The sequence below is a fragment of the Syngnathoides biaculeatus genome, chromosome 5 (assembly GCF_019802595.1).
Source record: "Syngnathoides biaculeatus isolate LvHL_M chromosome 5, ASM1980259v1, whole genome shotgun sequence".
Taxonomy (NCBI): domain Eukaryota; kingdom Metazoa; phylum Chordata; class Actinopteri; order Syngnathiformes; family Syngnathidae; genus Syngnathoides; species Syngnathoides biaculeatus.
Window position 1 is genome coordinate 1 of NC_084644.1, and position 72,089 is coordinate 72,089.

At 41.6% G+C, this 72,089-nt stretch overlaps 1 protein-coding gene and 1 pseudogene across 1 annotated transcript; both read left to right on the forward strand.

Moving 5' to 3' along the window:
* The first annotated feature begins 11,157 nt into the window (after positions 1-11,157).
* Positions 11,158-32,226, forward strand: LOC133500305 (sorting nexin-27-like; annotated as a pseudogene).
* Positions 32,227-43,230: 11,004 nt separating this feature from the next.
* On the forward strand, positions 43,231-70,236 carry LOC133500306 (aromatic-L-amino-acid decarboxylase-like). Its single transcript, XM_061818846.1, is given in 15 exon segments — positions 43,231-43,381; positions 44,155-44,363; positions 45,860-45,973; positions 46,061-46,180; positions 51,788-51,922; positions 54,960-55,103; positions 57,672-57,738; positions 58,033-58,127; positions 59,761-59,828; positions 62,981-63,057; positions 63,568-63,587; positions 63,671-63,769; positions 69,481-69,582; positions 70,052-70,136; positions 70,139-70,236. Coding segments are annotated over 14 exon segments (1,425 nt in total). The 5' UTR covers positions 43,231-43,381; positions 44,155-44,162.
* The last annotated feature ends 1,853 nt before the right edge of the window (positions 70,237-72,089 follow it).

Consider the following 72,089-nt stretch of genomic DNA (forward strand, 5'->3'; position numbering starts at 1 on the left):
TCCCAGCTGTCATCGGGCAGGAGGCGGGGTACACCGTGAACTGGTTGCCAGCCAATCGCACGGCACATCGAGACTCACAGTCACACCTTGGGCAACTTTTTCGTGTCCAATTAATGTTGCATGTTTTTGGGATGTGGGAGGAAACCGGAGTGCCCGGAGAAAACCCACACAGGCTCGGGGAGAACAAAACTCCATGCAGGCGGGCCTGGGATTTGAACCAGGGACCTCAGAACTGTGAGGCCAACATTTTTCCATCTGCTCCACCATGCCACCCATTTCAAATTCAGTTTGTTTTAATTATTTTTAGGTCAGGTTTGTTAGCTTTTATTAGTTTTTTGAAAGATTATTTGTTTTAGTTTATTTTTTTATTAGTTTCAATATTGTTTTTTGTTTTTTATTTGAGGTACTTGTGAACTGTGAGAGTAAAAAAAAAAAAGATCACAATGAGCATTTGTGATAAAAGCTCAACTTAAAATACCATTTTAAACAAACTATTTTTATCTTGCTGAAAAATAATCCACAAATCAAATACAGATACTGCATAGCAGTCCAAAGAATTTGAACTGCAATACGTGCAATGAATAAAACTGCTTGTAAGATTAGATTTGGTGCATCACAATTTACAGTAAAACTATTCATGAGATATGGTGCAGTAATGTAAAGTAAAATGTGGTTATATGTTTAACCGAACAAAAAAACTCAAGCTCTTATTTGTTTGTTTTCCTTCCATTGTTGCTAAGTTGCAAACCTCTGAAGTGAATTTTCAGGTTCGTGACAAGCTAGATAGAAAGCAAGCTTGCTTTTGCCTCCTGAATCTTGAGTGAAAGTGCATCCAGTCTGTTTTATCTGTGGTTGTGGTTGACTCTGTGATTATTGTGACAAAGGTTTTCAGTGCTTTGAAAATGTCTTGTTGTTGCAGTCGTTCAATGACCTGCTGAGTCAGCCAGACAAATTCCACGTCTGCTTTCACATCTGCCTTTCGTGGTTGAAACAACAGCATTTTGAGACTTTTGGCAGTTGTCAGTTTCTTTGAGTTTTCCCCAAAAGGTGCTCAATCAACGTGCAGGTCGGTGGTGGCACTGAGGAGTCAGTTGCCGTTTTAAGGTCACTCACTTTATACTCTTGCCGTTGCCCGGCCGATGACGCCCGCACTGCATCACGTGACTTACACATTGCCTCGTACAGCACCTCCGAGTCGCCTTCTATACGTCTCAAATAAAGTTGCTGCACGGGGAAAGCCACAGAGCTCATCTCCCATGATTGGCTCATTTTGAACACATGCTGTGATGAAGTACTCGCAGGTCCTGCCGGCTCCACGTACCACTGCCTTATTGATCGATTTTGCAGCATTATGAAATATATAATTTGGTCAATAAGGTCCATTTGTTCAAGCACTCGTCTACGGCCACCATTGTTGTTGCTTTGTTCCTTGTTATGGAAAGGAAAGTGAAAATGGCCACCGGAGATGACAACAATGGAACGTGGAAACTCCACACTCTGTCGTCATCCCCAATATCAACCATAGCGACACTTCTGACTTGGGGAATAACTGCAGCACATTTTCAAAATTGAGCATGTCCATTGCACATGAGTATAAAGGCAAACTACGTGCCGGAAACCAAAGTGCCCAGAGATAACCCACACAGGCACGGGGAGAACATGCAAACTCCAAACAGCCAAGGCTGGGATTTGAACCCCAGTCCTCAGAACTGTGAAAGAGATGTGCTAACCAGTTATCAATCGTGCCATCTTGACTTCATCAAAAAATACAGCTTTGCAGCGGTCCTTTAAAAGTTTTTCACAAATGTTGTCCATCAAATCTAGGTTACAAACTCTTCTGTTTTCTCCTGAATCTTCGAGTATTTCTGCTTTTCAATGCTATTTCTTGCAGTGTACACTGTCTTAATTGTAATTTTACTTTCAAATGTTTTTATTTCTTTGTATTTGAATGCTTTTAATCATATAAAACCCATAAATGAGCTAAACAAATAAATTTGCTTTGCTCTGCTTATACCAACTGCACAGATCAACAAAAATAAACCAGCAAAACCTGAATAAGTGGCGCGTGACACATCAGAGAATGAATCATTTGATTGTCTGATTGTTAAAATGCCATTGAGACTTAGTCATCTGGCTTTTGTGTTGTTTGTATAAAAGGATTCCACTTAATTCACACACTGGCCTTGCTGGAGAACCACGCCAGGGAGCCAGACTCAGGATACCGTAAGTACTGCTGGAACTTGTTTTATGTATAAATTGCGTGTGCAACTATCTATCTTTGACATAATCTACATTATGTACATTACCTGTCCATAAATAAATAATGAGGCACATTTGCAACAAGATATTGTGAGTTTTTAACACATCTTATACACATGATGACCATCACTAGGCCTAAACCCTTGATCATAATTCTCATCTGTCCAAACAGATTTTCTCCCCATTTATCAAGAACAGATTTCCCCCCCTCTGATGCAACCATGCCTTACATGCAAGACTGCATTGATAAATTTGTGGATCTCTTTGAAGAGTACTCCAGTGAGGATAGTGACTGTTTGAACAGGGATCAGTTTAAGGCCCTGGTGAGCGACGAAATAAATTCCCCTGATTATAAAGTAAGTGAAAAAACTCAATCCAAGTTCATTCTCAACACAGAATGTGGTTGGATGTCGTCTCCTCGAACTGGATTAATTTTTGTATCCACAGGGAAAACTTGAGCTATGCGACGTCGATGAGGTCTTTGATGAGCTGGATAAGAACAACGATGGCGAGCTCACCTTCCAGGAGTCCATCAGTTTCATGGCTAAAATGATGAGACGCCATCCCAAAAAGGCTGGCAGGAGGGGTCGCAGGGGATGCAGTGGTGGTCGATGGAGCGGTGGAAGAAAGGGTAAATGACAAGGCAGTGAGAGCGACGATGAAGAACATGGTGGTGGCCCAGGTGGCAAAGGTGGCTGAGGAAGGCACAGTGATGCTGATGCAGAAGAATCCAGCACTGGCAGGGGCAGTAAAGGGGGTGGTGGCAGGGGTTCTAGGGGGGGTGGCAAGGCCGGCAGGGGCGGTTTTGATGAATGATATACCATTAATTCATTCGTGCTTTTCCTTCAGTTTTTGAGCATTGTTAATGCAAGTAAATAAATACAAAACAATAAAGATTAATCAGTTTGGTGATCATGTATGTATGCCCATGTCTTTATTATTGCATTCCCTCCTCAACGGTTATCATGTCATTTTTTTTAATCTCATATAATAAATTATTGTATGCCATGTTGTTATGTCACAGGCAGTATAGTGGAAGAGCCATATCATGCCATGCCATGTTCTCAACTTGCTCTTGCAATGGAAGCTGCCACGGGAGCAAAAAAACATGCCAAAAAGGCTTGAGAGGAAATTGTCCAAAGCAACAATGGTGCTGGAGAATCTGGAGAAAACGCAAAGTCAATTTTATTGCTCCAGTTATTAATCACTGGAAAAGGACATAAGAATCCAAATTAATTTGTCCAGAAAGCTCTAAAAACAACTCGTAAATAGAATCATAAAGTTAAGCTACAATGTGTTTGTGGATAGTACTAACAGATGGAAAAATATGGACTGCATTCTAATTTTCTGTCTTCACAAAGATAATTATGTTAAATTTTGATAGATACTGCGAGGCATTCATCCATTGTGAACAAGACGCCAATATACTTGGACTTCTCTTCTTGGGGCAGCATCTTATCCCCAATCCGGAGCGGGCACGCCACCCTTTTCTGGCTGAGGACCTTGGTCTCAGATTTGGAGGTGCTGATTCTCATCCCAGCCGCTTCACACTCAGAATCAGAATCCGCTTTAATGGCCATGTTTGTAACAACACACAAGGAATCTGTCTCTGGCAGTCAGTGGTGCCCTCGAACGACATTCAGAACAAAGAACAAACAAGAAGAGACATTCAGTTAATACTCGGCTGCAAACCTCTCCAGTGAGCATTGGAGATCATAGGTTGATGAAGCCAACAGAGCCGAATCAACTGCAAAGAGCAGAGATGCAATGCTGAGGCCATCAAACGGTCTAGGCTTCGGCTGCTCTGGGAGATTCTGTCCATGAATGTTATGAAAAAATCAGTGACAAAGGGCAGCCTTGGAAAAGTTAAACTCTCACTGGAAATGAGACCGACTTACTGCCAACAAGGTGAACCAAACTCTGACACCGGTCATAGAGGGACTGAACACCCCCTATCGGGGTTTCGGTACCCCATTCTCTTGAAGAACCCTCCAAAGGACTCCCTGAGGGATTCAGTCAAACGTATTCTCCAAGTCCACAAAACACATGTAGACTGATTAGGTGAACTCCCAGGGAGCCTCCTGCATCCAGCCAACATTGTAGAGCTGGTCCACTGTTCCACGGCCAGGACGAAAACCCCATTGCTCCTCCTGAATCTGAGATTCGACTTCCCGATGGACCCCCCTCTCCAGCACCCCTGAATAGACCCTACAAGGGAGGTTGAGGAGTGCGACCCCCATCTAGTTGGAACACACCCTCCCCGTCCCCTTTTTTAAAAAAGTGAACCACCTTCTTGGTCTGGCACAGTACCAGATGTTCATGAGATGTTGCAGAAGCATGCAAACCAGGACACCCCCACAACATACAGAGCGTTTAGGAACTCTTGGCGAATCTCATCCACCCCCGGGGCCCTGCCACCAAGGAATTTTTTAGCCACCTCGGTGACCTCAAACTTGGAGAAAGGACAGCCTGACTCAGAAAACCCAGACTCTGCTTCCTCATGAGAATGGGTGTCAGTGGAATTGAGGAGGTCTTGGAGGTATTCTCCCCACCGGCTCACAATGTCTCGAGTCGAGGTCAGCAGTGACCCATTTCACTATACATTGTGTCAACGGTTCATTGCTTCCCACCTCATGAGACTCCGGAAAGTTGACCTGAATTTCCATGAAGGCATCTCAAAATCATTCTCCAAGGCCTCACCAAACTCCTCCTCCTTTTTACCTCAGTGACCACCAAAGCTGCATTTTGCCTGGCCAGCCAACAGAGCACCTATCAGCTGCCTCGGGAGTCCCGCAGGCCAAAAAGGCCTTATACAACTCATTCAATTTGATGGCATCCCTCACCGTTGGTGTCCAAAAACGTGTTTGGGGATGCCGCCACAACAGGCACTGACTGCCTTATGCCCACAGCTCCGGTCAGCTGTGTCAGCAATGGAAGCACATGCTGAACATGGGCCCCGTCCATTCAGACTGAATGTCCCACACCTCCCACGGAACATGAGCAAAGGTTTTTTGGAGGTGGGATGTGAAACTTCATCTGACAGGGGAATCTTCCAGCCTTTCGCAGCGGACCCTCAAAATACATTTGGGCCAGTGAGGCTGCACCGAGATCCTACCCTACAATTGGAGCCAACTCACCATCACCATGATCAGGGGACAGCTCTACCCTTCTCTTCACCCAAGTTTCCAAGACATGCGGCCGCAAGTACGATGACACGACCACAAAGTCGATCATCGCACTGCAACCTAAGGTGTCCTGGTGCCAAGCGTACATGAGGGGTGCTCTCCAACACTCCCTCTAAGGACTCCAAAAAGTGTGGGTACTTTGAATTGTTGTTTGGTGCTGAGGCACAAACAAAAGTCAGGACACATTCCTCCACCCAAAGGGGGGCAGAGTCCAACCCCTCTCAAGAGCACAACCAAGCGGTGTGTAGAGGCAAGTCTGACTATATCTTGTCGGAACTTCTCGACCTCACACACCAGCTTAGGGCCCTTCCCTGCCAGGGAGGTGACAATCCATGTCTCTAGAGCTACTTTCTGTAGCTGGGGATCTGATTGCAGTATATGCAAATCGAAAGTGATATTTTAGCCCAATACAATCCAACCGTAAAATGAAATGAGAATGTTCTTTCGCTCAGTGGTGTGTTGTTGGGTCTGTTTCCAAAAGCTCACTACCAACATGAAACTTGTTGTGAGAACTGGTTAGAGAGTAGAACAAACAAGGTGTGTCTGGGGAAAAAAAGACACTAATACACTAATGAATACTGCTAAATTATAAAAACATATCTGAAGTGTGTCAAAATATACCGGAATGCTTTTTCAAAGCAAATGTGTTGGTTTGAAACCACTTTAAAGCACAGGGTGGGACTGTTGGTTATGTTCTAAATAACTCAAAAGCAGTTTAATGAATTGAAGTTTTTGGGATAATGCTACTTAATGAGGACAAAGCATGGTCAAGATAAGTGAATAATTACGAGTCAAATGACCTAGTCAGAATGAGTGGAAATTGTGCCTGTGGACCTAGTTAGAAGGCTTGTTTGAAAAAAATCGACAACTGAAACACCATCCATCCATCCATTCTTGGCCGCTAATCCTCACAAGACTCAGTAGTAGGTGGAGCCTATCCTAGCTGTCAACGAGCAGGAGGTGGGGTACACCCTGAACTGGTTGCCAGCCAATCACAGCAACTGAATCACCATCTTGAGGAATGATAAAGGAACGCCATGGCACATGTGACATGCATTATGTCGCTTTATATCCAAAAATCCCAGGTGAGTCCATTCCATATGTATTTATTGTAGAGAGCCAGGCCACTTCATAATTGATTCCTTCATAAGCCTGGGCTCAACATGACTAGAGAGCACCATGGTGAAGCAAATCAACTCCTCCCCAAGCTTACCCTTCCATATGACTGTTCCACCGTATATTCTTCGTCCCGTTCACAGTATACCAGTCACAGCACTCAATGACTATGGTGCAGATGACAATCTCTGAGGGCTTGGCATGTCAGCTCAAGCTTCCCCTCGAGCTCCTTCCATTCCCAAAGAAGGTTACTACCCTGGATGGGCAACTCATCTCCCGTATCACACACCAAATGCATTGCACATTTCTGGTAATCACCACAACACCCTACAGTTATTTGTCATTCATTCTCCATAACATCACTAGTCCTTAGTATCCCTTGACTCAAAAAAAACAACTTTCTTGCAGATTTGACCCACCTGTCTATCACTGGTTGGAGTCACTTCTGCCATTCTCTTCTTTCGGTCATTCAAACCTCCAGCACACCTCATCCACCAGTCACTAAACTATTTCTCCTGGGTCCCAGAAGATTATCACAACCTATCCCCTGTTTTAAGTGAGTACCTGGCCATCTCCACATACCCAGTGCCCTTATGACTGTGCCATTGACCTCTTGACAGGACCCCCTACTTCCTTCCCGCCATCTCGTTAATCTTTTCTCTTCCGAAAAAGAGGCTAAAGAAAATTATATCTGTGGCTCGCTGACGTCTAGACTCATGCATCCCTCTTCGTCCACCGAAGGGGCTGCCTTCTTTTTTTTTGTAGAATATAAAGACACAAATCTCTCGCCCATCATTGACTTGCAGGACCTCAATGAGAATACTGTACAAGACCAAGCTCCACTGCTCCTTATTGACCCCTCATTTGAATGCCTCTTCGATGCCCAGATATTCACCAAGTTGGATCTACACAATAACACCTCATCTGCATTAGAAAGGGGAATGAATGAAAAGCCATTTTTAATACCCTTTGGGATACTTTGAAAACCTAATCATGCCGTGTGGATGAACCAATGCTCCTGTTCTCCAAACTTTCAATGCCGTCCTCTGTGATATGCTGAACCAGATTGTTTTATTTAGAAAACATAGTCATTGTCTATCGCTGTCTAGAAGAACATCAAGAGGATGTCCGCTAAGTACTCAAATGCCTTCTTGAGAACCGTCCATCCATTCATCCATTTTCTGGGCCGCTTATCTTCACAAGGGTCGTGGGAGTGATGGAGCATATCCCAGCTACCTTCGGGCAGGAGGCGGGGTACACCCTGAACTGGTTGCCGGCCAATCGCAGTCTTGAGAACTGCTTTTGCATAAAACCAGAAAAGTGTGAAAAGGACAGTTAGGACCAGTAACAAACCAGACTGAATTCATTTGAAGACTCTCAGAACAGGTAAACATTTCTGATGTTTAGATATATAATTTTTGCACTGTGGGCTGTTTGGACCATTATCAGCTCTCTACTGCAGTTTTCTGAAAACTGTAAAAAATGTAGACACATTTGCCCTTCAGGTGCCTCCACAAACATTGTGTGACAATATTGCTTTTTTTGTATCCCAAATGAGGGATACAACTTGTGGTTGGATTGTGTCTCCAACTTAGACGATATACACTTGAATTTCCACAACAATACTCTGTTCAATCTAGCTGGCATATGTAATGTACATGAACTGATTAAGCCTGCTTGAATAAGAACGGAAATATTGTACGTATATCCTAAAATAACCGAAGGTGAAAAGTGAAGTTGTGATTGATTCAGTAACCTGAAAATACAACGAAATGAATGAATGAGAATATTCAGAGGCACATTTTAGTCTTCAATGATCCTAAAGGTCAAGTGTCATCCCTATAAATATTCTAAAATAGATATTGTAATGAAAAATGCATATAACATTATTTACTTCAATCTCTATACGACAAAATAAATGTGAGCGGAGAGCATGTCATTCATGCGCAAAGTTGCAGAAGTATCATTCTACGACATCCAAGTGGTCGCCATATTGGCTGCATCCTCTGTCCGTGACGTCACCCGGACATTCGCCAATGAAAACACGCGGTGTACCCTTCTATGGGAGACAAACACGCCCCTTCTGACACGGAAGCTCTTAGAAGCCCAAGAATCCCACACAACCGAGTGAAGTTACCAGGGCAATATTACACTCTTGTTTCGAGCCATATTCAGATGATATGCGATCACAGCCAAACCCATTTTGAGAGACCGGTTACGTGGCCCGCCCCAAACAATTTTTTTTAGTCGCTGTATACACACCTTCCTGTCATTTGGAACCCACGAAGCTCTCGTCCTCTGCACCCGTGCAATCCATTTTTCACGGCGAACCGGGTCTCTTGAAACTTATGAAGGGTACGAGGGGCGTTCATTAAAGATTTCCCCTGACCTACTTTCGGTTAAGGTTGGAAGTTGAAATTTTACATTACTAGGTAATTGACAATTAAGGTAATTATGGTAGGTAAGGTAAGTAATTAAGGTAATTGACATTACCTTACAGCTTTATAGGGCACATGGTAATTTGCAGCTCTGATACATAATTCGTTTCTTATTTTCAGGTGCTGAAGTAAAGTAAGGTAGATTGATGGAGCAAGTTGAGTACAGAGCAGTCATCAGGTTCCTGTATTTGAAAGGTCGGACTCTGACGGAGGCATTTGATGAGATGAAAGAAGTTTATGGGGAGGATGCCCCATCATACGATGTTGTCAAACACTGGCATCGTCAGTTCAAGTGTGGACGTACATCTGTGGAAACGGCCTCAATTCCTGGGCGCAGAGTCCGCCATTGATGATGCCACCCTCCAGCATGTGGAGGCCGCCATCTACAACGATCATCATATAACAGTACAGCAACTACCCCATTAGGTTAAGATCAGTATGGGGTCTGTGGAAAAAAAAATCATCCATGACCATTTGCACACGGGAAAGGTTTCAGCTAGATGGATTTCACGGTTACTTTCTCCTTTCCAGAAACAAGAACGAGTCGAGTGCTCCTGAGCTCTTTTGACCTTGTGCCGAGACAACCAGGAGGACTTTTTTGACAGACTAATAACACGCGATGAAACATGGGGGCATCACTATGACCTGGAGACAAAAGCTCAATCCAAGCAATGGAAGCATTTAGACTCACCACCTCCAAAGAAGGCACGGGTCCAACCATCAGCCGGCAAAGTCATGGTGACAGTATTTTGGGATCAGCGTGGAGTAGTGATGATGGATTTCTTGGCGAAGGGTACCACAATTACTGGAACATACTATGCCTCACTTCTGAACAAATTGCGAAAATCTATCAAAACGGAGAGGCGTGGAATGCTGACCAGAGGGGTACGACTCCTGCAGGACAATGCTCCATTTCACAACTCGCATGTTTCCCAGACAGAAGCTCGGTCCTGCGGCTATGAAATCCTTCCTCACCCTCCTTACTCTCCCGACTTGGCACCCTCTAACTTCCACCTCTTTCCATCCATGAAGTCATTTTTAAAATGAAAGCGATTCAAAAACGATGAAAGCCTCAGACGTCAAGGCATGGCTTCAGGCACAACCTGCTGAGTTCCACAGAACAGGTCTCCAAAACTGCATAAAGCGATGGGAGAAGTCTGTCTCCCTTGCAGGAGCCTCTGTAGAGAAAGACTAATATTTGTGCCAAGATTCAATTCTGTCAGCTCATTGGAAGTAGGTCAGGGGAAATCTTTAATGACATACTAAAAATCATGCATTTCATGACAGTGGCCCTTTAACAAGCATGCTTTTGGAATGTGGGACGAAGCTGCCACATGATTCATGTACACAGTATGCTTTTCAAATTTGACAAATAGTGCTTCTTTATACACTTACAACCACCTACACATTACAAAACTGTAAAAGTAAACGTTTCAGAAAGCACTCAACACATTTCACAAGGCACAAAAAGAAGCAAGACGGTGTATCACCAAGAGTTGTATAAAAGATTCAAAGCTATCAGCTGTTGACATTTCTGCTGTCAAACAGGATCAACGCCATCTGGACTCGTCAGCTTGTCACACAAAGTTTAGTAAGTTTAAAAAAATGAGCAGATTTATCACTGTTTTTATGTTTACTGGTTTTGCTTTTGTGGTTCATATAACACCATGCAATTTTGTGAAATAAATATTAAATTACATTCATCTGTAATTTAGGTGGCACAGTGTCACAGCTGTAAAGCATTGGCCTCACAATTCTGAAATACAGGGTTCAATCCTGGCCCTCCCATGTTCTCCCCGTGCCTGTGTGAGTTTTCTCCTGGCACTGCGGTTTCCTCCTATATGCCAAAAACCATGCATTAATTGGAGACTCCAAATTGCCCCAATGCGTGATTGTGAGTGTGTATGGTTGTTTGTCTCTATGTTCCCTGCGTTTGTCTCTAACCAGTTCAGGGTGTACCCTGCCGCCTGCCCGTTGACAGCTGGGATAGGCTCCAACACTCCGGCGACCCTTTTGAAAATAAGCGGCTCAGATAATGGATGGATGAATGGACGCTGGCTTTAAACAACAGCGACCTCTAACGGAGTTTACGTGAAGACGCAGAGACACGGCTCGTCACGCCTCGGCTTTTTTCGGCCTTTTCCGCCCTTGCCGGCCACTTGAGCTGTTTTGCTAGCACAGCTGATTAGTCTGTTGCCACACAGCTAATATCTATCGTGTATTCGTCATTTTTTGAACCGGGGCAGATGGCACAAGCGCTGTAACGAATGGCGAATGTTGAGGGGCCAACGTCGTGTCCATCGGCGGCTCAGCACTCAGCGTGTAACGGCTCCGGCAGCGGCGACGTCACACCGGACGCCGTTGGGGGCTCCGGCAACGGCAGCGGCTTTCAAAGCACCACCGTGACGTCGGAGCATTAACGGGGAACTGTACGCCCCGCTGCAGCACGTCAGCGCTGTCCTGCAGGGAGGTGCCGCCGACAGAGCTGGCATCTCAAAAGGGGACAGGATTCTAGAAGTGTGAGTGCATCTGCTTTCTACCTCTGCTCATATTACTCGTTCACAAAATCAACGCGAAAGAAAGTGCCAGTGTACCACTGTACCGGGGTGGTGAATGGGTTGTTTGTGCCTGCAGATAATAAGGGTCATTTGACATTCACGTCACACTGGTTCCACCTCACTCACAACAAATCCAATACCCCCCAATTATTATTTTTTTAAAATTACAACCATTATCACCACCAAGCATCCTAATATTCATGCATGGGTATTGGCTCTGTTGCCATGGAGAGGAGCGTGCAGAATCCGCTTTAGCAACAACTGAACTTGTGCGTTCGAGGTATGCAGAAAGATATAAACTTCCATCGTCGATTGGCTTTGCTCTAGCAAAGTTGCCGTCTCATTGGCTACTGGCTGCATCCCACCGTGTCAATGGATGGCCTGCAGTAACTTGGCAGTTTGGTCACCCCGTTATTTCTTGGTGCTTGTGTGCAGGTTTTGACATTACCCCAATGAGCGGTTATATTGATATTATCATTTGATTGCGTCACATTAAAACAAATTACCTTTACAAATGACAAGAACCTTAGAAGTGAGCTAATTGGAATACAGTAAACTGACTCCAGTCACTCTGCATGGTGGCTCTGTTGGAAAGCACTGGCCTCACAATTCTGAGGTCCTGGGTTCAAACCTGGACGTACCTGTGTGGAGTTTGCATGTTCTCCCAGTCCCTGTTAGGGTTTTCTCCGGGCACTCCTTGTCTAGTCTATACAACTTGTTAAGATCCATTTAGATCCCATGAATTGTATTTCAAATACGTAGTGCCGGTGTAGTATAAAGACAAAATTAGAAATTATATTGGGCCTTTTTACACCAGTTTTGCAGAGATGGTGAAATCATAAATTACAAAACAAAACAAAACACATCCTGTCACGTCCCATCGGATCGGGGGTAGGACCCAAATGCAGGAACTCGGAAGACGCAAGGTAGTTCAAGAAGAGACACGTTTATTGTATGCAGAGGTAGAGGATCGAGCAGGCAGTCCGGCGCAGCAGCGGTAGTTGGGACGTCGGGCAAGCAGGAGTCGGCGCACCGGGGAACAATCAAAGTCAGGCTTACAAGGTTGGTCGGAGAACGGACGAAGGTCGGTACACACAGGTTCAATCAGGGATACCGGAGCACACGAACAGGACATGAAGATCAACGAACTGGCGCCGGCCAGTTGTCATCGCGGTCATATAAATCCACAGCATAATCAGGCTGCATGAGGCACAGGTGTGCACCTTCCAATCAGCGCACCTGCGCGGACACCCGCACAGCTCGTGCTGGAGCGGCAGGATCATGACAAAAAGTCTTAAATATTTTCCAAAATGGACAGCATAGCGTATGTCCACAATTGTTATGTGATTTGTCCACTGAAGTACTCTTGAACACATTGGTTACACTGTTGGCATGCATGCCGCACGTATTTTAGCATGTCTGTCAGCTACCATATGATGACGCTCATGAGCCAGTGAGGAACAATTGCACTTCACATCTGTAAGCAGAAGACACTTGCATTGCCTCACACACTGCCTGTGGAGGCTGGCCACTATTGACGATGATATACACACTCTCAGTCTCACATCGAAACTAAAATTATCACACCACGGCAAAAACAATAGTAAAAACAACAACAACAACAAAAAACTTGGACAGCCGCATTGGTCATACGACTGAGCGATTGGGTGGGTCCTATTCTTCACTCACTTCCACTTTACTCTGTCCTTCCGCCCAGGCTCCAAGAACGGCAAGCCGGACGCACCCTCACGGATCCACGAGAGGTAGCGCACGGAATCAGACGCCGCTCCTATCCTGCCAGAGGCGTGCTTCGTGTCCGGCTTCACCTGGGCGGTCGAGTCGAGGGTGAAGGAGGCCCCGGGAGAGACGCCGCCGCCCGTGGATTGTCCATCTGACCGCATTTTCGTCGTTCCATCTTTGCGGGGTCGAACAAAGGTTCTGGTTGCCCAACCTCACCAAGGACCTGAAGGAGTTCATCAACGCTTGCCCGGTGTGTGCGGCAAATAAGACTTCCCGCCTACGGCCTGTTGGAGAGTTGCGACCTTTGTCCATCCCCTTCTGCCATTGGTCACACATCGCTCTGGACTTCGTCACCGGCCTGCCGCCCTCCCAAGGGAACACAGTGATACTGTCTGTTGTGGACCGATTCTCCCAGATGGTCCACTTCGTGCCGCTTCCGAAGGTCCTCCGTTACCACGGGCTGCCCCAGGACATCGTTTCAGACAGAGGTCTGCAATTCAGCGGACGCTTCTGGAAGGAATTCTGCACCCTCATCGGTGCTTCAGCTAGTCTGACATCGGGCCATCACCTGGAGTCTAACGGCCAGACAGAGAGGGTAAATCAGGAGTTGTAGACCGGACTTTGATGCCTGGCATCCAGGGACCAGGGACCACATCAAGTGGGTAGAATACGCCCACAATTCTCTACCCTCTGCCTCAACAGGTATGGCTCCACTCCACGTGATGCATGGCTATCCTCCGTCCCTGTTTCCTTCACTGGCCACAGACTCCGCGATCCTTAGAAAGGTGAGGACTACACGACAGGAGTGCTCAGTGACCTGAAAAGAGGTGGAACCACCGTTTCCAAGGTGACTGTTGGTAATACCCTAAGACATCATTGTTTGAAATCATGCATGTCACGGAAGGTTCCCCTGCTTAAATCAGCATGTGTCAAGGCCCGTCTTAAGTTTGCCAATGACCATTTATTTGGATGATACAGAGGAGCCATGGGAGAAAGTTTTGTGGACAGTGGAGAGCAAATGGAACTTTCTGGTCATAATTCCACTAACTGTGTTTGGAGGAAGACAAATGATGAGTTCCTTCCTAAGAACACCATGCCTACTGTGAAACATGCGGGTGGTAGCATCATGCTTTGGGGGTGTTTTTCTGCACATGGGACAGGACGACTGCACTGTATTAAGGAGAGGATGACGGTGGCCATGTATTGTGAGATTTTGGGTAACAACCTCTTTCCCTCAGTCAGAGCATTGAAGATGGGTCGTGGCAGGGTCTTTCAGCGGCAGCGTGGCCCAGCCAGTCTCTTGACCTAACTCAATAGAAAATCTTTGGAGGGAGTTGAAACTCTGTTTCTCAGCGGCAGCCCAGAAACCTGTCTGATCTAGAGAAGATCTGTGTGGAGGTTTTGAGCAAAAATCCCTTCTGCAGTGTGTGCAAACCTGGTGAACAACTACAGGAAACTTTTGACCTCTGAAATTGCAAACAAAGGCTACTGTACCAAGTATTAACATTGGTTTTCTCAGGTGTTCAAATACTTATTTGCAGACGTATCACACAAATAAATGGTTAAAAAAAATCATACATTGTCATTTCTGGATTTTTGTTTTTAGATTATCTCTCACAGTGGGTATGCACCTATGATGAAACTTTCAGACCGCTCCATGATTTCCAAGTGGGAGAACTTCCAATATAGCGGGGTGTTCAAATACTTATTTTCTTCACTGTATTATGATAATTGTGAAGCCTCTTCATGAATAACAAATAAGTTTACCATCCTTAACTCATCTGTTTCTCCTCCGTTTCAACAGCAACAGAGTGAATGTCGAAGGTGTGACGCACAAGCAGGTGGTGGACCTGATCCGGGTTGTGGAGCGGGAACTGGTCCTGACCGTGCTCTCAGTCTTGCCTCAGGAAGCAGACTGTTTGGACTTTGGGGGGATGACTCTGCTCAGTTCTGACTACTCTGACAGGCAGGCCGTCCCCATCTCCATACCCAACTATACAAACATACTGAGCTCATCCAGGAAAAGTTGGTGGTGAGAACCCGAGAAGAAGATGTTGGATAATGGAAGGTTCCATCATTTAGTGTATGCAATAAAACCACTAAAGTGCAATATTAATTACCGTATTTTTCTGACTATAATTTGCAGTTTTTTCATAGTTTATTCTCCAGAGCGACTTATATGTGAAATTATTAACACATTATTACATCCATCAGTCCATTTTCTGAGTCCCTTATTGGTTATTTTCACACTGACAACTGTAAGAGGGCACTCTAGGCCCGTGTATCTGTACCTGCTTCTTCTGTACTTCTGAAAATTCTGCATTTCAACATTAGCTGTAATTTATAATAACTGAGAAGGACCAAACAAAAAGGGCATTGAAGAAAAATCCTATTCTGCAGATTACAAGCTGCAAGTAGTGAAATATGCAGCTACACTAAACATTGGGATGGCTTCTTTAGACCACGAAAAGCTCTGTTCGTGATGTATCGATAGCATGCGACCACACATCACGCCACAATTAAAAAATATATTTAATGTTTTTAACTCCATACCTGCTATCATCCCTTTGAGGCTTAAACCAAAATACTCCAGCCATTTGATATCTTCATGAATGGAACAGTGGATGATGAATGGAAAGTACAGCTTCTGGGTGAATCCGCCATGCAACTTTCCGGGAAGTCATTGGATGGCTCGACAAAGTATGGGCTTCCGTGACAACCAAAATCCTCCTGTCGGGATTCAGAAAGGCTGGAATAAGATAGTTGTAACTGCAAGTGACGATGAGTCTGACGTGAGCGAGGGGAAGAAGAGGAAACACCGCGTCTTCTACCTCCGTAGTTAGTGGAGTTGATGAAAAGTGACACAGAGGATGAAGATTTGACTGGATTTTAGTTACAGGGTATTTGGAGTGACACGGATGGTTTTGATAAAACTTCTTAGTATGTTATATATGGTATAGTTATCAGAATAACTCTTAAGTTATGTGAACAGACCAGGCACATTCTCAGTTGTGTCATGTAACGTAAGCATACCGTTCAGCCTGTTATTGCCTCTATTCTATTTTTATTTTAAATTGTTCCTCATTTAAATTTTAAATGACATGTCTGTTCTTGGGGGCCGCACGGAGGGTCAGCTGGTAAAGCATTGGCCCCACAGTTCTGTGGTCCCAGGTTCAATACTGGACCCGCCTGTGTGGAGTTCTCCTCGTGCCTGCGTGGGTTTTCTCCGGGCACTCCGGTTTCCTCCCACATCCCAAAATCTTGCAACATTAATTGGACACTCTAAATTGCCCCTAGGTGTGATTGTGAGTGCAGCTATTTGTGTCTATGTGCCCTGCGATTGGCTGGCAACCAGTTCAGGGTGTACCCCGCTTCCTGCCCGTTGACAGCTGGGATAGGCTCCAGCACTCCCCGCGACCCTCCTAAGGATAAGCAGCAAAGAAAATGGATGGATGGATGTCTGTTCTTGGTGTTGGATTTTATCAAATAAATTTCCTCCAAAAATGTGACTTATACTCCACTGTGACTTATATATGTTTTTTCCTTCTTTATTATGCGTTTTATGGCTGGCTCACACAAATAAATCGTTAAAAAAAATCATACATTGTGATTTCTGGATTTTTCTTTTTAGATTATCTTTCTGACAGTGGACATGCACCTGCGATGAAAATTTCAGACCTCTCTATGATTTCTAAGCGGGAGAACTTGCAATATAGCAGGGTGTTCAAATACGTATTTTCTTCACTGTGTTATGATAACTATTCATGAAAAACAAATAAGTTTACCATCCTTAACTCATCTGTTTGTCTTTCTTCCGTTTCAATAGCAACAGAGTGAATGTCGAAGGTGCGACGTACAAGCAGGTGGTGGACCTGATCCGGGTTGGGGAGAGGGAACTGGTCCTGACTGTGCTCTCAGTCCCGCCTCAAGAAGCAGACTATTTGGACGTCGGGGGGTGATGGCTCCTCCCAGTTCTGTTATGACTACTCTGACAGGCAGGCCGTCCCCATATCCATACCCAACTATACAAACATACTGAGCTCATCCAGGAAAAGTTGGTGGTGAGTACCTGAGAAGAAGATTTTGGGTAATGGAAGGTTCCATCATTTAGTGTATGCAATAAAATCACTAAAGTGCAATGTTAATTACTGTATTTTTCAGACTATTATATGCAGTTTTTTCATAGTTTGGCTGGGGGTGCGACTTATTCTCCAGAGTGACTTATATGTGAAATTATTAACACATAATTACATCCATCCATCCATTATTATATTTTCACACAGACAACCGTAAGAGGGCGCTCTACGCCTGTGTATCTGTACCTGCTTCTTCTGTACTTCTGAAAATTCAGCATTTCAACATTAGCTGTAACTTATAACAACTGAGAAGGACTGAACAAAAAGGACATTGAAGAGAAAATCATATTCTGCAGATTACAAACTGCAAGTAGTGAAATATGCAGCTCCACTAAGCATTTGGATGGCTTCTTTAGAGCATGAAAAGCCCAGCTCGTGATGTGATAGTATGCGACGGCACATCACACCACAATTCAAAATTAAAATTAAATGTGTTCAACTCCCTACCTGCTAACATCCCTTGGGGGCTCAAACCAAAATACTCCAGCCATTTGATATCTTCATGAATCGCAGCTTTAAAGCAGTATTGCATAACCTTTGGGAGTAGTGGATGATGGATGGAAACTAAAGCTTCCGGGTGAATCCGCCATGCAACTTTCCGGGAAGTAATTGGATGGCTCGACAAAGTACGGGCTTCCGTAACAACCAAAACCATCCTATCGGGATTCAGAAAGGCTGGAATAGGCTAGTTGTCACTGCAAGTGACGATGAGTCTGACGTAAGCATGACGTAGAAGAGGAAGCGCCGCGTCTTCTACTTCCGGAGTTAGTGCAGTTGATGAAAAGTGACAAAGAGGGTGAAGGTTTGATTGGATTTTAGTTACCCATAATTTGGAGTGACACGGATGGTTTTGGTAAACTTCTTAGTATGTTATTTATGCTATAGTTATCGGAATAACACTTAATATATTATGTTAACATACCAGGCACATTTTCAGTTGTGACATGTAACATATGCATACCGTTCAGCCTGTTATTGCCTCTATTCTATTTTTATTTTAAATTGTTTTAAATGACATGTCTGTTCTTGGGGGCCACTTGGAGGGTCAGTTGGTAAAGCATTGGCCTCACAGGTCTGTGGTCCCAGGTTCAATCCTGGATCCGCCTGTGTGGAGTTTGTATGTTCTCCCCGTCCCTGCGTGGGTTTTCTCCGGGCACTCCGGTTTCCTCCCACATCCCAAAAGCATGCAACGTTAATTGGACACTCTAAATTGCCCCTAGGTGTGATTGTGAGTGCAGCTGTTTGTGTCTATGTGCCCTGCGATTGGCTGGCAACCAGTTCAGGGTGTACCCAGCTTCCTGCCCGCTGACAGCTGGGATAGGCTCCAGCACTGCCCGCGATCCTTGTGGGGATAAGCAGCAAAGAAAATGGATGGATGTCTGTTGTTGGTGTTAGATTTTATCAAAAAAATTTCCCCCAAAAATGCAACTTATACTCCACTGCGACTTATGTATTGTTTTTTCTTAAAATAAAAATGTTTCCTTCACAATGGATTTAAGATTCCTATTCAGCATAAAAACAGTATAATATGAGCAAAAAGGTGCATTGCGTTCCATCCATTCCCTTTAAACACTCAGGATTATGAGGGAGTGGGAGTGATGTTCTTTTTCGGCGTCTCAATCTCTGCACTGAGTCACAGGGTACCGCATGGTTATTCCGTGTTGGTTGCTGCTTGTCCCTGACCGCAACTGTAGTTTCAAGATGTCAGACTGATATGGCGATCCCCTACTGGCTCACCACACTTATATACAAACAGAAATGAGAGCGAAAATGTCTGAGCAGCAGTCATAATACAGTTTTGATAACACATAGCATAAAAACACAGAAATTGAGTTTGGACAGTAAACAACTGAAACTATCACAATATTTTCCCTTTAAAGTAAACATTTTTTTGTATTAACCTCCCCTACAGTATGTCCTCCCCATCTGTCCATTTTAAAAATCTGATGTGGCCCTTCAGCACGAAAGTTTGTCTGCTCCTACAGACGTTACACATGATGGTGTTTTGATCCCTGCTTTTTTTATAAATGTAGTTTTGAGGCTTGTTTCTCTCCTACAATATATATTTTTTGGAGTGGTTGCCTCTCTCCAACTGCCCTCCTTTCTTTTGTTCAGTACGTAAGCTTGCCCCCAATGAGTACCCCCACAAACTGTATGTGGAGAACGACACCTCTACAATCCCAGGAACCTGCCTCACTATGCGCAAGTGGCTCTTCACTACCGAAGAGGAGACCTTGCTTGATGGCAACCAAGTTGCGGTCTGCTACTTCTTCCACCAGGTGTCTGTTGTGTGTGCTGTACTGGTGCAACTTTTGTTAGTCTCCATCTTTAAATTGCCCTTTTTTTACAGGCCTTGGAGGATGTGAAAAGAGGTTTAATCAAAATAGAGCAAAAGTCCTACCAGCTGCAGATGATGGCAGAGCAGAAAGATATGTCCACGGTCAGTCTCTCAGATATACGCGCGCACACACACACACACACACACACACACACACACACACACACACACACACCTCAGGAACAGTTTTACAGTAGTTATCCAATCCATGTTCATTAGAACATGTAGAAATAGGAAAATGTTTTCTATAAGAAATTTATGTTCCTGCAGTGTCTATGAAATAACAAGCAACTGTGATTTATACATAATTACAAGGTATACTGTACCTAGCTATCACATCAAAACAGTGATAAGCTCCAGTTGACCAAATATGTCATTTTATTTCTTATGTAATACATGGACTAAGGATTCAATTTTTGCAGAATAAGGTGAAAAAGTATTTGGACAATGACAGAATTCTTAAGACTTAGGTTTTATACAGAACCTCATTGGATTTTAAAGTAGTTTACAATAGCTTACATGCCGTTGAAGTGTAGGCTGAGCTTCAAGTGAACCATTTTCATGAAAATGTGGCATTTAGAATTTAGTAATTAAAGACTTTACTATGTCACAAATCATTTTGAGCCCTTGAAAATTGAAGCAACCATTTTAAGATAAAAAAATATTGATGAAATTATGACATTTACCTTTGAGAAATTTCAGCCATTTTGATGTTATGTACCTCCATTTCCTGGGGCTCAAAGGAATGTGTGTCATCAAACTGCTGTGGGAATACTAATAGATTACTGCTGTAAACACTGATAAACACCAAGAGTTAACTTTTAGTATATCCCTGACATAAAGGAAGAGACATCGGGTCAAACAAACGCATGGCATGTAGTGTACAAGGTCTTACAACAACTGTAGCACAGCCGCTTTTGTCACATTTTCTAAGCATGATCTGAATCTTTTAAAAAATGTGTGAAAATTCAAAACGATGGAGGAAAAAATATTTGTTTTAATGTGATATATGTAGGAGTACAAACATGACACAGACATTGTTAATGTTTTACAATGCTGTAAAAATGTGTGGAATACATATTAAATCTCAGCATTTCTGTCAATGAAGCTTTGCGTCACACCCTGTGACGTGTGCTTCTTTGAGCTCAGTGTGGCAGGTGGCTGTCGCAAATAAACTGGCGGCTGTGTGATGGGCCATGGATTGCAAAGGGGAAAAACAGACAGCTGAGGAGAACAGAGGATAGAACATTTCCTTTCATTGCCAATGCAGAAGGTTTAATTGCACACCTGCTATGTAATGAGAAGTTGTCCAATAATAAAAATAATAATGTCGAAAGATATTTCTAGGGAAGACTTGGTACATTTTCAGCTAAGTTGGGAGTGAAAAAGCAGATAGCTCAAAAGGCCCAGATGGGGTAAAATTGAAAGTCTCGCATCACCCGAGAAACTAGTTTGAAACATGGAATGCTCTTCATGACAGTTATAGGATTATGACGAAATATGTATTTGGAGTATTAGCCATCTTGGATCAACATACCTGTGCAAGCAGATACTCTAAAATGAACTGCATTAAATCCAAATACTGTACCGCAATCACCTCACAGACAAGAGCTTGGCGTCGTGTCAAGATTAAAGTTAACATTTTACATTTACATGGCCGATTTTGAGAAGCGGTCCAGTGATGTCTGAAAAGAGAAGTCAGATTCAATGGGTAACAACATTTCTGTCATAGGCACATATTTTGCAATAAAGTGTCCATTAGGTGGCTACTCTTTTTTTGTCTGTGTAGATGTGGAATGACAGAAGGATATTGTTTTGTTACTCAGGTTTTGGGATGGCTTTGTTGTAGTGTGTGTGACAAAAGAAAAGCAGATGCTGCCTTTTACCAGGTACCGACTTCGTGGAAAAATGTAATGCACATAAATCAAACTAAAACTATGTTATTTTAATATAATGTACTTTACCTCTTCGAAAGGCTACTCGTTTAATTTTTTTTAATTCCAGGCTGCATTTTATTACCACAGGGAGATCTGAAATTACAGGAGGCAAATTCCATTTATTTATTTTTTTTAATCCGCAAAAGAAACATGACATAAAAATTTCCTTGATTTATATTTCCACAATTATATCAATGCAACAAAACGTAACGCTTCAATAATGGAAGTTAAACTTAAAACACCATCATACAGCAGAGTTGTCAGGTGGTGCGTCATTCTCTCCAGGAAGCGCTGCAGGAAAAATAAACATTGAATCATGAATCTTTGTTGTCTTTGGATTGTGGGCTGATACGGACACACATCATGTGTTGCCTTCATTATATGGCTTTTATTTTTTATTTTTTTTGCAGCTCCAGACAGATTTGGGTTTTTGTATTTTTGGTCCAATACGACTTCTTTTGATATTTTGGCTTGTCGACCCCTCATTTAGACTATTAATGTTTATCATCATTAAAAAGTGTTTATTGGCTCACTACCTGTTGGAGGGTCCAAAGCAGTGAGTTGCTGTGTGACTTTGGCGGCAGCTCAGAGGTGTGGACATTGGTGATCTGATCCTTATCTATAGAAGCTCGATCTAAAGACGTGGAAGGTCACCCACCCCTCTGGCAGGAAAAGAGCCTGAGCTGGTGTGTGAGTTTGAGAAATTCAGACTGGATACAGTCAGGCTCACCTCACTAGACAGCTTGGGCTCCTGTACCAGTCTTCTTGAGAGGGGTTGGAATTGATGGTTGCTTAGGTTGTTTTTTGCCTTGACAGTTACTTTTCAAATGACTGACTCAAAATTATGTACCGAAAAAAACAATTTGGGGTCGTGGCAGTTGTTTGTGTTTGCCTAATGGCAGTTACTTGGAACTTGCTGTACTGTAGATAAATAAAATTGGCTTGTGAGCAAGATGCCCTAAAGATGAAGACAATTTGATCAAATATGGTGTCCCAAATATTTTACGCAAAATCCATTGTGGTAGGATATGAAACAATGTCATACACTTTCTGTCATTGTCGAAGTATGTTCGGCCATTATGTGTACACTATTGCTTCAATGATGCAAGAGGAGAATTTCCATCATGTTTCAAGTTAAATGCCTTGTTCTCTCCCTTTATCCTCACAGTATCTGAGCTTGTTGAGGGGCTGCGAGGGCTACAATGAAATCTTGTTCCCTCACTGCTCATGCGATGCCAGACGTAAAGGCCACGTCATTCACCATTTCAAGCTCCACCCCTACATGGAGGATGGGACACTTGAGGCAAGAACAATTGCTTTTTAGTGTGTGCACTTAACTATACACGTAGTCTCCAGGCACCTTGAGCTACAGTACAGCTGCAAAGTGTAATGAGATCCAATATCTGGGCTATTCATTCAGAGTCGCAGGTGTGCTGGAGTCTATCCCAGCTGACTGGGCTCGATGCGGGGTATACCCTGAACTGGTTGCCAGCCAATCTCAGGGCATATATAAACAAACAACCACTCACAGTCACATTCACCCTATAGGGAAATTAGAGTCTTCAGTTAACCTACCATTCATATTTTTGCGATGTGGGAAGAAAACCAGAAGAAACACACAGGCGTGGAGAGAATGTTTCAGGGTGAATCCATCCATCCATCCATTTTCTGAGCCACGTATCCTCACAAGGGTCGCAGGAGTGCTGGAGTCTATTGCAACTATCTTCGGGCAGGAGCCGGTGTACGCCCTGAACTGGTTGCCAGACAATCGCAGTTTAGGGTGCTTCATGGCCATAAAATAGGGCTGATGTTGCCAGATGGACTGCGAAAACAACAAGAAATATATGCAACATCACACGTCACAAGGGGGTAGAAATATTCACTTTTGGGCAGAAGCAAGATTGTATTACATAATAACAAAGTTATCTTTCTTTAAAGTAACCATTTGTGTGGCTGTTTTTTCACTTTGATTGGCTTTATATGTGGTTATGTTACTGCCTTGTGCCATCTGATTGGTGAATCAGATGACACAAGTGATCATGTTGGATTGGCGCAAAGGTTCTCTATGCGGAAATAGAATAATAGAATAGACTGCATGCCCAAAAATTGATGAATAAAAGTAGCAAGCTGCAGTCTGGATCATTTTAATGCAGAAAAAGTGTTGATTCTTAACTTTTCAAATAAAGTGAGAAGAAATAAGCAGTCATATATCATGTTTTTCATATATTAATTGAGAAAGTACTATTTTTTGTATCAGTGAAAGTCCTCCGGATTTTCCTGGAATTCCAGATTTTTAAATTTTCATAAAAATTGCTCTGGAAAATTGAGGAAAAATTGCCTAAAATTAATCCAGATATTAGTTGACAACATTGAACGAACATGCGTTTGAGTTCGTTGTTTTGCTTTCACGAGCGTAGCCATGTTGAGGCACTAACACTAGTAACAGTAATGACCCTCCCCTCGCATTCTCTCACGATGTCGCTTATTTTGTGTGGTCTTCACATTAATTTACGTGTTTATTTCCTAAACGTTGTTAACTAAACAAGCCTGCTTCAAAACAACCGGTATTTACACAGACACAGGAAATGCAAGTTAACCGTACTGAGCATGTACGGAGCGTGTACGAAACTGCATGTTTAGAACTGCTTCACGTAATGCGAGCGCATTTACGTCGAAAGTCATCAACATCATGAGCCATGGCAAAGGAAATTCAGTTACACCAGGGGCGCTCAATGCGTCGATCGCGAGGCAGTTTGACGGCGTAAAAAACAAACAAACAAACAACAACATTGCATTATCATCCACCTCGTCGCTTGATTCAGGTGTGGCCAATACTTCGAGCGCGTGTACATAAAGGTGCATTCTAGCAAGCCGGCCTCCTATTTACGGCAGTCTCGTGGTGCGTGCCCCCTCCCTCAACAATACGTCACCATTGCCGACAGGAATGTTTGTTCCAATGTATCGCTAGCTTGTTGCCAAGAATGCCGATTATGTTGAACTAAACTTTCAGAATTTTCAAAACATTGCGAGTATGGACCGTTCGTGTTCATTACCAGACAGGCCAGTGCATTTAACTTGTCTTCAGATAAAGTTTGTCGGATCAAGAATTTTTATTGATGAAAAATTTTAAATACTGTTTTATATCATGTTCTATTAATATCAGTTGACATTGGAAATGATAATGTCTGAATTTTAAATTTTAGTTTTCTATTTTAGTCATGTATTTATTTTATTTTTAATGTAGTTATGTTATATTAATCCAGTAAGTTATTTTAAGGCCATCCCCAATCACACCCGCAACTTTATCTGCGAGCATGACTGACCACACCTGTGTGTGTATGTGTATATATGTATATATATATAAATATTAAAGGCGACTCATTATACTATTAGTATGACTAGATCTATATGTAAGATAGTGAGCAATGTGGTCGAGTGTATCAGTACAACGCGACGTAACAAGTTCGAGACTTAAGCGTTAATAGTAATTACTACAGATCAACTTCTTTAACATGTTTTGTTGTACGGTGTAGAAATTCTAGGATATATTTTGGTCTATATTCTATATTTATATTATAATATGTATACTGTGGGGTAAAGGACAATTTTAGATGTCTTTTTACTGAATAATTCATTTATTTCATTTGTCTTGAGATAAGCTGGCATATTTTAAACATATTTTAATGACAAATGTGATTTTGTGCTGTCCAGTGATTGAGGGATGGGGGCAAAAAAATCTGGGTTGGCCCTTGGGGAACGTCTGCCCAATTTATTTTTTTTTTTGGTCAGGACTTAGAAATTTTACTTTCAATTTTTGTCAGAATTTTGTTCACAGATATCGCCAGAATGCACCACACCCATCCATTTTTTCAAAAACCACCCTAGTGCTTGCATTTTTATTTTCAGGAATTTTCACAGAAGTCCACTTTCATCTCTATTGTGTGTAGTTATCATGATAGAAGATTTTCTTCCATATCACTCAGCAGTGCTCTTTCCTAATGGAGTCCAATGTGCTTTCAGAACCAGGTTATCGCCTTTGAGTGGCGGGAGATACTGAGGTTGGACACAGACGATGAGGGCATGGCCTTTTGCTTCGAGTACGCACAAGGGGAAAAGAAACCACGCTGGGTCAAGATATTCACACCTTATGTGAGAAAACACGATCTTGCTTTGGTCTTACAGTCATAGGGAGTGAATACGTTAATTTGGTTTCTACTCATATTGATATTTTATTTGTCATTCCAGTTTAACTACATGCACGAATTCTTCGAGAGAGTTTTCTGTGAGCTAAAGTGGAGAAAGGAGGTAAGAACTGTCAATCCACGCCTGGCTGTTTTACCACTGCACTGCTGGCAAGGTTTTCCACTTCAAAGTGGGGTCATAAGAAACAACAATGACAAAATGGAGGTACGAGGGTAGTTGGAAGGGAATAAATGTTGGCTCAAGAATATGTTGGATGTGCCCCACAGAGTATTTATAATAATTTGGTGGACAGAGTCTGGAAGACAGATTGGTTAAACATTTTTGATGGATTCATATAACTTAACTTCAAATAGAAGTTTAAATCATTTACTTACTTATTTACTGACTTACAAATATTTATTTTTAGAAGTTACCCGAGTTCGGTCAATACACATTTTGAGTAGTTCAATATGTGTGCTGTATCATCAAATTTAGAGTTTTGAGTTTGTGGATTGTGTAAGGCCCATTTGATCTATATACATAAATATTGTTCGTATGCATGTTTACGTGTATTGTTTTGTACATACATACACTAATTAATTTGTAAACATTTCTATGCACACTTTTTTCATGCATTGTATTGTATTGATATAAGATAAGCAGTACCTCAACAAACCAATTAAAACCAATTCCTCCGCACTCAGGTGAATAGGGAAGTGGATCGTTTCAAAGCAATTAATTACAGGAACTTTAGCTGTATACAAACTCTTTCTCCTTCTTTAACCTTCCATGGAGTTAACCTGACCGGATAAAGCTGTGGCTGTCACAGTTGAGGCTCGTTCACCAACAGGGGAAATTTGCACACATCTAATCATTACTGGTTATTAGCTGCTTAGTTATAGCCTCTTGGACTAATGCTGTATAAGCAACAACATATTTGATAAGGCGGCACGGTGGCGCAGCTGTTCAATCCCGAACTTCCGTGTGTGGAGTTTGCATGTTCTCCCCGTGTCTGCGTGTGTGTAAACATGCCTCCTGCCCATTGACAGCTGGGATAGGCTCCAGCATTCCTGCGACTATCATGCAGCTAAGAAAATGGATGGATGAATATATACGTGTAAGCACACAAAACTTCCCAGTTAGTATTTACGGCGATGCGCACATGCAAATTCCCCCAACCCCGCCGCCGGTGGGTCGCGAGACGCTTTGCTGTTTGAAAAGTACAAAAAAAATCTGGCCACCTGCTCTATACTCTCTGCATCTAAACCAAATCCTCAGAAAAGCATCCATATAATGGGCCTGTTGTTGTTCGTCGTCAGCACCACGACCCTCCCAACACGTCGACTTCCGCGGGTGTGTATTCTGGCTCATACGAATGAACATTGTTATTTTTGTTTTGTTTGCTCAATGGCGGGAGTAGTAATAGCACGGAGCATCGAATCGTTGTTATACTCGTTTTGTTGGCTCTGAGCACACAAATCTTCCGGGTTACTATTTACGACGATCCACGCGTACAACTCCCCCACCCCAACTCTCCCCCTGCCGGTTGTTCACGAGAGGCTCACTGCTTGAAAAGTACAATTTGGGGGAAAAAGAAAGTATGGTCACGCTTGCTGGATAATCTCTATATCGAAACCAACTCCTGAGAAAAGCATCAAATCTCTGTAGTCCATATAATGGGACTGTTATTGTTCGCCGTCCTCTATAACACGTCAAGTGTTGGATGTGTGTATTCTGGCTCAAGGGCCCAGACTTCCACATTGTATGTCATGCTACTTTTGCTTTGTTTGTTTGTAATTATTTTTTCACAAAAATCATCCACAAAATGCCAGATAGTGGACGTTCTCCGTTTGGTGAAACATATCCACGAGCAATGGGGGGGCAGGTGTGGCAAACGCTGATTGGCTGTCAGTTTTCCAGCCCTGCTCATTGAAATGTCTGAGCGAGAGAGGAATTTAGATAATAGTTTTCCAATTTAGAGATGTTTCTTGGTGAAATCTGTGGATAACTCTGGCATTAAAAGAAACACTGAACCCTCATCTACTAACTTTTAATGTGTGCTCCCATTCCCATTAGTTTCGACAAAGTCTTCCTTTAAGTCTTATCATGTGTTTGTATAAATAAATGATATACATACATTTGACCTTTGTCCAATGACATAAAGGAACACAGAAAACAAAATTTTAGCAAGTTAACCATCAAAGAATCATGTCATCAGTCTAATTTATGCTTGTTAGCATAGCATACACAGGAAGTCAGCTATTCTGTATTCAGCGTTGGTCATGTGATATTCTACATATAGTGGATTTTATTTAACAACTAGTAAGTAGTACATGGGTTAGCAATTCATCCATCAGAATATGTGTGAAGCAAACATTGAAAACAACTATCATGATTTAAAAACCAATTAGCTAGTTTCAATGTCAACAGGTGGAGGAGGAAGCTCTGGACAAACACAAGGACCGCTCCATTGATGGTATGTATGGGAAGGTAAAGCTAGGCCTGCCTTTGTCTCAATAAGCAAAAATCTGACATTAAACTCTACTTCCTAATCTAGTTCTAAATTTTGTCCTGTTCTTGTTTGCTGTCGCAGAATATTTTCCAGCTGCTGAGGCACCAAAGAGATGGAGACACCCAGCGAGAGAGATAGTTACCTCTTGACTATGTGCCAGAAAACCTCCACTCGACTCAGACCGGTCTTCATCTAAACACAGAGATGCTCGGTTGTTAAGGACATCGCGTCAGGATTTACACTTCCATCCAACAGACCCAAAATTCCCATGCATAGCATCTAGCAAACATCTGCAAAAGAACAAAACGTATGGAATCCAGCACGTAATCATGCATTAAGAGGAACAGGAACACTTCACTGAAATGCGGTTAAAGTGTGGTAAGTCAGCCTTAATAGACTGAGAAGAACAGATAAGGTCAATTAGGGCTTTAAGAGGAAATCCATTGAAAATGTAGAGCACAGGAAAGGAATCTTCTGTCAGTATTTCCAGGTTGTAATGGAATATAAAAGAGCACATGAAGTGTTCACGCAGGGGGCCCCCCCAAAAAGGAGGGCTTCTTTTATACAGATCCCTCCAAAATAGCCACGTCACAACTGTAAAAGAATATATGGCAATAAGGAGCCTCTGATTTTTATACAAAACTGCAAGTGAAGCGGGATATTGCTGAAACTGTGTGCATTTACACACGTTGACAGAATTGCGGAGTAACAATGCGTGATGACATCTGCATCTTCAAGACTGCACATATTTCTCCCATTTTTTTCAGGAAAAGGACACAAAAATCAGAAAAAAATTCAGTTTTAAAAGGGTTTGGTCAAGTTCAGTGGGATCTTTGTTTTTTTAAAGATAAGTGATTATTTTGGAACGTGTGTGGATTTTGCACATTTTCCCCGTGTATGTGTGGGTTTTCTCCAGGTACTCCAGTTTCCTCCCACATTCCAAAGACATGTGAGCTAGGATGATTGAAGACTCTAAATTGACTGTAGGTGTAAATACGAGTATGAATGATTGATTGTTTCTATGTGTCCTGCAATTGGCTGGTGACCAGTTCAAGGAGTACCCTGCCTCTCGCCCAAAGATAGCTGGGATAACCTCCAGCATGCCAGGGACCTGAGTGACGATACAGGAAAATTGATGGATGGATGGATGGATGGAATGTGGCAAACAATAGGATCGGAGAAAAAAAAATCTGATTCGTGAAAGGTTGTTGTTACAGTACAGTGCTGCCTTAACTTACAGTGCCATGAAAAGTATTTGCACCCTTCCTTAAAATTTTATCACACACAAAGGTTTCAAATCCTCAAACCAATTGTAACCTTTTCACTCAGAGACAACCCAAGGATATACCAAATGCAATTTTCAAACCACAATTCAATTAAGACACAAAAAAATATCCAAACTTTTCTGACCCTCTGTGAAAAAATTATTGCCCCCTTGATAAATCACAGGAATAGCCAAGACTGACCACAAATTTGGGAAAGGTGACTTCAATTTCACAAGCCACACCCAAACCTGATTACCACCAGACTTGTTGAATCAAGATATCACTTAAAAAGAATCTTTCAGCGAACATGAAGTAGGCTACAAGATCTCAAGAACCAATGCGTGATGCCACCATCCAAAGAAATTCAAGAAAAAATAAGAAGAAAGGTGATGGCAATACCTCAGTCTGGAAAATGTTACAAAGCCATTTCCCAGGCTTTGGGGCTCCAGCAAGCCACTGTCAGAGCCATTGTCCACAAAATTAGAAAACTGGGAACAATAGCAGGTGTGGCCGACCAACTAAAATTACTCCAAGAGCTTGACGACGAATCATCCAAGTAGTCACAAAAGAACCTAAAACAACATCTAAAGACCTACAGGCCTCGCTGGCCTCAGTTAAGGTCAGTGTTCATGACTCTATCATAAATAAGAAAGACACTGGCCAAAAATTGCATCCATGGGAGAGTTCCTAGGCAAAACCCTCTGCTGTCAGCAAAGAATACAAAGGCTCGTCTCAGATTTGCTGAAAAGCATCATGATGGTCCTCAAGACTTTTGGAGAAACATTCTGTGGACTGACAAGTCAAAACTGGAACTTTTTGGAAGGTTATATTAATACGATACGATAATAAAAATGTGACAAAACAAGTAACATTAATAAATGTTAATTACAACATATCCTGTTATGCAAACAAAATATTCAATTTACATTTCTGAAACACAAATATACATATACATATCCATGTTTTTATTTCAATTTCAATTTATTTAGGAGGGAAAGTTAGCTATTGTGGTAATGAAAATCGAACCCTCGTGTTTTCCTTAATTATTGTTGACAGATTTGTACTTATCATCCAGGTATCATAAGATACAACATGAAAGCTGCAATCCTTGCTGCGGTCATAGCATTTACTAAAGTATTCTTGTCACAATTTGTTTGTTATACCGTACTAATATTTAACCACATCCAAACTTGAATTGCAGGTTATTTTAAGGATGTGAAAGTACTCATTAAATCATTGCCTTCAGAGATAATTAGTATTTTACAATGAACCCGGAACTAATTAATTATGTGACTGAAATGAAGACCTCTGGCGTTTTCACAGACTATAGGCAAATTATTTTCAAGTCCCTCTAAACTGAAAATACATGCCTTCTAATGCGAAACCCCAGAAACAATTGTTGTTAACAACTTTAAATGACAAAAATAATACATTAGGAATTTCCCAATCATTTTTTTCCCCGTCTCAGTCTTTTATTCTTAGTACTGTACTGTATCTTCCAATAACGAGTTATTCAGAAAAATATTGGGCATGTAGCAATCATGAAGGGGTCATGTACTTGTATATTAATTGAGACCCTACATTAGGATGACGGTCAATTACTTTTTCACAGAGGGTCAGAAAGGTTCAGATTTGTTGTCCTTAATAAATTCAATTGTCATTTGTCAATTGTCAAAACTGCATCTTGTATTTTCTTGGGTTGTCTCTGAGTGATATCAAAATTGGTTTGATGATTTGAAGACTTTTTGTGATATGAAAAACAAACAGAAATCAGAAGGGTAGTAAATGCATTTTCATGGCACTGTATGTGTGATGTGTTCTTTGACAAACCTTATAAATCAAAACACTCGTATCTCAAATCATCTTTCTCCATTGAAATAAATAGTATTAATCTGTTGCATAATCACATTGTACTTCCTCTGGTGTGCATGTTTTGGTGTCCTCAGGCAGTAAAATACTGAGATAGAGACACACACACGAAGAAGGGCTTGACATCTGTCTCACTAAGGTGCAATTTAATACTAGTTGTTTTACGTGAAGGTAAAAAAAATATTCCCTTCAGTATTGTTTTCTTGTCTGCCTCCATGTGTTGCTTCACCATATATGTTCAAATATCCATCGTTTTATGGTTTATGAAACTACAACCCCAATGCTATTTGTTAACCTGTTTATGGTGGTTTGTATAGTGTGTTAATTTATCATTTAGCTTGCAGATCCTTAGGGTAAAGTTGTGTGGTTTCTTTTATTGTTTTTTTAAGATAATTTATATTGAACAAATCAGAAAACAAACAAGGAAAAGCCAACAAGCAAAGGGAGGACATGATGAGATCCTTCCCTGTTTCTCAGGCAGTCTCCTAGTCCTTGTTCTCTATCTTGCTGGGTTATTTCACTTTAGGAGGTGGTGGAGTGGATTGCAGCCATCTTACTCTGCGCTCACTGTGGGTTCCGGGGCACTTTCTTATCAGCCATTTTTTTTCTTTTTCTTCTCAGTCCTGACAACCTGATGTGCTGACTGATGTTGTCTGGCACAATGTAGTACACAACGAGTGATCTACCGCTGGTAGTGGCAATAAACAGTTTGAATGCTCTTTTTGGAAGAAGGCCATGCTGGTATGTCTTTTTTTGTGTCTGAGTGTGTGTGTTATATGGTCGTCTGGGCCAAGAAACCCAACACAGCAGACCATACAGACACACAAAAATTCTATTCCACCGCCGAGCCTCAAGTCTCGCCCCACCACAGGTAATTTCACAAAAATGTCTTGTAAGATATTTTTGTCCTCATTTATGGTTGGGTCCGTGTTTGTCAGTCTTGGACACTCCTTTGATTGGCTACTTTATGTTTTACGTCATCATTCTCGGCATCATTAACTGGAGAAGTGGGCATTTCAAACGCACATAAAAAATTTTGGTTGTAAATGTTGAACTTGTTCCTTATTTAAGATTGTCATCCGAGACATGTTTCGAACCCTAAAATTGGCGTGAATTTGCTCTTAACACACATACTATAAGATAATATTATAAGACATTAGATTGTCTGGTGTTTGACGTGCTTGGTTGGGAAGGGGCCAGATCAGCATTAAAAGCAGACCGATTGTCTTTATGTGTCTAGCAGGCCTTAGTATTTGAGAGAATGCGTGCTCCGTCAGATTTTACAGGGAACACCGACATTTCAGACATTTCGTAGCGAGGTGCTTTTTCTGAGTCAAACTCACGGGAGAAAGAGTTTGTATGTGCCAAACTGGTGCCTCTTCGTGAAATGAGTTGAGTTTGATGTCATCATGTCGTGCTTATATGTTGAATTTTTGCTCTCAAGTCAAAGTGAAAAATCAGCCAAATGACAACTTGTATCTAAAAAAAATACAAGTGGGCTAACTTGTCAGTCAAGGCCCCACTGTGTACGCAAGACAGCTCATCTCTTAAGGTGTGGCACATTATCCACAATTATTACCAGATGGCATCTACTGAGGTTACAGAAAGTAAACCCCTGACAAAATTGCATTTTTTCCTGTCTGAAAACATGACACTACGATAAACCATTTCACAATGTCTTTTCAGATCTGATCTCTAATCTTTATCAAGAAGAAATCTTTTAGGGAGTAAACCCGGTTCATTTAGTTGGTTGAAAATAGGTTAAGTGTAGAACAAAACACCTTTGGTTTTAACGGGTTCATTCGGGCATGTTTAGTTAGGGGTGTATCAGTAGGTACGGCAAATGTTTCAGATAGAGAAGGCACTCCTTGCATCAACCTTTCATTTGGATCTTGGTCAGAACCTTTTGGTCAAAACCTTTTTGTTGACAGAAGTATAGTTTCAGATTTTAACAGGGTGTTTTCACTTGATCTCTTGATAGTATGTGTCATGATCCTGCCGCTTCAGCACGAGCTGTGCGGGTGTCCGCGCAGGTGCGCTGATTGGAGGGTGTACACCTGCGCCTCATGCAGCCTGATCAATCCATGGATTTATATGACCGCGATGACAACTGGCCGGCGCCAGTTCGTATTGATCTACATGTCCCATTCGTGTGCTCCGTTATCCATGATTGAACCTGTGTGTACCGACCTTCGTCCATTCTCTGACCAACCTTGTAAGCCTGACTCCTTGATACTTCTGCCTGTGTTGATTGTTTCCCCGTGGACCGACTCCTGCCTGTCCGCTCATCTGTTCTCGTCGCTCGACGTCCCAACTACCCCTGCTGCACCGGACTGCCTGCTCGATCCCCGACCTCTGCATGTAATAAACGTGTCTCTTCGTGAACTACCTTGCGTCTTCCGAGTTCCTGCATTTGGGTCCTACCTCTCGTTCCGATGGGACGTGACAGTATGATGCACTGTAGTTTATTTAATATTTGTGTATTCCACTTTGTGCCATCAGTCGACCCTCATATATTTATAGTATCATATACACAATCCTCACATACAGTATGTGCATGAAAATGAGGGGTAGAGGAGAGAAGAGTGAAGCTCCAGGGAGAAGTGATAGTGAGGGTGGACGACTTCGAATACTGGGGTCAACAATACAGAGCAATGGAGAGTGTGGTAAGGAAGTGAAGAAACGGGTCCAAGCGGGGCAGAACAGCTGGCGGCAGGTGTCTGGTGTTCTATGTGACAGAAGCGTCTCCGCCAGCATGAAGCGCAAGGTTTATAAAACAGTGGTGAGGCCGACCATAATGTACGGATTAGAGATGGTGGCACTGCAGAAACAACAAGAAGCAGAACTGGAGGTGGCAGAAATGAAGATGCTGAGGTTCTTGCTCGGAGTTCATAGGTTCGATAGGATTAGAAATGAGCTCATTAGAGGGACAGCCAAAGTTGGATGTCTCAGAGACAAGGTTCGAGAGAGCAGACTTCGATGGTTTGGACATGTTCAGAGGTGAGAGAGTGATTATGTTGGTAGAAGGGTGCTGAGGATGGAGCTGCCAGGCAAAAGAGCGAGAGGAAGACCAAAGAAAAGGTTGATGGATGTTGTGAGGGAGGACATTGGGTGTTAGAGAGGAGGATCCACGAGATAGGTTTAGATGGAAAAAGATGACATGCTGTGGCGACCCTTAACGGGACAATCCGAAAGGAAAAGAAGAAGATACACAATCCTACAGATTTATGTCTTTATAGGGTGTTGAGAACAAGTGCCGTGTTGTTTACCCTAAATTGTGTGCAGGACTTAGACCAAACGGCAGGGGTCCTTACCCCCCTAAACACTCCTCCTCAGGCAGGGAGGATGACATTGTCCACACATTTTATTTCAAGTCTTAATTCAAACAAGCAACAATGTATTGCTGCAGGTAAATTCTTCATCTTCTCCTAGTTCAGTTTTTCTGTGCTGGAAATCTGGATCTACGTTCAATTCAGCTGGTGCTTGACAAACATTTACATCACTAAAGAAATGTATCCTAAGTCTAAAAATACACGCACATTTAATAAGGGCTGATGACATAGAAGCTGCAGTCTAATGTGATGAACTGTCAATTTAATATCATGTTGTTGTTTCTATAGTCATTAATTGGAAACTCTAAATTGCCCGTAAGTGTGATTGTGAGTGTGGCTATTTGTCTCTATGTGCCCTGCAATTGGCTGGCAACCAGTTGAGCGTGTACCCTGCCTCCTGCCTGTTGACAGCTGGGATAGGGTCCAGCACTCCCGCGACCCTTGTGAGGATAAGCGGCCAAGAAAATGGATGGATATTTCTTGAGTAATGTACCGCTAATACAAATGTGACATAACTCGTAACATATTAACAAATTTTAAATACAGCTTATCCTGTTAGTCAAACTAAATATGAGATTTACCTCACTGAAGCACAAATACATTCAGTATATTTGTTGTTATTTCTGTTTCAAATTATTTAGGAGGGAAAATTAGCTATTGTGGTAATGAAAATATAACCCTGTTTTCCTTAATTATTGTTGAGAGATTTATCATCCTGATATCATAAGATCTAACATGAAAGCTGCCTTTATAAAGACTGCAATCCTTGGTGCTGTCATAGTATTAATTAAAGTATTAATGTGCCAATATGTTTGTTATACAGTACTAACATTTAACCACATTCAAACTTGAATTGCAGGTTACTTTAAGAATGTGAAAGTACTCATTAAATCATTGCCTTCAGCATTAAAGGACGACTTTGTTCAGAATTCATACGTACAATGAGCCCTCCAATGTGAAGTAATATTATTATTGCATATATTTTGGACATTAATTAAAAAAAAATTGAAAATAAAGAACAATTTTGAAATCCATGCAAAATCTGTATGTGTGCTGGCTTTCACAGCCAAACACAGAAGAAACATCCTTGACCCTGCACCTGATGTCACTGGTTCTTAGCATTACAGACCATTCGTACCAGCTAAGCCAAGATGCCGACGCTCAAAATAGACGGCGTTTCAGCGGGTATACCCGCTTCCGCAGTGTGACGTCTATTTTGAGCGACGAAAAAATAATATCAAATAATTTAATTAATATTTTAATATTTCAAGATCACAATAATCTTCAAATTTAGAACTAAAATAATATAAAAAGTAACACAAATAAAACACACTTCAATTAAATACAAAAAAAAAAAAAATTTTAGTAATTTATTTTCCCAAGCCAATCAGAGCCGCATTATAAGGATGAAAGAGCCGCATGAGGCTCCGGAGCCGCGGGTTGCCGACTGCTGATTTATGGTGATGCACGCGTGCAAAACCCCGTGCCTCAACCCCCCAATCCCACTGCTGGTCGATCGCACAAAGCTGGCTGCTTGAAAATTACAACTTGTGGTAAAAAAAAAAAAAAAAAAAAAAAAAAAAATTCTGGCCATGCCTGCTGTATATTCTCTACATCGAAACCAACTCCTCAGAAAAGCATCAAATATCCGCAGCCCATATAATGGGACTTATTGTTTGTCGTCAGCGCCACGCCCCTCCCAACACGTCGAGTTCCCCCTGTGTGTATCCTGGCTCAAGTGCACAGGCTTGAATATTATACATCATGCTATTTTTGTTTTGTTTATTTGTAATTATTTTTCACAAAAATCGTCCCCAAAATGCCAGATAGCGGACGTTCTCTGTTTGGTGAAATGTATCCACGAGCAATGGGGGGTCAGAACAGCAAGCATTGCACGTGTGGCAAACGCTGATTGGCTGTCACTTTTCCACCCGGGCTCATTGGAATGTCTGAGCGAGAGAGTAATTTCAATAATAATTTTCCAATTTAGAGATTTTTCTTGGTGAAATCTGTAGATAACATTAAAAGAAACACTTAACCCTCATATACGAACTTTTATTGTGTGCTCTCATTCCTATTAGTTTCGACAAAGTGTTCCTTTAATTAGTATTATACATTGAGCCCGGAACAAATTAATTATGTCACAGAAATGAAGACCGCTGGCGTTTTCACAGACTATATGTAAATTATTTTATAGTCCCTGCAAAAACCAAAAATAAATGTCTTCCAATAGTTGACAAACCCCAAAAACAATTGTTGCTGACAAGTCTAAATGATAAAAAAAATCCATCCAACCTTAGTCTCAGTCTTTTATTCGAAGTATAGTATCTTCCTATCGCGAATTATTAAGAAAATTACTGTAGTCATTATCACTTTACTATTTTTCCTGAGATAAGTGGGCATGTACTTGGATATTAATTCATGACCTCACGTCAGAACGACTGACGTTTGTGCGCAGTTTGGTTTTTACGGCTATTGCTATGGGGCACAAACCAGTGCAATCTGTAGGCTGGCCCCAAGCCCGGGTAAATGCAGAGGGTTGCATCAGGAAGGGCGTAAAAACTGTGCCAAAAAAATATGAATGTTCAGCTAAAGAATTCCATACCGGATCCGTCGTGGCCCGGGTTAACAACGCTCGCCTCCAGCACTGCTAACCTACAGGGTGTTGGTGGAAATTCAGCTTCCGTGGCTCAAAGACAAAGAAGAAGAGGAAACCGAATTCGTCATCAGAAGAAATAAAGGAATGCAAAGAGCATACAACTGAGTGTATGGACTTTGAATGTTAGGACTATGACAGGAAAAGCTCAGGAGTTGGTTGACATGATGATTAGGAGAAAGGTTGATATACTGCGCATCCAAGAGAGCAGGTGGAAAGGGAGGAAGGCGAGAAGTTTTGGGAGCAGGGTTTAAATGATTTTACCACGGAGTAGATGGGACGAGAAATGGAGTAGGGGTTATTTTAAAAGAAGAGCTGGCTAAGAATGTCTGGAGGTGAAAAGAGTATCAGATCGAGTGATGAGACTAAAATTTGAAATTGAGGGTGTTGTGTATAATGTGGTTAGCGGCTATGCCTCACAGGTAAGATGTGACCTAGAGTTGAAAGAGAAATTCTGGAAGGAACTAGATGAAGTAGTTCTGAGCATCCCAAACAGAGAGAGTTGTGATTGGTGCAGATTGTAATTGACATATTGGTGACGGAAACAGGGGCGATGAAGAAGTGATGGTAAGTATGGCATCCAGGAAAGGAACTTTGAGGGACAGATGGTGGTGGATTTTGCAAAAAGGATGGAGATGGCTGTAGTGAATACTTATTTCCAGAAGCGGGAGGAACATCTCGTGACCTACAAGAGTGGAGGTAGAAGCACGCAGGTGGATCATATTTTGTGCAGATGATGTAATCTGAAGGAGGTTACTGACTGTAAAGTAGTGGGAGGGGAGAGTCTAGGAAAGGGGAGAAGGAGACCTGATGGTGGAACCCTAAAATACAGGAAGTCATACAAGGAAAGAGATTAGCAAAGAGGAAGTGGAACACTGAGAGGACTGAGGAGAGGTGAAAGGAGTACATAGAGATGCGACGTAGGGCAAAGGTAGAGGTGGCTTGGGCTAAACAAGAGGCATATGACGACATGCACACCAGGATGGACACACAAGAAGGAGAAAAGGATCTCTACAGGTTGGCCAGACAGAGTGATAGAGATGGGAAGGATGTGCAGCAGGTAAGGGTGATTAAGGATAGAGATGGAAATGTGTTGACTGGTGCCAGTAGTGTGCTAAATAGATGGAAAGAATACTTTGAGAAATTGATGAAGGAAGAAAATGAAAGAGAAGGAAGAGTTGAAGAGGCAAGTGTGAAGGACCAAAAAGTGGCAATGATTAGTAAGGAGGAAGTTAGAAAGGCATTACAAAGGATGAAAAATGGAAAGGCAGTTGGTCCTGATGACATACCGTTGGAAGTATGGAAACAATTTGGAGAGATGGATTTTTGACCAACTTAGTACCACAGATGCATTATTTGCCTTGAGCATGCTAGTGGAAAAGTACAGAGAATATCAGAAGGAGCTACATTGTGTCTTTGTGGATCTCAAGAAACCCTATGACAGAGTACCAAGAGAGGAACTATGGTACTGCATGCGTAAGTCTGGTGTGGTATGTTAAAATAGTACAGGACATGTATGATGGCAGCAGAACAATGGTGAGGTGTGCCTTAGGTGTGACAGAAGAATTTAAGGTGGAGGTGGGACTGCATCAGGGATCAGCTCTGAGCCCCTTCCTGTTTGCAGTGGTAATGGATATACTGACATATGAGGTTAGACTGGAATCCCCTGGACCATGATGTTCGCAGATGATATTGTGATATGCAGTGAAAGCAGGGAGCAGGCGGAGGAACAATTAGAAAGATGGAGACATGCACTGGAAAGGAGAGGAATGAAGATTAGCCGAAGTAAAACATAATATATGTGCGTGGATGAGAGGGGTGGATAGGGAAGAGTGAGGCTACAGGGTGAAGAGATACCACGGGTGGAGATCTTCAAATATTTAAGGCCAACAATCCAGAACAATGGTGAGTGTGGAAATGAAGTGAAGAAATGGGTCCAAGTAGGTTGGAACAGTTGGCAGAAGGTGTCTGGTGTGTTATGTGACAGAAGAGTCTCTACTAGGATGAAGGGCAAAGTTTATAAAACAGTGGTGAGGCCGGCCATGATGTACGGATAAGAGACGGTAGGACTGAAGAAACAACAGGAAGCAGAACTGGAGGTAGCAGAAATGAAGATGTTGAGGTTTTCGCTCGGAGTGAGCAGGTTGGATAGGATTACAAATAAGGTGATTAGAGGGACAGCCAAAGTTGGATGTTCTGGAGACAAGATTCGAGGGAGCAGACTTCCATGGTTTGGACATGTTCAGGGGCAATGTGAGTATATTGGTAGAAGGGTGCTGAGGATGGAACTGCCTGGCAAAAGAGCGACAGGAAGACCAAAGAGAAGGTTGATGAATGTGGTGAGGGAAGACATGAGGGCAGTTGGGGTTCGAGAGGAAGATACACGAGATAGGCTAAGATGGAAAAAGATGACACACTGGACAACCCGAAAGGAAAAGAAGAAGAAGCAGCGTTCATTTGACAAAACACATAGATGTCAAACTTAAATCAGGTCCCAGACTAATTTAGATCTAAATTATGCATGAAACAGAAGAAAAATTCTGAATGTTGTTGGGAGGGGCCTTTAACAACCATTTAGGAAAAGTGTCTCATTCTAGTCGAGAAATGCATCATTTCTGAGTGCTTCACCACAAGAGCTTTCTTCTTCCAGCACTTCTCGACCAGTCTTTTCTTTTGCACTTAATAATTGTTTTAATGTTTAAGATTACAATAGCAATTTGTTTAAAACATTTATTTTTCCGTCATTGTTTTTTTATGCTTATTCAACAATGTTGGTGCAGTTGCAAAACAAGTTAATTTGTTTAAAAAAATAAAGCCATGATAATATTGATAATTGTTTTTGTATATTTTGAAAACATAAAAGTACAAATAATATTATTGTTAAAGTACCGTATTATTAAGCAGTTTCTTTAAGAGTAGTAGAATTATTAAAATCTTAAGAATACCTAACCTTAGCAAAGTCCCTGTCCACATGCTGCCTGTCACATCTTATTTTTTTTCCCCCTCCCTCGCTCTTTCACCCGTTCTAAACCGGCCAGGCCAGCCTGGAACCACCGCCGTCCACACGCTGGCTGCCAAGTTGGACCTTCTTTTGAATTTTATTGGACTCTTAGCTTCCTCTTTCACTTTTCTCTCTGTTATTTGGTCTTGGTCACATTCAACAGGCAGGTGCTCTTAAGGAGCCACGCCAGCGGACCATCTGACGGGAAGATGCTTTTTCAGCTCACTGGGATCAAGTGCTGTTTAACCGCTGTTACAAACAAGCCCTCGTAGCTCAGTGGTTAGAGCCCTGGTTTGGTAAACCAGGGCTTTTGGGTTCGCCTCCCACTGGGGGCCGCCACTCCCTCTCAATCTGCTGTGCCCATCAAAATACTGTTGTTGTATATTTTGATGTGTCTTGGAAGGCATTGTGTTACATTGTGTTAGTCTTCAAGTGATTCATGAACATATTTTGTGTGGTTGTGTGAATGAGGCCAAATTGAATATGATCTGTGCATCAAATTGCTCCTTTTGTTTGCCGATGCCATGTTTAGAGGATTCTTAGCTTGTTTAGCAGACCATGTCTGACTCGGTCGATTGTACGCGCACGGCTTGGTTTCTGTCACTTATTCCAATTTGAGACTATCATTCCACCCATGCACAATTGACAACGTAAAGATTGCTGGTTGACTGTAAAGTGTTCTAGGAAATAAACCATTTTATTGATGAACTGGTCACATTCCATTTCTTTCTAGGAATACAAATGAATTTATCCTGGAATATTTTCCACCAGTCCTCACACTTTAATACAATAACTCATAGATCATTTTACACTTGAGACAATGAGTTCTGAATATATAAAAAATGGTTTAGTACAAATTAAGCTTTCAGGGAATTATAACAAATGTAATAGGCACGAGAAACATGCCCAAGACGACACACAGTACTCACCCTTAGTCAAAATTGAACTGAAGTACATTACTACTTTGAGTTTGTGTAGCTGTGACGGACCCAGTTCCATTGGGTTTGACTTAGACCACTGCTGTGCTATGCCCCACCTGTTTGGTGTTTGCATCTTGTCTCCATGGGTTGCTTCCCTCAAGTGTCCCACTTGTTTGCATATATGGAACCAACTCCGTGCTGCCAGCGACTCGCCGCTTTGGTGAGCACCACCTTTGGTGGTACCACAACAATGGTGATTGATTGTGTCCGGAAAAAAAAGGCACGATAACCCACTCTACTCTGTCTGTAATTGGCTATTGGCGAGCAGAATAATAGGACTTGTACGTCTGGCCGATAGTGATTCCTTGAATACATCCAGTACGTAAATCTGCAATGCTGTGCGTGGATATAGATTGATCATGTTTTATGTCCCCCCCTCATTTTTGTGTGTCACAGTCATGATGCACATCAAATGAGATGCCCTGCAGTATCAAGAGAATGCAATGTCAAAAATGTTGTTTCTTAATAGTCTCCAGGAGGTTTAAGTGGACAAGTGGAATATGAAGGGTGAAATGTTTTCCACAGAGTCCAAGATCCTTCCAAGTCTATGTTTTATAAAGTTACAACTCCATGACCTCAACTTATTTTTACTTTTCCCTCCCAAATCATTAACTGAAATACAGGGAGTCCTCAGTCTACAACTGAGATCCGTTCCTACAGTAGCAACTTAACTCGAATTTCAACTTAAGTCAGATTCCACCACTAAAGTCAGAATTTTTATCAAAATACTTTGCACAACAAACAAATACATTGAAATAAACAAGATGATGTACTTAGCATTACTGCTGAGATGTGGATGGAGAAGATAAAGGGGAGGCTGTGCTTAGTTATTGCGAAGGAATCTGGTCCTCAATCCTCTTCATCTCGACAAGTATCAAAGAACCTTGTTTTGTGATCATTGTATCCAACATTGGAACGGAACTCTTCACATGCGTTAAAGTACAGGCTTTGTCTTTAATCATTGTCACCATGGTCGACCGACTGAAGCCTTGGTGGTGTTGGTGTCTCTCCTTTATCCAATCTTTTTATCATCTTGAGCTTTGTTTCCATGGTAATGGATTTTCTTTTGGCTGCAGAAGCATCGCTAAAAGACACAGCTTTCTTCTTTGGAGCCATAATCTCTAAAAAGAAGGGCAACAAATGCAAAGATATGTCAACGTACAAACACGAACAAACATTAGCCAGACAAAATGGTGGACAGGGGACGGGCGTTGTAAAGTCGAAACATCTTAGGTTGAGATCGTTTTAACCAGAGGTCTCCCTGTATAGTCAAATATGATCCATTGCAGAAGTCAAATAGAGCTTCCTGCTAGTCTTTGACTCCATTCTGTTTAGAAAGAACCATGAATAGTCCTGTATCTGATGCGTTAAGGCTCTTTCATCACTTTTGACATCTATTTTGGGCTTTTTACGTCTTTACTTCTTTCACATTGACTAAGCATTGGTAGGTATTTGTGCCCTGCCGCATATGCCCATACTGTCTATGAAATTGTCAGACATGCACATAGTGACTTTTTATTTTATTTGTTTATGAAACTACTTTTCATTAGGTTAAAGAGGAACAGTTTGCCGGTTTTATTGTACACTTTGGGAGGTTTTGGTAAAGGTTAACTACAGCTGCTTTTCCAGGATTTGCTTGTGATACAGTCTTTTTTTTTTTTTTTAGCGTTCTTCCTATTGGCTTATTCAGTGCACTGGTTGGTGTGGTGGGAGTGGATAGCGGCGATATAAAAGGAGAGAATGTCTCTCGCCTCGTGTACACCCGTGCATCGACTCATCACCACACTCAAGTCACAGTACAATTGTCTTTTTCTGACACCAAAGCGAGAGGGAAATATTCACAAAATACCACTTGTGGGGTTCTTGGTGCTGGAAAGGTGAGTAACACACCCACAAGCACACGCATGCAAACACACACACACACACACACACACACTTTTAATCCTATTTCAGATTAGTGCAAGGATAATGGCCTCTCAAGTGAAGAAAGAAAGGGTGAAGTACACTTGTTGCAGAGCCAGGGCCAATGTTCATGTGCTGTTGTGTAACTTGAAGCGGCACGAGTATGGACAAATGATGTATTTTTGCACTCCGGTTATTGTGGTTGCTGTCCATAATGAACAGTTGCAATTGTGATCATGCACATTCTTTTATTTATAAGCTTTTTGACATAATAGGCACATTATGGATACATGATACACATTGAAATTGTCAATGCGGTGAAAATGTGTGACCCCAAAAAGTTTTACAAACAGACTGGAAGACATATACAAGCTAAATTTAAAAAAAAAAAATGCATTTTACAAATAGAATATTGTTTCATTCTTCTCTGTTTTCATTTACATGTTCTTTATAAAACAAAGAAATATGCTCTAAAATAAATAATGATTAAAAATTCTATTCATTCCATTTGTACACGACTGCAAACTCCGACCTCACTATTGAATTCACTTAAAAGAGAACATTTGTATTGCTGTTAATATCGCACACGTGCAGGTGTACCCTAATATAGCGACGAACGTGTGCTTATCAACAAACTCTCTGGTGTGAAACATAAATGCATGTTAGAAAAAGGAATATACTATTCTGATGTCAAGAAAATCTTAATCGAAAGATGTAGCTGACACTTTATACTATATTTGACAAACAGTACATACCATGAATGCAGCGGAGTTCCGGCGTCGAGGAAAGGAGATGGTCGACTTTGTAGCCGACTATTTGGAGAACCTGGAGCAGCGACCAGTTTATCCAGATGTGGAGCCAGGCTATCTGAAATCATTAATCCCGAGTGAGGCACCACTGGAACCAGAAAGCTACGAGGATATAATGAAGGATGTGGAGCGGGTCATAATGCCTGGGGTAACCCTTTTCCCACTTTCTTCTCATTTCTTGATGCATTTTACAGGATATAGTAGCCATCTGGAGTTTGTCTCGTGTTCTTCCACAATATACTGTAGGAGGCAGCCCCCGATATTATGGTATCTTCTTTCGGCTTGTCCCTTTCGGGGTCGCCACAGCGTGTCATCTCAGAAGAACGCACATATATGTTTGGCACAATTTTTACACTTGACCATTTAACAATCACAATAGCAAAAGAAGTGATTCTTGCCACAACCCAGTGATGCCATGCTAATCAAGAATCACAAATTTGAGAACAAAATGTTGTTTTTATTTTCTGGTTCGGTGATCATGTGGGACCGGCACATGACAGACGTACATGCAGTCTGCAGTTATTGCAGGTTTTACAAGCATTTCACAAGCCACAGCTCGGGTCCACTGAGCTCTGCTTTTCTCGACAGGGAAAATGTGTCAGGGCACAAAATACTGGCATATCCTTGATTTTCGTGCAAGTGTCTTTGACAATTTATCAGAAAAGTCCACTCCAATGTGGGCATGAGTGTGTCCTTTGCACTGTGCCTGGCTGGGTGACAATTTTGTGGCAGAATGTCAGTCGAAACGTGTGCCTACTGTCACCATGTCAAACTTCGAGCACAGGTGATTTTACACGATTTTAATGCAGACACACACACACATACACTTGTGCATCCTCCGTCAATGCGTGGTGGGCGTCACATGGATTCCATTCATAAATTTGTGAAAAGCAGCCCTCTGAATCACTGGAGAAATCCAAAAATTGAATCCATTATTTAATTTATTTTTTTATTATTGTATTTGTTTTTAATCAAGACATTGGACGAGTGGTAAAACTATGAGGGCAATCACATGAAATATCAGTCCAAACACCTGTTACCACCATCAAATCTTTATTTACTGTAAAAAAAAGTAAACTTCTCAATTCTTAACTCGTACAAGTATAAACACGCATTGACCGATGTAAAATTATTACATTACACACTTAAATATTTATGGCAAATGAGTGGCCAAGCGGTGGTAAACGTGCTATAAACGGTAAATAAACTTGAGCTGAGGTGATGCACTGACACAAATATAAATGTATTTTATCATTTTTTTTCATTATTCCACCATCATCCTCTTTTCATAAGTTTTTTATTCTCGTCATCTTTATCTTTGCATATCATTTTATGTTTCATTTTATGACCCCCTTATTTTAAAAATGACAAATGATGCCACAGACATCAGCTCACAACAGTCGTGATGTGGTATGCTGACAGCTTGCACCGACTGTTCAAATGATCTTTTATTATTATTGAATTTCTTTTTCCCACTCAAACTTTGGCCCAACTCCAAATCTTATGTTGGTTTTGTTTACTTCAAGGTAGAGTTCCATCAGTGGCGGTCCTAGCTTGAACGGTACCTGGTGCGAATACCACCTTGCATGACCCTCATTTTGAAAGTAATTAGCATGGGTCATAAATTGTTTCTTGTAATTCCAGATCACCCACTGGCACAGTCCATACTTCTATGCATACTTCCCTGCAGCTTCCTCCTACCCTGCATTGTTGGCGGATATGCTCTGTGGAGCCATTGGGTGCATTGGATTTTCTTGGGTAACAAAAACCTTAACATTACTGCATCTGTGACTCATCATTTTCCCCATAATGGTAAACATTTGGTGCTTTTGTTTTCATGACCAGGCTGCAAGCCCAGCTTGCACAGAGCTGGAGACAGTGATGTTAGACTGGTTAGGAAAAATGTTGCAGCTGCCAGAGGCTTTCATAGCTGGAACTCATGGTCATGGAGGAGGAGTCATCCAGGTAAATCCTTAATTTAAGCAACCTTCTTTTACAAAATTGCTCACATTTTGCAGAACCGTGTTACATCAAACCAAAATGTACTCAATACACATAGGGTTTATATTTTGAGGATGAGGTTTGTGATGCACAGTGTTTACCTTCCAGCAATGGATTATGGTTTTTGTCAGATTTTTGAAAAATGTGATTTGTCCGTTGTTGTTCCTGCTACACCACAACAGCTAAAAATTGGCTGGAAAAATTGCCTTTTAATGTCTTTCTCGTAGGGGGGCTGAGACGACAGCATCGGTGCTGTGCTTCGTTAGTCTGGTGTCACTTTAATGATGCTTCAGTGACTAAAACAACAACAACAACAAAAGCAGCAGTGAAGGATGCTGTGTGTTTGTGTTTTGTGTGATTTTGTGTGCATGGGAGGATCCATGTTAAGAAGTGGCGCATGAGAGCGCACTCTGATGATGGATCATTTCATGCCCCTTTTATTATGACCACCTGTGTGTGATGAAGTGTGTGCCCACACGCTTGCTCATTTGATTCATTGTGTTCTTGTCATTTCTGTCTTCCCACTCTTCTTTTTTTTGTCATCCAAGCTTCTCAGTTCACTATGGCAACAAATGGCCCCCTCTCACAACAGCTGTTAATGAGTGTTGTGACGACACATTACCATCCATTTTTTTTCAGGAATCCTGTGTGTGCGTGTGTATGTGCATGTGTGTGTCTTCTGCACAGTACACCAGTGGTAAGCAGTTCTGTCTCACATTAGAGAGGTCACGAATTTCAGTCTTGTTCCTTCTGTGTGCCGTTTTTTTAATTGAACACTGTGAACTACACAAAAATGCGACTCATTGTTTATATATGGCCTGGGTCTTTATTTGACATTTATAATGTTAATGTTAAAAAATCAGGACGTTAAACATCTTTTCTTTACATAACTAGAATGTTCATACTTATACCATACAAATATTTTATCACTAACAGGCATCTTTTATTAACATATTGATAACCTACACCTAATATAACCACAATACTAAGAAGAATATTGTCTTACGCAACTATACCCATTGATAAAATAAGGGGCATACATTAATGGCTTTCTCTAATTTGTTTTGATGCTTGTGAAGACTGTTTGTAGCATAACACTATTTCATACAGGGACATTATGTGCAATCACATTTTGATATTATTTTCTTTTCTCATTCCAAATGGGAAGATAAATGGCCCTGTAAACAAACAGTGTACATGGGTCCACAATACCCTACCATTAAATCATAATGAAAATAAACTACAATCCCAATTCCGATGAAGTTTGGACATTGTCTTAAAGAAAAATAGAATGCAATGATTTGCAAATTTTGTTAACCCTTTATTTAACTGAATTCACTACAAAGACGACAAGATATTTAATCTTCACACTGGTGACATTTATTGTTTTTTAGGAAATAATCATTAAAATAAAATGCTATGGCTGCAACACATTCCAAGCTGGGATAGGGTCATGTTCACCACAGTCTTACATCACCTTTTCTTTTAACAAGATTCAATAAACGTTTGGGATCTGAGGACAATAATTGTTGAAGCTTTGAAGGTGGAATTCTTTACCATTCTTGTTTGTGTACGGCTTCAATTGTTCAACAGTCCGGGGTCTCCATTGTCATATTTTACACTTCATGATGCGTCAGACATTTTTAATGGGAAACATGTCTGGACTACAAACAGGACAGTCTAGTACCGGCACATTTTTACTTCCAAGCCACGCTGTTGTAACACGTGGAGAATATGGTTTGGCATTGTCAAGCTGAAATAAACAGGGGCATCCATGAAAAAGACGTTGCTTGGACTGTAAAAATTATTTCTCCAAAACCTGTATGTACATTACAATAGCAATGGTGTCTTCACAGATATGTAAGTTGCCCACACCATTGGCACTAACGCAGATCCACATCATCACAGATGCTGGTTTTTGAACTTTGCATCCATAACACTCTGGATGGTTCTTTTCCTCTTTGGCCCAGAGGACACAACATCTACAATTTCCAAAAACAATTTGAAATGTGGACTCGTCAGACCACAGAACAATTTTTGACTTTGCATCAGTTTATCTTTGATGAGCTCAGGGCCAGAGAAACTGGCGCCGTTTGTGGGTGTAGTTACGGATGAAGCATTGAACTGGATTTTTACTGACATTGGGTTTCTGAAGGGTTCTTGAGCCCATGTGGTGATATCCTTTACAAATTTATGTCAGTTTTTGATGCATTGGCGCCTGAGGGATCGAAGGTCATGTGTCGTTTGTTATCAGTCTTGCTGCTCACATGCAGTGACTTCTCCAGTTTCTCTGAACATTTTGATGATATTATGCACCATTTTCCTTGCAATTGTACGTTGAGGAACATTGTCCTTGACCTGCTCGACCAGTTCCTTATGCACTTTTAAAAAAAAGAGGTGAACCTCGTCCCATCTTTGCTTTTGAATGACTAAGGAATTCAGGGAAGCTCTTTTTATACCCAATCATGGTACCTGCCTGTTCCCAATTCGTCTTTTCACCTGTGGAATGTGCCAAACAGATGTTTGATGAGCATTCCTCAACTTTCTCACTTTCTTTTGCCACCTGGCCCAGCTCTTTCTTGGGGGGGGGGATGTGTTGCAGCCATAAAATTGCAAGTTATCATTTTCTAAAAACAATGAAGTCCATCATTTTAATCATTACATGTCCTGTCTTTGTCGTGTATTTAATTAAATATAGGTTGAACGTGATTTGCATATATTTTCATTCTGTTTTTATTTTGTTCAACACAACCTCCCAACTTCATTGGAAGTGGAAGTGGAATATTTTGACATTTTGCTTAATGTTACAAAAATGAAGTACGATGTTTTATTTAGACGCCATGGTGGAACCCCTGGTTAGAGCGTATGCGTCACAGTTCTGTGAGGGGGAAAACATTATTTCAGAAAAAATGAGCAAATACTGGTGGCATGGTGTCACAGCTGTAGAGCTTTGCCCTCACAGTTCTGAGGACCGGGGTTCAAATTCCAGCCCCGCCTGTGTGGAGTTTGCATGTTCTCCCTGTGCCTGCGTGGGTTTTGCCTGGGCACTCCGGTTTCCTCCCACAACCAAAAACCATGGAACATTAATTGGAAACTCTAAATTGCCCCTAGGTGTGATTGTGAGGATTGAGATAGGCTCCAGCATGACTGCGACCCTTGTGAGGATAAGTGGCTCAGAAAATGGATGGGTTTTATTTAGAAAAAACAATGGAATTAAATAACGTGATTGGTGTGTATATTATGTTCAAATACCCACACAAACGTAAAAACAATGAAAAAAATAGCAATCTATTTTTTCTTCTGCGTACATTGTATGTCCTTTTGTAAACAATCCTCATCAATTATTATGAGAACTCATACAGACTCATAAGGTTCACCTGTTGTAAAGTCGAGTGAAGGATCAGGAAAAACACATGACTGCAAATTACTAATTTATATTATTGCAAACAAAAGCCTGACAAAACTTTCTGCTTGATTTATGCCTGTTGCTTGGCTTGTTTATGCCTGAATTATTATTCTTATTATTAGCCAGAGAGGCCTGATGGTTTGGTTTTTATTGATCAAATTGCAACATTGCATTGATTTGACTGCCACTGATTTAGGCAGGCGCCTCACAAAGCACGTTTTACATCAACCTCGCAAAATGTTTACTCTATTGGGTAACAACCTCTGTAATCGTTATGGCAATGTCCAAAAAATCAATGAAAACACCCACCAAAAACTTAACATTGTCACATTGGGCTCCATTTTTTAAACACAACTATGTCTGCAGCAGAGTGCAAACACTTCTAACCTCCCTCCAAGTGCAAGGCTTACTACAAATGTTTACTAATTTGACAGATATGTTTGTGCCAAGAGACATTATGGTTGCGGATTTGATCAAAATAAATCTAAATCATGATGCAAGGTAAATTTTGGTACATTTGAATAAGCCATAAGCAGAAAAATACTGGGATCCATGGGCGTTTTTTAGTCCCCAGCGGTTATCACTAGCTCCTTCTGTATTTCATAAGGGTACCCACCCCCATTATGTGTTGCTACACCACTAAACAGCAGTGACAACGCTTGATTCACACACTGATCGCTATAATTACGCATCCTCTTCTTCTGCACAGAGATGTCAGTCAACATTGAGACTGTCATTGGACCACATTTAAAGTGAATGGAAGGAGCTGCGTTAATTGGCAGAAAATGAAGTCGGCTGTAAACTCACCCATACTGGCATACACTGCCCATTGTTCAATCCGGCAGGCTGCTCTGGTCCACAAAATTACCAACAGCAGTGTATCCCTCCCCTGGCACACAGTTTTGCAATCCACCGTGCTGGATTCATGCTGGTCATGAACACAGGGCCCATTGTAGGTATTTGAATTGAATGCCAAGGAGTGAATTAAATGCTGAATTCAGAAGAGATTAGGGAGACAGGGGATAATTGTAACACTGGTTGGTGGTAACACTTGAAATTGCTCTAATCGGGAATGAATCAGAATCAGTTAAGTAATTAGTCAATTTACCTTTATTATGAGTTAGGCTTCGAGTTGCATTCCGTCATAGTCTGAACAGTTTCTAACCACTGGCTGAATTCAGTAGAGATTAGGGACACAGGGCATAATTGTAACACAGGTTGGTGGTAACACTTGAATTTGCTCCAATCGGGAATGAATCAGAATCCGTTAAGTAATGAGTCCATCTGAAGTCGTGCCCTGAACCAGACAGACAGAGCAAAATCCACCCATTTGTCCATTTTCTTACCTGCTTATCTTCACAAGGGTTATGGGGAGTGCTGGAGCCTATGCCAGCTGTCAACTGGCAGGAGGCACGGTACACCCTGAACTGGTTGCCAGCCAATCGCAGGGCACATAGAGATAAACAGCCGCACTCACAATTACACCTGGAGGCAATTTAGAGTAGGCACGAGGAAAACATGCAAACTCCCAACAGGCGGGTCCGGGATTGAACCCAGAACCTCAGAACTGTGAGCCCAATGCTTTCCAGCTGAATCACCGTGCCGCCTGTATATGTTATATTAATTTTAATTTCATCACATTTTTCATCCATCCATCCATCCATTCTCTGAGCCGCCTATCCCAGGTGTCATCAGACAGGAAGCGGGGTATACCCTGATTTGGTTTCCAGGCAATCTCAGGGCACATGGAAACAGACAAGAGTGGCACTCACAATCACACCTATTTCGAGTAGGCACAGGGAAAACGTGAAAACTCCACAAAGGGAGGGCCGGGATTTGATCCCTAGTCCTCAGAACCGTGAGGCCAACACTCTACCGTTGCTCCAACCTGCCGCCAAAATTATCACGTGAGAGAAAAACAGAACATTTTCGATTGTTGACACTATTAACCAGATGACAAACAAACCTGCTTTCCAACCAACAGCTATTTGTACTTATCAAGATTAAATTAATTAAATATTTAGCTCTTATATAAGTTTTATTTGTATCCATTATGGTCATAAAAGTGTGTTTTGGCGATAATTTTTTTTTCAGTGATGATGATGATGATTATGATGCCAATGGGTTCGGTTTGGCTTATTATTGACCTTCTAATTCTCTGACAGGGCACAGCCAGTGAGGCAACCCTCATGTCCTTGCTCGCTGCCCGTTGTAAAGCGATTCGTCATGTCCAGTCCATTGACCCGAAAATGTCTGAACCTGAGATCCTCGCCAAATTGGTGGCATATACATCAGAACAAGTAAGCAAGATATCTAATGTTGAGATACAGTACACTATATAATTAAATGGGATCCATCACAGGATAAGATGATGAACATACTGCAGACGTAAAAATGGTGACTAGCTGCTGGAGATATGCTTGCTTTCACTGGCACTGGCACTGGCATTGCATTGCTGCATGTGTGTGATCTGATCCCTCAGTGGGTTGGGCAATACAAGATCTACAGTATTTGGTCTCACCATTGAAGGATTACAGTGAGTCTTATAAATTAAACCTTACACTTTAATAAAAGCAGAGAAATCAGATCTTGTCTAGAAAATAGATGATAATCACCAGTTTTGATCGACATTCGTTAGTAATAGTACAATGGGACATTTGGCTTTCTTCGGTGCAGCCAGCGTGGGTTCAATTGTCAATTTGTGAGTGTCAGCGTTTGTGTGTCACTATATGAGATGTGATTCACAGGTGTTCAATCCAGGGTGTGGTCTGCCTTTCACTCAAAGTCGCCTGGGATAGGATCTGGCACCATACTAATCTGAAGAGAATAAGCGGTATATAAAATAGATAAATGGATAGAAACGGATGGATAGATTAACACATTCATGCATGTACTGCATTTATCTTTATTACGGGATAGGGTTAGGGTTGCACTCCGTCATAGTGTGAACGGTTTCAAACCACTGTCTCACTGCATTTCATTGTCAACACTGTGTCCACAGTATTTTTCATCCATTCATTTTCTGAGTTGCGGGAGTGGTAGAGTCAATCCCAGCTGTTAACGGGCAGGGTACACCTCGAACTGGTTGCCGGCCAATCGCAGGGCACACGGAGACAGACAACAGTCACACTCACAATCACACCTAGGGGCAATTTAGAGTCTCCAATTAATGTTGCATGTTTTTGAGATGTGGGAGGAAACCGGAGTGCCCGGAAAAAACTCACACAGGCACGGAGAGAACATGCTAGGTCCCCACAAGCAGGGCTGGAATTTGAACCCCGGTCCTCAGAACTGTGCTACAGCTGCGCCACCGTGCCACCAGTATTTGTTAATTTTTTTATGAAGTAATTTTTCCCCTCTCACAGATTCATAGTGCCATTGAATCATTCAAAGCAATTTGAGCATGGTCAAAACCAGATCCTTTTTTTTAACATTTATTTTGGTACCTTAATTTTATAAACAGTATAAAATCTCATACAAAACTGGAGGATGGCCTGTAGGATATAGTGTGGTTGTTTATATAATGTATATCGAATGTTGTGGCCACTGACTAAAATATTTCTGGATTTGTTTGTTTTTAGAAAGTTATTTTTGTGTTTATACAAAGTGAATTGAGCAGTAATGCAAAGTGCGATCAAGCAGACTCATTTTGAGCCCATTTTTTTTTCATCGTTACCACGACAACAGATGGAGACCAGACAGTAGGTCAGGCTAGGGAGGTCAAGCAGTAGCTGTGCTGTGATCAGGTTAAATCCCAGGCCGAGACTCTGTGATTGGGTTAGGCAGTCACCTGAGGGCTATTGAGACCTTTTCAAAAGACAATCGCTATTGCAGACTTGAGAACGTTTTATGTTGTCCAACGTTATCATCTTTTTGCCTGGAGGGAAGGAGCTGCTTTGTCACCATTGGAGGTGCTCGGTCTCAACGAATGGTCTCAACGAATGGCAAGGACCTATGGGGTCCCTCAAGGGTCAGTTCTTGGACCTTGCCTGTTCAGCCTGTATATGCTACCCTTGGGTCAAATTCTTCTAAACTTTAATTTTGACTACCATAGCTATGCAGATGACAGATGTAGTTATATTTAGCAGTGTCTCCAGATGACTACAGTTCAATTGAAGTATTGTGCCACTGTCTATATCAGATAAATAACTGGATGAGCCTAAATTTTCAACAACAACAAAACTGAGGCAATTGTTTTTGGCAATGAAGAAAAGAGAATTCCTGTTATTAAATACTTGGACTCTCTATCTTTTAAAACCAAAGACCAAGTCCGAAACCTTAGTATTTTGATTGATTCCGACCTGACTTTCAACAATCATATTAAATCAATCACAAAAACTACCTTCTACCATCTGAAGAGCATATCTAGAGTGAAGTCTTGTATGTCTCAAGCAGACTAGGAAAAGCTCATCCATGCTTTTATCTCAAGTAGACTTGACTACTGTAATGATCTTCTGACTGGACTCCCCAAAAAGAGTATTGAACAGCTGTAGCTCATTCAGAATACTGCAGCTCATGTTCTGACCAAAACAAAGCGGTCAGAGCATATAACTCCAATCCTAAAGTCCTTGCACAGGCTTCCAGTCATCTTAAGCATAGATTTTAAAGTTCTGCTACTGGTCTATAAATCACTAAATGATTTAGGTTCTGAGTACATGAAGAAATGCTTACGGAATACAAACCCAGTCGAGCTCTGAGATCGACTGACTCAGGTAAAATAGTGGAGCGCAGAGTCCAAAGCAAACATGGTGACGCAGCATTTAGCTATTATGCTGCACACAAATGGAATAAGTTGTCAACAGAGGTGAGGTCATCCCCAAGTGTGAATGTTTTTAAATCCAGGTTGGAAACTCTTCTTTTTTTCTCATCCTTTTTAGAATATATCCACTTTTTTAACATATTACTTGCACTGTATGTGGTTTTAGTTGTCTTTTTTTAATATATTGTTTGTCATTTTTATTGTTTTTATGCTGTTTTAAATGTTTTATCTCTTTGTTCTCAAATGCCTTTAATCATGTAAAGCACATTGAGTTACCTCATGTATGAAATGCGCAACGATTTGTCAGAATCAGCTTTAATGGCCAAGTGTGTAGAACAGACAAGGAATTTTTCTCCAGCAGCTTGCCCTGGTACGGCAGACAGAACAGAAAACAGAGAATAGGGAACAACATAGCAACAAGAACAAAAAAACAAGAGACATTTCTGTTTGTAGGAATTATTCCTTATAAGACGTGGAAGATGTGAAATCTATATAGATAATTAATATAAGTATAAGTCGATTGCTGTTTGTGATTATTGTCATTGCTTGCACCTCTCACATACTTTTCCCATGTGCAGTCTCATTCGTCGGTGGAGCGGGCAGGTCTGATTGGGGGCGTGATGATGAAGAAAGTCCCGACAGACAGCACTTATGCTGTCACGGGTGATATGCTGAAGGAGATTGTGGAAAAGGACAAAGAAGCGGGTCTCATCCCTTTTTACGTAAGAAGACAACTCGGGCGCACCATTATACAATTATCTGCTCGTGTTCTTTCCAGTCTTTTACTCAAGTTGCAAACCAACCAATGGACTGACAGTTACTGAGTGGCTGGTATGCTACCTGTATGTAACGCTCTTTGAGCTTTTGTTCAAAATAGCGGATATCCATTTCAAGGTCCATGTACTGGTGTGGTCCTTTTCCTCATTAATAAGACAATGGACCACATGCACAGTGGCACATTGAGCATTTTCAGTAGAAAAATTAAATGGCTTTAATACAGTATTTTGGTCCTAATATTTCGTCAGGGCAAAACACCATGAAGAGTTTGTTCTCTTATAAGACGAGATAGACTCACTGTTCAGTGCCAACTCAGGGTTTGAGTTTTAATACATTTCCCATGTCCACAATATGGGCTCTATTCTCATAGACACTATCTGAGCTTGGGCATGCCTCCACAGGACACTGCAAGTGCGACAGCTTTAAAAGGCATGAGAGTAGCCGCTTCGATTGGCGGTGACTGAAGTTGGCTGTGAATACTCACACAGTAGCGCAGCCCGCTCACTCTCAGGTCCGCCTGCCTCACTGGTCTAATCCACACTGCTGTGCAGAAGTCACGGTCTTTATTTATTTAGAGATTTATTTATGCAAATGTTACCTGAAACTTCAGATGTGATCTTACTCGATGAAGGCAAAATCCCACATGCATTGTCCTTCTAGTAACATTTTATCTACTACTAGTGCAAGTTTTGGCCTGGTACACAACAGAACCTTACTAGTAACCTACTATAGTCCCATGTAGTGACCGCATACAGTGAAGAAAATAAGTATTTGAAAACCTTGCTATATTGCAAGTTCTACCACTTAGAAATCATGGAGGGGTCTGAAATTTTCATTGTAGGTGCATGTCCACTGTGAGAAAGATAATCTAAAAAGAAAAATCCAGAAATCACAATGTATGATTTTTTTCAACGATTTATTTGTGTGTTACAGTTACAAATAAGTATTTGAACACCTGAGAAAACCAATGTTAATATTTGGTACAGTAGCCTTTGTTAGCAATTACAGAGGTCAAATGTTTCGTGTAGTTGTTCACCAGGTTTGCGCACACTGCATAAAGGATTTTGGCCCACTCCTCCACACAGATCTTCTCTAGATCAGACAGGTTTCTGGGCTGTCACTCAGATACACAGAGTTTCAGGTCCCTCCAATGATTTTCTATTGGATTTAGGTCTGGAGACTGGCTAGGAAACGCCAGAACCTTGATATGCTTCCTACGTAGCCACTCCTTGGTTTTCCTGCCTGTTTGCTTCTCGTTATTGTCATGTTGAAAGACCCAGCCATGACCCATCTTCAATGCTCTGACTGAGGTAAAGACGTTGTTCCCCAAAATCTCACAATACATGGCCGCAGTCATTCTCTCCTTAATACAGTGCAGTCATCCTGTCCCATGTGCAGAAAAACACCCCCAAAGCATGATGATACCATCCCCATGCTTCACAGCAGGGATGGTTTTCTTGCGATGGAACTGATCATTTGTCTTCTTCCAAACACGGTTAGTGGAATTGTGACCAAAAAGTTCCATTTTGGTCTCATCTGACCACAAAACTTTCTCCCATGACTCCTCTGTATCATCCAAATGGTCATTGCTAAACTTAAGATGGGCCTTGACATGTGCTGAGTTAAGTAGGGGAACCTTTCGTGCCGTGCATGATTTCAACCATGACATCTTAGTGTATTACCAACAGTCACCTTGGAAACGGTGGTCCCAGCTCTTTTCAGGTCATTGACCAACTCCTGTCAAGACAGGTGTCTTTATGCAGTTAACAACGTCACACAGGTGCATCTGATTCAGGATAATACATGGAGTGGAGGTGGACTTTTAAAGGCCGACTAACAGGTCTTTGAGGGTCAGATTTCTAGGTGTTAGACTGGTGTTCAAATACTTTTTTGCATCTGTATCACACAAATAAATAATTAAAAAAATCCTAAATTGTGATTTCTGGATTTTTCTTTTTAGATTACCTCTCTCAGAATGGAAATGCACCTGCAATGAAAATTTCAGACCCCTCCATTATTTCTAAGTGGGAGAACGTGTAATATAGCAGGGTGTTCAAATACTTATTTCCTTCACTGTACAGTATATCATATGCTATGACTGGTAGTTTTGCCTGTTGTGTCGTATGCTAAATTTTGTCCTGATAACATGCTGGAAATCTTTTACAGTGGTGTAAGTCGGAAGTGGAACAAGTTTATTTTGATGACGCAGTCATTCTAATATGTCTTTAGTGAATTACCCTACAAGTGAGGCTTAAGAGTGCAGTATAACATAGATCGTATGGTGAAACCCAAAGGTATGAATTGCTTGTTGGGTTTCCCATAACCATCCACACCCTGAGGCGTCTTTCAAACAGTAACATTAAAGTGTTGCTATGTGTTGATCGGGTCTACGTATCACCAATGACATTTAGGAGCTTGTGTGTTTATTAGGATGATGTAGAAATATAAATATCAAACCAACATGTGAAATGACGATGATAAAAGAATATGTTGTTGACGCTTGTGTCTTTTAGTTCTGTGCAACGCTTGGCACCACTGGATCATGTGCGTTTGATCATATCTCTGAGCTGGGGCCGATATGTGAGTTGCTTTGGAAGTAACTACTCTTCCTTTTTGTTTAATTGGTCCTCTGGAACAAAATTGGTGCATTTTCATAGGCTAAAGATGTCCAGTAGTGTGCTGTATGTTTCTGTTAGAAATGTTTTGATTTGACACATTTAGATAGACTTGTACAGCTTCACACTGCTTTTTAGCCAACCAGATTACATGGTGCAATGGTAGCTCATGGAATATGATGTGCTAATAGAAGCTGAAAAAAACAAGGTTGATGCACACACGATCTGTAACGTTGTTGTTGTGTGTTGGCTTCTGCAGGCAATGAACAAAACATGTGGATGCATATTGACGCTGCGTATGCTGGGAGTGCATTTATCTGCCCTGAATTTCGACCTTTATTGAATGGCGTAGAGGTATGTAAAAATTGAAAAATGAAACAAGTGCATGTTATTTACACCATTTGGCCACAACAATGACAGCTTCCATGAGAACTCTATCTAAATTCTCACTTTACGGGAATGCTAATGTTGACTTTTGATTAACACACTAAGAGAAGCATTTACTTTAAAATATGAAAATTGCATTCATTGTTTATCCTGATACTAAAAAAATACAAATTATTATTGCAAATGTAGCTTGCAGTGAGGTAGAATTACCACCTGAGACATGATAAATAATAATAGTAATAATAAATGTACATTTGGTATATAATATAATTTGCTACAAAAAATTGAAATAGTAGCTGCAACTCTGAATGAAATGAGTGAACTTTGACAGGAATGCAAATATCAACCATAATAATAAAACCTACTGTGAAATAATAAATATACTTATTTATAAAATAAATAAAGATTCTTGATAAGGGACCAGACAAAGCACGGGTAAAAGACCCCTATGATAGTATACACAAATGGATTTAGGTTTCTCGTGGGTCACCGGGATCCCTCTCTGGAGCGAGCGCCTGGTGGCTGGTCCTGCACCAATGGGGCCCTCCTGGCACAATGCAAAAGGATAATGTGGGTCCCCCTCCCCAAGGTCCCTAGAACTGCAAAAATATTGTTGCTAGTACCATTATAATAAAATAAATAGTGTGATTAAATCGAAGCATTTAGATGAGTGTGAAAGTATGAAGCGCAGAAGCTTCCTTCCCTATGCAAACATTAGTGTAACAACATAACCTTTTGCTGCCAATATGCATGTGAAATATCATTAATTACGTCAATGAAACCAAACACTTAATTGCAGGCTGGCTACATCCTGTTGCTTTGCTCATGTTTGATGTTCCGTGACGTTAAATGTCAAGTAGGAGGCACATCAGAGCGAGTAACAATCGGCGCTGTGGCTGCGTTTTGCTGCCGTCGAGGCTGCTGTTCCTCTCAAGCTGTGCACAGACGCAGAGATAAGGCCGGAGTCATTTCCTGGGGCTGCGTTAGACCTTTTCAATATATCACTCTTTATTAGACACACACGTTCAAAGAACAGAGGGACTCTATTTTAAAAAGGAGCATCTACCATAGAAAAATACATACAGTAAGAGGTTTAGAGTCATATTTTGTAGGTTTAAATACAGTGTGAGAGTTAAAACAAAGAAAAAAGGGGGGAAACGCAGATTGTGGATGTTCGGGAACGGTTGCTAGGGTGATGGACCAGCAAGCATCAGGCGGCATGGCAACTGTCTGTTACACATCGTTTCCTTTTTACTCAGGCTCTTATTGCATTTGGTGGAGGTGGGGTGAAAGGATATTACAAAAAGATAGGCAATAAAAAGATAAAGGCAGATTAAAAAAAAGAAGCTTGTCACTTTGGATGAAGCATCCCTGCAAAAAAGATATTTCCTGCTGTTGGAGCAATTTTGCACATCTTGCAAAGTCCTTTAAAGATTACAGTGTAGGCTATGGTTCACTTTGGGTGAAAAATTTTAGGAATCTGTGCCAAAATTTGTAAGATATTTTTATCCTTAATGCATTCCTGATATGTTATCACACCAGTTTTTAAACCGCAAACAGTCCGATAGTTACCTTTTTTATTTTTTCATGTCTGGTACAGTTTGCAGATTCTTTCAATTTGAACCCACACAAATGGCTTTTGATCAACTTTGACTGCTCTGCTATGTGGTAAGCTGTCTTTTTCATCGCAGAGAAAAATGTCAATAGAGTAAATGTGTCATGTTATTTTGTCTTTGTATGAATCAATAAATAATACCAGTAAGCAATAAATAATTATCAATAACAGTGTAATGAGCGAGTTACAACCATTCTAATGCCTTCTACATTTTAAAAATTGAATTGAAGAATGTACCTGCCAGACGAAGTAACATAAATTCCTTTCACCATCCAGAGTTCATGAGACAAATTAAACATTTGCAGTGGAAAGGTCAGACGCCACAATAGGTTCCACTGTCAATGTTTAACAACAAGATTGTGTGGAGGGGTGGACTTGGCCCCTGGTGTACACCACTGGAGACCTTTTTCTTTTGTTTTAATCCGCTTGCCTTAAAACACTTTTCACATGTTATCACAGTGTACATGAAGATAACATGCTACTGACTCAGGAAAGGCATCAATTTTGGTCTTGTTGGAGCTCAGCGCGGCTTTTGATACGGTAAATCATAATATACTGCTGAGGGTCAGTTCTTGGACCTCTCCTGTTCAGCCTGTATATGCTACCCTTGGGTCAAATTCTTCAAAACAGAAATTTTTGACAATCATAGCCATGCAGATGACACACAGTTATATTTACTGTAGCAGTGTCTCCAGATGTCTCAGGTTCAATTGAGGTATTGTGCCACTGTTTAAAGCAGATAAATAACTGGATGAGCCAAAATTTTCTTCAACTAAATCACAACAAAACTGAGACAATTGTTTTTGGCAATAAAGAAAATAGAATAAAGAGAGTTAACACCTGGACTCTCTATCATTAAAAACCAAAGACCAAGTCTGTAACCTTGGTGTTGTGATTGATTCCAACCTGACTTTCAACAATCATATCAAATCAATCACAAAAACTGCCTTCTACCATCTGAAGACCATATCTACCAGGAAAGGCTCATCCATGCTTTTATCTCAGCTAGACTTGACTACTGTAATGGTCTTCTGACTGGTCCCCCAAAAAAGAGTATTAAACAGCTGGAGCTCATTCAGAATGCTGCAGATCGTGTTCTGACCCAAGCAAAGCGGTCAGAGCATATAACTCCAATCCTAAAGTCCTTGCACTGGCTTCCAATCACCTTTAGAATAGATTTTAAAGTTCTGCTACTGGTCTATAAATCAATAAATCATTTAGGTCCTGAATACGTGAAAGAAATACTTACGGAATAGAAACCCAGGAGAGCTCTTAGATCGACTGTCTCAGGTCAAACAGTGGAGAGCAGAGTCCAAAGCAAACATGGTGAAGCAGCATTTAGCTATTATGCTCCACAGAAATGGAATCAGTGGCCAACAGAGCTGAGGTCAGCCCCAAGTGTGAATTTTTTTAAATCCTGGTTGAAAACACTTCTTTTTTCTCATGCTTTTTATTTTATTTATTTCCATTTTTAAATCATATTACTTGCACTGTACGCAGTTTTAACTCTTTTTTTATTTTCATTTTTTTACCATTTTTATTGTTTTCATCGCATTTTAAATATTTTATCTCTTCGTTTTCAAATGATTTTAATCATGTAAAGCACATTGAGTTGCCTCGTGTATGAAATGCGCAATACAAATAAATGTGCTTTGCTTTGCTTTGACTTCACTGAACGTGGAAGTCTTGCACGGCACGCAGAGTCCATTGTTCCTGTTGTAAATTAGAGCGCAGCCAAACATGTTTCTCATCTCTTGCTGGACGGTAGCTAACAAAACTCGCATTGCAAAACATCAACCAAACTAAACCGTCACTGTGAGAGTGTTCATGTAGCCTCTGTAATATTGGCAAACACTATTACTAAAGCTATTTATACAGTTCGCTCGGAGTGAACAGGTTGGATAGGATTACAAATTAGCTCATTAGAGGGACAGCCAAAGTTGGATGTTTTGGAGACAAGGTTCGAGAGAGCAGACTTTGATGGTTTGGACATGTTCAGAGGCGAGAGAGTGAGTATATTAGTAGAAGGGTGCCGAGGATGGAGATGCCAGGGAAAAGAGGGAGAGGAAGACTAAAGAAAAGGTTGATGGAAGTTGTGAGGGAAGACATGATGGCAGTTGGGGATAGAGAGGAAGATGGAGGAGATAAGCTACGATGGAAAAAGGTGACAGTGTGGCGACCCCTATCGGGACAAGCGGAAAGGAAAAGAAGAAGAAAATACAGTTCTGCAAATGATCATATTGAAATAGAGAAATGTGCTATATGAACACAATCTTATTTATTATTCTATTAATATATGGCAGCACGGTGGAGCAACTGGTTAGACCGTTGGCCTCACAGTTCTGAGGACCAGGGTTCAAATCCCGGCCCGCCTGTGTGGAGTTTGCTTGTTCTCCCTGTTCCTGAGTGCGTTTTCTCCGGGCACTCCGGTTTCCTCCCAAATCCCAAAAATTTATTAATCAGAGACTCTAAATCGCCCCTTCGTATGGTTTTGAGTGCGACTGTTGTCTGTCTCCATGTGCTCTGTGAATGGCTGACAAACCAGTTGGGGGTTCCTGCCCAATGATAGCTGGGATAGGCTCCGGCACTCCCACCACCCTTGTGAGGATAAGCATCTAAAAAAATGGATTGATAGGTGGATTAATAATGTGGTTGTAGAGCATTAAATTAGAAGTTCTAAGATTACCTTTACAATGACAGAAATAGTTCTGTTCATTAAAAAAAAAAAAAAAAAAAACAATCCACTGTAGCGGCACAGTGACTCAGCTGGAAAGCGTTGGCCTCACATTTCTGAGGTCCCGGGTTCAATCCCGGACCTGCCTGTGTGGAGTTTGCATGTTCTCCCCATCCCTGTGTGAGTTTTCTCCGGGCACCCCGGTTTCCTCCCACATCCCAAAAACAGTCGACAATTGGACACTTTTAATTGCCCCTAGGTGTGATTGTGAATGCGACTGTTATCTGTTTGATGTGCCCTGTGTATGGCTGGCGACCAGCTCAGGGTGTACCCGCCTCCTGCTCATTCACAGCTGGGATAGGCTCCAGCACTTCCCGCATCCCTTGTGAGGATAAGCACCTAAGAAAATGGATGGATGAATGGGCAATCCACTGTTTCTTTTCAGACTTTTTTCTACATGGTCAAATATCCAGATATCGTTGCCTGTTTTTGTGAAAAGTTGTTTTCCTCTGCAAAATCACTTATTAACAGGGTCAAGAAGAGACAGGACATGATTGGAGCCTTTAAGGTGGAACCGCTCTACCTAAGACATGAGAACCAGGAGTCAGGTAAGTCCTTCTCACCGCAACTATAAAATACAATATGTGCCAAAATAGTCAAATTACTACACCTCAGTGACTCACTCGCCTTCAGAGCCCAACAATGTCGCTACACACGGAAAACAAACTCTTTTGATTGTGTTCGGATAAAATTTCTATTCCGTAAAATAGACCCACAAACAAACCAAAATTTAAAATTAATAGTTCAAGCGTCAATGCAGTATGTATGTAGAATGCATTTCTGCAGAGGCAATTTGTCTGACAGAAGAGCAGAACGAGGCGAACCACTTGCAAAAGCTTTCTTTTGTTCAATCTGGACCCTCCAATCTAATTAGTGGTTATTAGCAGCGGTGAACACGAGCTTACATTCCGTGGGGATGATCTGGTAGCTTGTGGCTTTGCGGAGTGCCAGTGTTGTGATGATTGTGGCATGAGTGGATTGTGTGTGTGCATATGTGTGTTTATGTGTGTACGGGCACCTGCTGAGTTTAAATACTTGGATGTCTTTCTCATCAACAGGGCTGGTGACCGATTATAGGGTAAGAACATTGTCCCTTTATTTCAAAGAAATGTTGGCAAAAGGGGAACAATGGCGATGTGGTGCTTGTTATCTTTCTCGCAGCACTGGCAGATTCCCCTGGGCAGACGATTCCGTTCGCTCAAAATGTGGTTTGTCTTTCGCATGTACGGCCTCCAAGGATTACAGGCTCACATACGTAAGGTATTACTTTAAAAATGCATTTTTGGGGGGGGGCAATCTTCTTCTTCTTCTTTTCCTTTTGGCTTGTCCTGTTAGGGGTCGCCACAGCGTGTCATCTTTTTCCATCTTAGCCTGTCTCCTGCATCTTCCTCCCGAACCCCAACTGCCCTCATGTCTTCCCTCACCACATCCATAAACCTTCTCTTTGGTCTTCCTCTCGCCCTTTTGCCTGGCAGCTCCATCCTCAGCACCCTACCACCAATATACTCAGTCTCTCGCCTCTGAACATGTCCAAACCATCGAAGTCTGCTCTCTCAAATCTTGTCTCCAGAACATCCAACTTTGGCTGTCCCTCTAATGAGCTCATTTCTAATCCTATCCAATCTGCTCACTCCAAGCAAGAACCTCAATATCTTAATTTCTGCCACCTCCAGTTCTGCTTCCTGTTATTTCTTGCCACCGTCTCTAATCCGAACATAATGGCTGGCCTCACCACTGTTTTGTAGACTTTGCCCGTCATCCTAGCAGAGACTCTTCTGTCACATAACACACCAGACACCTTCTGGCAGCTGTTCCAACCTGCTTGGACCCGTTTCTTCACTTCCTGACCACACTCACGGTTGCTCTGTATTGTTGACCCCAAGTATTTGAAGTCCTCCACCCTCGCTATCTCTTCTCCCTTTAGCCTCACTCTTCCCCCTCCACCTTTCTCATTCACGCACATATATTATGTTTTACTTCGGCTAATCTTCATTCCTCTCCTTTCCAGTGCATGTCTCCATCTTTCTAATTGTTCCTCTGCATGCGCCCTGCTTTCACTGCATATCACAATATCATCTGTGAACATCATGGTCCAGGGGATTCCAGTCTAACCTCATATGTCAGTATAGCCATTACCACTGCAAACAGGAAGGGACTCAGAGCTGATCCCTGATGCAGTCCCACCTCCACCTTAAATTCTTCTGTCACACCTAAGGCACACCTCACCATTGTTCTGCTGCCATCATACATGTCCTGTACTATTTTAACATACTTATTTGCCACACCAGACTTACGCATGCAGTACCATAGTTCCTCTCTTGGTACTCTGTCATAGGCTTTCTTGAGATCCACAAAGACACAATGTAGCTCCTTCTGACCTTCTCTGTACTTTTTCACTATTATCCTCAAGGCAAATAATGGATCTGTGGCACTCTTTCTAGGCATGAAACCATACTGTTACTCGCAGATACTTACTTCAGTCCTGAGTCTAGCCTCCACTACTCTTTCCCATAACTTCATTATGTGGCTCATCAACTTTATTCCTCTATTGTTCCCACAGCTCTGAACATCCCCTTTGTTCTTAAAAATGGGAACTAGAACACTTTTCCTCCATTCTTCAGGCATCTTTTCGCCCGCTAGTATTCTGTTGAATAAGTTGGTCAAAAACTCCACTGCCATCTCTCCAAATTGCTTCCATACCTCCACCGGTATGTCATCAGGACCAACTGCCTTTCCTTTTTTCATCCTTTGTAGTGCCTTTCTGACTTCCCCCTTAGTAATCATTGCCACATCCTGGTCCTTCACACTTGCCTCTTCAACTCTTCCTTCTCTCTCATTTTCTTCATTCATCAACTTCTCAAAGTATTCTTTCCATCTATTTAGCACACTACTGGCACCAGTCAACACATTTCCATCGCTTATCTTTAATCACCCTTACCTGCTGCACATCCTTCCCATCTCTATCCCTCTGTCTGGCCAACCTGTAGAGATCCTTTTCTCCTTCTTTCGTGTCCAACCTGGTGTACATGTCTTCATATGCCTCTTGTTTAGCCTTTGCCACCGCTACCTTTGCCCTACGTCGCATCTCGATGTACTCCTTTAACCTCTCCTCTGTCCTCTCAGTGTTCCTTGTATGACTTCCTGTATTTTGGGGTTCCGCCACCAAGTCTCCTTCTCCCTTTTCCGACCAGAAGACACACCAAGCACTTTCCTGCCTGTCTCTCTGATTACCTTGGGTGTCGTAGTCCAGTCTTTCGGGAGCTTCTGCTGTTTATCGAGAGCCTGTCTCACCTAATTCCGAAAGGCCGCACAACATTCTTCCTTTCTCAGCTTCCACCACATGGTTCTCTGCTCTACCTTTATCTTCTTAATCTTCATACCCACCACCAGAGTCATCCTACACACCACCATCCTATGCTGTCGAGCTACACTCTCCCCTACCACTACTTTATAGTCAGTAATACCCTTCAGATTACATCGTCTGCACAAAATATAATCCACCTGCGTGCTTCTACCTCCGCTCTTGTAGGTCACTATATGTTCCTCCCTCTTCTGGAAATAAGTGTTCACTACAGCCATCTCCATTCATTTTGCAAAGTCCACCACCATCTGTCCCTCAAAGTTCCTTTCCTGGATGCCGTACTTACCCATCAGTTCTTCATCACCCCTGTTTCCGTTAACAATATGTCCATTACAATCTGCACCAATCACAACTCTCTCGCTGTCTGGGATGCTCAGAACTACTTCATCTAGTTCTTTCCAGAATTTCTCTTTCAACTCTAGGTCACATCCGACCTGTAGGGTATAGACGCTAACCACATTATACATAACACCCTCAATTTCAAATGTTAGTCTCATCACTCGATCTGATACTCTTTTCACCTCCAAGACATTCTTAGCCAGCTCTTCCTTTAAAATAACCCCTACTCCATTTCTCTTCCCATCTACTCCGTGGTAAAATAATTTAAACCCTGCTCCCAAACTTCTCGCCTTACTACCTTTCCACCTGCTCTCTTAGATGCACAGAATATCAACCTTTCTCCTAATCATCATGTCAACCAACTCCTGAGCTTTTCCTGTCATAGTCCCAACATTCAAAGTCCCTACACTCGAGTTGTAGACTCTGTTCATTCCTCTTTTTCTTCTGACGCTGGATCCGGTTTCCTCCTCTTCTTTGTCTTCGACCCACAGTAGCTGAATTTCCACCGACGCCCTGGAGGTTAGCAGCGCCGGGGGCGGGCGTTGTTAACCCGGGCCATGACCGATCCGGTATGGGATTCTTTAGATGAAGGCTCATATTTGTTTGGCGCAGTTTTTACGCTGTATGCTCTTCCTGACGCAACCCTCTGCATTTATCCAGGCTTGGGACCGGCCTACAAATTGCACTGGTTTGTGCCATCATAGGGCTGCATTGGGGGGGCTCAATCTGATCCATTACAAATAATTATTACCTGATGTTTTATGCCAGTGATCATTTTCATGTTGTGTACGCTAACAATGCTTGTGTTTTCATTCAAAATTTTTATTTGGTAACTTGCCAGTGCAATTATTTCTGCTATCACTAATCACGCGGTACATCATAGTGTCAATGTTAATGTCAAATAAACTATGGTTGTGTTATGTCAGAAAAAAAAACATGACTTTAGTCTTACAGCTGCAAATATAAAGCAACTATCCTCAGTCACACTTTTGTGATGTAATTTGGACAAGCAAGTTGAACTTCCATCATCAATTAGTGTATAAGGTTATTTGTTTTAGTTTGTTTACAAGAACATGGATCATTTTAACTTTATTTGGATTGTGAAATAGTAAAGTGTATTGGTCATGAGTATGTAAGCTCATTTTGACCTTTGGAGTCTTGAAAAGCTGATTTTAATTCCTTGTGGATTGTTTCCTTTGATGTTAAAATCAGATTAGATTGTGATAAAAATTTGCTAAACGAGCCAAGTCATTTGCAACCGATAAAATGCACTTGTGTTTTTCTAGTTGGAAGAAATGAGCTATTGCAATCGTATATCTGTGATTTTCATGGGAAATGTCACCCACCCCACCCCCGCCCTCACTCCCCCTTAAAGTTCCTAACATCACGAGAGTCTCTCGCTTCTTTTTCTGTGTGCATTTTCATCAAGACATCCTGTCACTCACACATATCTGGTCTGCATCTTTCTTTTTTATCGTAACCTTTTCTTCATTTCCACAGCCCCTCCTCTGCCCACCCCCCACAGAACCCATGTTAACCCTGTCCTCCATCCCTTCATGATGCTTCATGCCTGTCTCTCCTCTTCATCTTCCACTTTGTTCCCTCCAGTCGGCTCAGTCAATCAAATGAGCCTGTTTTGAGTTTGTGCTTTGAGTGAAATGAAAACATTGATCCCTACAGCCACAAATCATTTCCGATTATCCCAGATTGAGTTGCACATGCTGAATGTTTAGATGACGTGAAACAGAACAAAAATAGGAACCACATTTCCTCTTGTTTTGTAGATGCTTAATGTCTGGTCAAACAGCTTCTCCGGAAATGCGAGTTCCACTCTATTGAGGGAAATTCTGTTTGTAGCAATTAGGTGATGATTTTAAGTCAAGTATTATTTTGGAACAAATAGCACTCTGCCATTGTAAAATACTCAACTTGATTCACAAAATTGAGCACACAGTTTACCTCGGCACTTTCATAATACAAGCATACATTTAGATTTTTGTCAATGTCATTTTTATTTCCAGTATGCTTGGGATTGGTTCATTGTCCAAACTGAATGTAGCCATATTTTTACATGTACTTATGTTTATTGTTACCAATGTTAAGATGAGGGTAGGGTTGAAAAGTACAGAGAAGGTCAGAAGAAGCTACATTGTGTCTTTGTGGATCTAGAGAAAGCCTTTGACAGAGTACCAAGAGAGCAACTGTGATACTGAAGTAAAACAGAATATATGTGCGTGAATGAGAGAGGTGGAGGTTGAAGATTGAACTAAAGGGAGAAGATATAGCGTGAGTGGGCGACTTCAAATACTTGGAGTCAACAAGACAGAGCAACCGTGAGTGTGGTAAGGAAGTGAAGAAACGGGTCCAAGCGGGGTGGAACACTTAGCGGAAGGTGTCTGGTATTCTATGTGACAGAAGAGTCTCTGCTAGTATGGAGGGCAAAGTTTATAAAGCAGTGGTGAGGCCGCATGATGTACGGATTAGATATGGTGGCTCTGAAGAAACAACGAGAAGCAGAACTGGAGGTAGCAGAAATGAAGATGTTGAGTTGAGGTTCTTGCTCAGAGTGAGCAGGTGGGATAAGATTAGAAATGAGCTCATTAGAGGGACAGCCAAAGTTGAATGTTTTGGAGACAAGGTTCGAGACTGGAGACTTTGATGGTGTGGACATGTCCAGAGGCGAGTGAGTGAGCATATTGGTAGAAGGGTGCTGAGGACAGAGCTGCCAGGCAAATGAGAGAGAGGAAGACCAAAGAAAAGGTTGATGGATGTTGTGAGGGAAGATATGAGGACAGTGGGAGTTAGAGAGGAAGATGCACGAGATAGGCTGAAATGGAAAAAGATGACACGCTGTGGTGACCCCTCACGGGACAAGCTGAAAGTATAAGAAGAAGAAGAAGGGTAGGGTTGAGGTGGAGCCTATAAAGGCTTAAATGTTTTAAACCATTTTTAAAAAAAGTAAATGTTATGTAAATACTTTTGATCTAAATTTAATATCCCTCCTCCAGGATAGTTGTGAACAAGAATGTTCTGATTTGTACAGCCGTTCCAAGAAGTTATGAGACGAGTTTACCCAGTAGCGACCGAGCAGTACTGCCACCGAGCGGACATAGACAGCGAACACATAATTTCAGACACCAATGTGACACATTTGAAATATTTCTGTCACAATGAACAACAAATGTACCTGAAATGGTAGTGAAAAATCCAATGGAAATAATGTACAGATAAGTAGATGGTATTCCAGTTACACTATTGTTTCTGTCTTCAGCAGGTGGGCCTGGCCAAGGAGTTTGAAAGTCTGGTACGAGCAGACAAGAGATTTGAGATCTGTGCTGACGTCATCATGGGTCTGGTTTGCTTCAGGCTGAAGGTAACGTTCAATTCTAAAAATATATTTCTGGATAAACCCTAATTGCACTTGGCCTCCATTCCAAATGAGGTAGTCGCTAAAAGCAGTGATTCTCAACTGGTAGCCGGGGACCCAAATGTGAGCCGTAGAGTCGTTTTGTGTGTCCCGAGGAGACAAAAGTTAAGAACCAATCGCTAAAAGATTTCACATTTTTACAATATTCCCATTGCTTTCTTTCACTTACTCAAAATGGTTTTATTGATTTTCTTAAGAGAAAAACTCAGGGCAAAGTATACAAACGCTTGTGCATCCTGACTACTTTATCACCTCCGTACTGTTGCAAACTGCTGACAGTGAATGACCACACGTTATGATTTGTGGGCATTGTCAGCAGTTTAGGACATGATGACACACACAAAAAGTGAAGTCAACGCTATGCGACCCAATTTGATCGGCCACATAACTTGTTTTGTTTTTCGCTGCCTCCCAGGGCTCCAATGAGCTGAACCAGAATCTGCTGAAGAGAATCACAAAGAGCAGAGAGATCCACTTGGTTCCTTGCCATCTGACCGGACGCTTGTCTGCTCGCGCACCACCGAGTCTCGTCACATCCGCCAAGTGTGGCGGCACATCACTCAGCTGACCTTTGATCTTCTGCAGGATACCGTTCAATGACAGCTGGGCAAGCGAGCCACACCCGTTTTGATTCCTCGTCCAGCTCTGGGGGTTTTCCAACTTCCTCGCACATCTCCAAAATGGCTTCCTTCGCTATTCATTTCCTATTGCTTGTGTATCCAGTGTAAAATATGGCTGGAGGTGAACTCAAAATATATTGTTTATGGTGTCCGATGAATGTGTTTTTGTTCACGTGTCTGCAAATGTTTGTACACACACTCATTTAGACATTTACTGATACTGTACATCATTAACAAAGAGAATATTCCTGACTCAACTGTAGAACCAAACTATTTTAATTTTTTTAAAAGCCATTTTCATTATTTTTAATATCGACATTCATTTGCAGCAAAATATATGTACATTTAAAATTATTTAAACTGAGGGCAATTTCTAAAAATGTTTTAAAGTACTCTGTGCATTGCCCATGTGGTGCCGAAGAGAATTAAGAATGTGGCAATTGATAAGGGAATTCAATCAATTCAACAATTTAATTCAATATCCATCACAGTGCTGAATTGTCTTTAAGCCTTCAATGATGTGTGCATCCTCGGGGTCTTATTAAATGATGGTGATTAAGTATCGCTGGCAGAAAAGATTGTTTTAAGAATGTGACAATGATGAAGAATTTGAATCACAATCTGCAAGTATGTGAGGAAGAGTTGAGAATTGCTTTCGAGCTGTAACAAAAGAACAAGAAATGAAGATGAAACACTTCACAGGGACAAATGTTAAACAACACATGAAACACAACATCCCCAAAAATGAATGAATGAACAGGAATGTTAACGCAACTGTTCTAGAAATGTGCGCAAACTATTATATTTTCTGAAAAAAGAACTACACACTGCCTGACACAGTTTTATTGTACTATGTCTGATTTGAATTCTTCCCATCTCCTTCACATGAAACACTCCCAATGAACCTCCTGATGTTATTTGTGCATTTGTGTCTACGTTTGTGGTGCTACGGCTTGTTAGAATAATAAAATCTTCTGCTGTCAGCAACCATAATTTGTTTTCTTCTCTTCACAGACATATAATCCATCGATTTTCTTAGACGCTTATCCTCAAGAGGGTCGCGGGAGTGCTGGAGCCTATCCCAGCTGTCAACGGGCAGGAGGCGGGGTAAACCCTGAACTGGTTGCCAGCCCATCGCAGGGCACTTAGAGACAAACAGTCGCACTCACAATCACACCGAGGGGCAATTTAGAGTGTCCAATTAATGTTGCATGTTTTTGGGATGTGGGAGGAAACCGGAGTACCCGGAGAAAACCCACGCTGGCACGGTGAGAACATGCAAACTCTACATAGGCAGGGCCGGAATCGAACCTGGGTCCTCAGAACTGTGAGGCCAAAACATTCCAACTGATTCACCGTGCCGCAAGATAAATATTCATTTATGGTAATAAAATAAACGGGATGGATGAAGACTCAATCTCTACTACTATTCCTAATACTACTACCAGAGAATAGTTTACATCTAAAACCAAGAATCAAATCAACCAATAAGTCAACTATTGACACAAAGCCGCTTGGCATGCTGGGTATTCTCGCATCAACTTCCTTGACTCCACAATATACGCAAGTATCTAACAGTAGTTTCTAAACCGGCATCTGACGTAATAACCCACGCCTATTCGAGTGGCCAGTTTGAAATTTAATTTGATGTTGATGGCCAAACTTTATTGTTTTAATCTGATGTAACGTGTACATGCTTGCAGTGATCCATAATATTATCTTCTTCTTCTTCTTTTCCTTTCGGCTTGTCTCGTTAAGGGTCGCCACAGCGAGTCATCTCAGATGACCGCATATATGTTTGCCAGTTTTTACGCCGGCTGCCCTTCCTGACGC